This window comes from Cornus florida, unplaced genomic scaffold, assembly GCF_030987335.1.
Source record: "Cornus florida cultivar Cherokee Brave unplaced genomic scaffold, ASM3098733v1 CherokeeBrave_3.0.0_Hap2_Chr10, whole genome shotgun sequence".
NCBI lineage: Eukaryota > Viridiplantae > Streptophyta > Magnoliopsida > Cornales > Cornaceae > Cornus > Cornus florida.
Window position 1 is genome coordinate 49,668,347 of NW_026775580.1, and position 72,089 is coordinate 49,740,435.

The window sequence follows — 72,089 nt, forward strand, 5'->3', positions numbered from 1 at the left end:
TTGGTAATTAATCAGGAGTACACAATCACTAATGCAATTGCCTTAGTTGATAGTGGTGCAGACATGAACTGCATACAGGAAGGATTGGTTCCTACTCAATATTTTGAGAAAACCACTCAAGGTCTTACCAGTGCAAGTGGAGGTAAGATGCAGATTAAGTATAAACTTAATCATGTTTTCATTTGTAAAGAAGGTGTTTGTTTACCATCTACCTTCTTACTCATCAGAAATATGGCACAACAAGTTATTTTGGGCACCCCCTTTTTAGCTTTAATTATGCCAATTGAGAAAATTGATTCTCATGGAATATGCTCTAATTTACATGGCCAGTCAATTACTTTCCAGTTCTTGACCCCACCAGTAAACAAGCATATCAATGCTCTTAAAGATAACATTATCTTTAAGGAAAAGCAACTGAATTATTTGCAAAAGGAGGTATTCTCCTTAGCAATTAATCAAAGATTGGTACAACCCACTGAGCAATAGAAAATTGAGTCATTACGACAAACCTTTCTAAAGGAAATTTGTAGTGAAATTCCTAATGCTTTTTGGGCCAGAAAGAAGCATATTGTTTTTTTACCCTATGAAAAGGGATTTACCGATCGCATGATTCCTTCTAAAGCTAGTCCCAGCCACATGAAAGCTGACTACTTGGAATTATGTAAAACTGAAATCAGCTCTTTAATGAAAAAAAAGCTTGTCACTACTAGCTACTCCCCCTGGAGTTGCAGAGCTTTTTATGTCAATAAAAATGCTGAAAAAGAACGAGGAATTCCTCGATTGGTTATTGACTATCGGCCACTCAATCTTGCTTTGAGTTGGATCCGGTATCCAATTCCCAACATCAAAGATCTTTTAGATAGATTACAATCTGCTGTAATCTTTTCTAAATTTGATCTTAAATCTGGATATTACCAGGTACAGATTGCAGAAGAAGACAGGTACAAAACAGCTTTTTGTGTACCTTTTGGACAGTATGAATGGACAGTAATGCCATTTGGATTAAAAAATGCCCCTTCAGAATTTCAACATATTTTGAATGACATATTTAATCCTTTTACTGAATTTTCTATTGTTTATATTGATGATACTCTCATATTTTCAAAATCAATCGATCAGCATTATAAACACTTGAAACTTTTCAAAGATGTCATTTACCGAAGTGGTTTAGTAGTTTCTGCTCCTAAACTAAAACTGTTTTTAACTCAGGTCAGATTTCTTGGACATGAAATTTGTGATGGGAAAATTCGACCTATTAATCGCAGTATTGAGTTTGCTTCTAAATTTCCAGATGAAATTAAGGATAAAACTCAACTTCAAAGGTTTCTGGGTAGTTTGAATTATATTCGAAATCACTACAGAGATCTTGCACAGGATACAGCAATTTTGTACACCAGGTTAAGGAAATCTCCTTCCCCATGGACTTTGGAACACACCAAGGCAGTCCAGAAGATTAAACTCAGAGCAAAACAAATTCCTTGCTTAGCTCTAGCCAATTCTTCATGGTTCAAAATTGTGGAAACAGATGCCTCCAATATTGGATACGGTGGTATTCTTAAACAGAAAAATCCAAACACAGGAACGGAGGAACTTGTTCGCTTCACTTCAGGAACTTGGAAAAATGCACAATTAAATTATTCAACCATCAAAAAGGAAATTCTTTCTTTGGTTAAATGCATTTATAAATTCCAAGATGATTTAATCAATCAGAAATTCTTGTTACGCATTGATTGTAGTGCTGCTAAACAAGTACTGGAAAAAGATGTAAAGAATTTAGTGTCCAAACAGATATTTGCTGGTTGGCAAGCTGATTTATCTGCTTTTGAATTTTCTATTAAATATATTAAAGGCAGTTCTAATTCTTTACCTGATTTTCTAACTCGTGAATTTTTGCAGGGTTCATGAATCCGCCCCCCCATGGGCAGGGTCGGGGTAATACTCCAAAGGCTCGTGGCAAAAACAAAGCTAAGGCCAAAGTGGTTATACCACTCAATGATGATCAATTTCCATATTTGGAATATGTTGCTGATCTGCTCAACACCCCTTCTAAAGGAAGCAGCAGTACCCAGCAAAAACAACAGAAACCAACCATGAAAGAGGTTCTTGAACAAGAAACTCCATGGATACCTAATCAAAGGTATATTCAAACAGTATTGGTACTGGATTCTCAAGATGAGCAATGGATGCCAGATCCTTGGGAAGTAAAATCCAGATATTTCCAAACTCAACAATATGCTGCACCAGATGGTCGCCATCGATATATCTATGAAGCCATTCTTACTGAAACTTCCTCTGTGGAGATCAACCACACGAAGCAATTTCCGAATTCCAAAGATAGTCCTCTTACTTATAGTAAAGCTATCTTTAAGAGGCTTATACGGCCTAGTGACTGGGGATTAAATCCCAATTTGCCAAGGAAAATATCCTATGGGCACAGTTACAATTATTGGGATTATATCACAGCTTGGACATATTCGTTCTTTTATCAAAATCCGAAGCATAGGCATTCTTGGTTCTTCAAGATATGCCCTCAATCAGGGAGATTAGCAGGACGAGAATTTTGTCCTTGGTGTTCTAATCTGCTTAGGACTTCCTTCATGCTGTAATGATTTTCTGCTCGCAGAAAATCTGGATTATCCGTATCCTCATTAGATCGTGCCAAAGCAGAACCTATTTCAAAAACTTTCATCTTGATTTGAGGATCCTGGATATGATCTATAAGATCCAATAAGGATTCTTGAGTCGAAGTTAAAACATTTAAGCTTAACCCATTCATCTCAACAATTGCCTTATAATAATCATCATGCGAGGGATTACAGGAACATCTAGGGTTTTCAATCTCTGCTTCAGAGGAAGAAGAAGACTGTAATTCCATGACAACATCCCCATAATCACTTGATGATTCTGGTTCAGAAGAACTAGTATTAAGTAACAATTTACTTAATTGAAGTCTTAGTTCTTCTTCGATATGAAGACTGCTGAGTTTCTCTTTAGTTCTGCACTTGTTTGCATAGTGGCCGATACGTCCACATTTGAAACATTTAGCCTTAGCTTTGGGCTTTTCTTTACCCTTTGCTTTAGGAATATATTTCCTTTTAGGCTTAGTATACTGTCTAGAATTATCCTTTTCCTTTGAATAATTCTTTCTTTTGGAATACTTCCTTTTATAAGGTTTTTCAACCTTATTTCTTTTCCTAGGCTTAGGATAAGATAAGGGAGTCTGGTAGGCAAATTGATCACAAAATTCACCTACTTCCTTTCTACCAGTTAATCTTTGTGATTTTAACTGGGATTGTAACTTTAGATCATTACAGAGAGTTAGACCTTCCTGGATTACAGTGTTGACTAGTCCACCATAGGTATAGTTTCTGTAAGGGATAGAGATACCATTATTCATATCTCTAAGCTTTTTCCTGATTCTTTCGGCAAAAAAGGTTGGTAAACCATCCACAAATTTTGCCTTCCAGTGCTCATGATTTGCATCATTGAGTTGGAGAACCTTTGCCAAGAATACATCTTTATACCACCGGAAATGAGTTAAAGATAGGCATCTGAGATTCTGGAGAAGTTCACGACTCCGTTCACTATTAGCACCTTCAGGGCCAACAAAATGTTGGATAATAGTGGTGATGAGGGTGTAAACCGCATCAGGAGCAGGTCCGGCTTGTTGAGTAGCTTCATCTTTAACGAGCTTGGTAGCAGAAAAGATTTCAGCTTTCTGAATGTCAGTGAGAACATTATCCCACCATCCTTTAAGGATTCCTGTAAAACCAGCAACGACAAACTTAGCAATGGTTGGGTCAGTATTGTTGTTGATTTTACAAACTTGGCTATACATCAATATTTGATGAATAACCTTGTAAACCTGATAATCAGATTTGTCATCTATGTTCCATTCATAAATGGTCTTGCCATGAAAAGATTTCTGTGTATGGAAATAATCTTCTTCATACAAGATATCTTGAGGTGTGGGTCTGGGATAATAATATCTACTCGGAGCAAGGGCTGTATTAGAGTGGATATTCTTATCATAGGCAATTCTGTTTAACTCAGGCATCTGAGGAAAATCATTCTGGAAAACCTCAATGTGAGGTAACACATTCTCAGAATCAGAACCAATTTCAGATTCATCATGGGATAAAGTCTGAATTTTAAGTCCTTGAATTTTCTGAGTAAGAAGAGTAAGAAATTCTTCATTCTTCTTAGGATGTGTCAGATTGAAGCCTTGAACTTCAATTGCAGGTTTGACCAATGCTTTTGATAAGGAAGCTTCTGAAGGAGACGTTTTAGCAGTAATACACTTAGTATTAATTGTATTTAATACCGTGTCTATTCCTGTTTCAATTCTCCCAAGCTGGGATCCTAGATATATTTGGCCCTGATCTGGATATGTTGCCCGAATCCGTCAGACAATTATACTTGCCATGGCAACAATTTCATCCTCAATTACGGGGACAGGATAATATTCCTGTAGGGAAATCCACCCTATTGTTCTTTACTGAATTTGGAATCCCTTGGATTTGGAAATGGGATTTCCAATGTGGTTATACCACTGATAAGTTACTGGTCCTTTTTGAGGATTTTTTGTTACAGATGGTGGTCAGGGATGACTCAAGATCCTATCCAAGCCCTCCTCCATCAGATCAGAAAGAAAACAATGGAATACATGGACAAGATTCCAAAATTAACTATTCCAGAACCTGAAATCTTTAACCCGTTTGAACTTGTTAAAGATATGATCAAAAAACAACAACCATTAATTACCGAAGCTGATTTAATGGTTAAATGCATGGATTTTATGAGGACCAAATTTGTTAAATCCTTTGAGTCCTCCACTCCTACAGTACGAGATGATGCATCTATGGTGTCAGTCTCTAGCCAGACCAGTCAAGAAGGTAATCAGTTTTCCTGTTTAGCTGGTTATGCACAAGATCCCAATGAAGATCTTATTTCTGAAGATGAACCTACAGTAGCAGACTATTGGGACTCTTTCACCAGTCACTTGAGGGACAAGATGAATCCGCCCAAAAAGTAAAGATTCCTCTTATCCTGCCGACAAAAGAAGCCAAAGAACTTTTCCTACAAGTCTTTGGTTCTACAGTATTTCCTTAATCAGATATCCAATTTTTATCCGATAAGGAGACAGGACTTAGTGGTGGGCCGACCGACTGCATTCTTCCAGCACACGATCCCATGCACTATGCGGACTTCAAATAATAATTTCAAGTCCATTTTATGTATAAATAGAGGGCAAAGTTTCCCTTCAATGTATCTTTCAATTTCCTTTTCTCCCTTTTGTAATATTTCTCTAGCTTGGATTAATAAAGGAAGTTTTCTGTAAGTCTGTTTAAATTTGTTTAAATCTTGTCTTATATTGCCTTATATTATCTTGTTATTATTATCGATCCAAACATACATAATCTTGGAAGATGAACCTACAGTAGCAGACTATTGGGACTCTCTCACCAGTCACTTGAGGGACAAGATGAATCCGCCCAAAAAGTAAAAATTCCTCTTATCCTGCCGACAGAAGAAGCCAAAGAACTTTTCGTACAAGTCTTTGGTTCTACAGTATTTCCTTAATCAGATATCCAATTTTTATCTGATAAGGAGACAGGACTTAGTGGTGGGCCGACCGACTGCATTCTTCCTGCACACGATCCCATGCACTATGCGGACTTCAAATAATAATTTCAAGTCCATTTTATGTATAAATAGAGGGCAAAGTTTCCACCATATGTATAATATTTCTCTAGATTGGCTCTAACATTGTAAGTGTTAATTAAATAGAAAAGTAAATGCCAATTAATGAAATGTCATGAATTGAATTTTAAAGGTTTTAGATTACATTTTGAAATTTGAAAAAAAAAAAAAAAATGTCTCCAAATGTGAATGTGCTTAAAAAGGTTTTAGATTACATTTTGTTTTTTAGTTTTTACAATGGAAAATCTAATATATATATATATATATATGTATGTGTCTATATTGCCTGTAGTTTGTTGAAGGAACTTGTTCATATTTAAACTCACTAGTCCTTCATTACACATGTATTAGCATCTTATTAGTCAGTTGTAGTGTTAAATTTGTGTATTATTAGAGTATAGTGTGTTTGGAGAATTTTTTGGGGGTCATAACAAAAGGATGAAATAAAATGTAGTGAAGCGAGCATGGTTTGAGAACTGGAGGAAGAGAAATAAATAGCCAAGTGCCATAATAAGATTCAAGGTACTTCCATTTAAAGACAAGATTTACAGTTGAGGTGAATGGTATAAATAGAAGTGGTATAGGCTTTATTTTTATTTTTTATTTTTTGAGGGTTAGTTATGTTCTCACGCACACCCGAACTCAAACCCCTCCTATTAGCACTTTGGCATTTACAAAAAAAAAAAAAAATTGACTATATTATTATAGATATTTTCTTAATTTTTTTTTACATATATAAAGAAATTTGTATGTAATGCCCCCTAAAATTATTTTAGTTTCTAAAATTCTCTTTAATTTTTTTCTTACTCTTCCCTCTCTCTTTAAATTCTTTTAATTTCTTTTAAAAAGTAAAAATTTCCTTCTTCAGTCACACTCTAATTTTTTTCCCTTTCAAAGTCATGTCATTCTTTTTTCATTTTTCTTCTTCTTCTTCTATCTAAAATTCTTCTTCTTATTTTTATTCTTTTCTTTATTATTAGTATTATTATAATTATTTTGCACTGTGCCCCCTAAATTAAAATCCTGACTCCGCCCTGGTGACATCTCCCCCATTATGAACAAAGCTATATTTTTTTTTCCTAAATGAAGGATTTTATAAAATATTAACAATATAGTACATGGAGCTGAACAAAGCTATATTCTTAAATCAAAAGAAAATATGTTTGTTAGCATTTGTTGCTAACAGATATAACTAAGAAAATATTATATATATATATATATAAAGAGAAAGAGACATTTTGAGAAGAAAAAAAAAAAACGAAGAGAAAATAACATTTTTAGGCAGAAAATTATTGCTCTTCTTTCAACACTGTGAATTGGTGAATGTATGACTAAAAAATAACTCATTTAAATCTATCAATAGTTTTAAAGTAAATTAGTGAATGCAACGCATGTGCACGTATACTTAGTATATCTGTGTATATAATCCACTAATTAGAATGATGATAATTCACCAAGTTAATGTCTCACGTTTATTAATATGTCTTTCTGCCAAATCTGGTAAAGGACACCTCTTTTATGATAATATAATATTACAATCCATTCATAAAATTTTCGGTCATTTTCAAATTAATTATAGCTAGCCATCCCATAATTTATGCTAGGCTGAATTTAAAAAGTCTTTAATAGTCAAAAACATATTTTGAGAATATAGAGCAATAATTTAGGTTGCTTGGTTTGTATCTTTGAAAATAATTTAAAAATAGTTCTCAAGAATTTAGAGAACAAAAAACTATTTTCAGCGTTCTCTGAAATTTATAACTGAATTTTCATAAAACAGTTTTCTTGGTTTGTAATTATTGAAATAGTTTTCTATTATCGAAAAACTAAAAACAAAAAATTGTACAAAAAATTCTGTTTGGTTCAGTTTTTTGAAAATCTAATTATAAAAATGTTTGTTTTCAGCTAACAGTCTTTTATTCTGTTTTTTGAGTTTTCGATAACTGTTTTCAGTGTTACAAGCTAAGTATACCCGTTTATACAATTTTCTATTTTCAATTCTCTTAGAACAGAAAACTGTTTACAGAGTTGTAAACCAACTTTTTAAAATAGTTTTCAAAAAATTGAATCAAACAAATTTTTTTTGTATAATTTTGAATTTTCAATTTTTCTAAAATAAAAATTATTCTCATAATTGCAAACCAGACTTTACTTTTTCAACGCCGAAAGTTACATATAATTACCTTTCAAAGAAAAGAACAAAAATTCACAGATCATCATAATTCAAGTATTATGGCACGCTGTCTTGATGTACATATGCATCCCACTCTTGCAGTGTGCTGGGCCCATATGACCCACACACACCCCTGAATAGAACCAAGCCCAGCCTATGATATAAATTAATAAGGTCAATAAACACACCAAACACACACACATACACAATTTAATTTATTTCTCAAGTCACGGGCCAAAGCTTCTTTATGGGCCTTGGTCCTATTATAGCAGGCTACACCACTTGCTTGTCTCGCAGCTTTTGAAACAACAAGAAGTAAAAACCAGGTACGACAAGAGGGGCCCTCATGTAATACTTGGTTTGTCCCAAGCTAGGAAGGACATTTCTCCTGGAATGTCGTAACGGTAGAAGACATGTTAAGATATGGTTAGAAGAGTTCTATATTTTTTTAGTTGAGCACAATTGAGATACGACAATGTGGTGGTTTTGTAATTATTTTTCTTTATTAAAACCAGATTGAATGCAATTTAAAATTTATTATGAGTTAGTTAAAAAATAATATAAAGTTTAATAAACGTACGTAAATAACAAACATCTCACTCTAAATTTTAAATTTGTGATTTTGTCTCTGGTTATTTGGATATATATATATATATATATATATATATATATATATATATTGATGTATTCATGCTATATTCGTATTTTCTTTTTTGAGAATTTGCTATATGGCCGTGTTCGTATCACATTGTATGGTCCATATAAATATTTAGTTGACCTATATGTGAAAATTTACATTCAATATTCAGCATTAATTAGGGTTTATTCTTAATCATGCAAGTCTTAAAAATGCCACCGTTTAGATTATGTCTAAGGTCTATCCAAAAAAAAAAAAAAAAATCTGTCTTGGATTGAAAAAAGTGTAAAAACTAAAAGATGAAAAGAGGGTTCAATTCCCTCAATTTTAAAGTGTGCTCGGTTAAATGGAATTGATATCTTGAAATTGGTATTTTTGAAAGTTTAGTAAAATAATTAAGAAATTTGAACCAATTTTAATTTCAAGACTCTAATTTCATGCAACTGAGCACACCCTTTATTAATTTTCAATTCCGTCAATATTCAACTCATCGGTGAGACTAACTGGCAATTTTTTTAGACTAGAGTTGAATCTTGAAAAAGAGAATCACGTGAAGGGAAATCATGCATGTTGAATGGGTACTATTAGTGTCATCAGCCCCAATAATTAAGATCATCAATAGGATATGGAAAACAACATCCCTTTGGGGCTTTCCTTATCCAAAAAAAGAAAAAAGAAAGAAAAGAAAACAACCTCCTTTTCTTCATTTAGAGGGGTTGATTAATAAAAAATTACTTAGAACAATTTTTAAAGTTTTATATTAAAAAAAAAAAAAAAACTAAGCATGAAAAGAAATGAAAAGAGGGGGCATGGCCAAAGAGGGTGTATGGTAGATGGGAGCCAAACTCCCTAGTCCCTACCATATGGAACTCATTATTCAAACCCCATCTAATTTTTTCCCTACAGTTTTAAGAAAAATGTGTATATACATATATCTTGTTACAATAAACATGGCATGTCACAAACATAATCAAGAAATGATATAATAATGTAAAATTATGCGACACACAAATAAAAAGATTTATGTGGTTCAGAAGATTAGTGAAGAGATTTCACTACGTGAATAATTGTAGATTACAAGTTCAAAAGCCTCCAATGTCTCTTTCTCATTCTATATTTGACTTCCAGGGTTATTTTATACCCACGCTACAAACTCTAACACTCTTATATACTAGGTTACAACATAAACTTAAATCCAAATTCATGGCCCGCCAGACAAGACTGGTCAAACTTATTTTTTTTTTTTAAAATAGGATCCCAACGCAACTCTGGCGGAAACAAAATTCAGGCCACAAAATATATATATATATATATATAGATAGATAGATAGATAGATATAAAAGGTAAGAGTACCAATGCTATATCTCTTGAAGCATGACTATCATGAAAATATGAAGTGGAGCACATGATGTGTCTCTAATGCTTTTATATGCTTAGATCCCAGAATAAGGGGGGAGGAAGCCTAAAACACCTTTAGAGGAGTGCATATATTGCAAATTTGTCCAAAGACAACATATGATGGAAGACAAAACTAAAGAAGCGCGCACAATATAGGCTGAAAAAAAATGTTTTGAGTGGTCTGAGAGGACAAGAGGGCCACAGTGACATGATTACGGTCGCGCAACCGAATCATATTATCCTCCATGAAACCATAATCTCCATGATTAATGCATGTACTTAAAGAATGAGTGCACTGATTAACAGAGAACTGCCCCAATTGGATCACAAGACAGTCCAAAGATAGTCTGATAATGGTGATAATGATATCCGGTAAATAAAGGGGTGTTTGGGTTGTGGGATTGATCCGATGAAAGGGGACAGAAAGATGGGAAAGGAAAGGGATTGGAATAATGTGTTGTGGATGGAATTGAAAAGAAGGTGGGAGCTAGCAAGCAAAAGCTAGCAAAGTTGGCACATGGGGGTTGGGCAGAAAGCACAAGGATAAAAGAGGGGGTGGTGGTGGTGAGTGTGAGTGTGGGGTTTTTGAGAATAAAGTAAGCACAGTTGCACAAGTAACAACAACATCTCTGAAACACACAGAGGATCGACAAAAGCTACAAAAACTTGGTAGAAAAGATGAGGTTCTCTAATTACTTTCATCAACCATGCATGTGATTTGTTCTGATCATGGTGTAAAGGGCAGATTTGACAGTAATTAGATTATAACCATCTGTTTAGGTGGCCAAAAAGCTGCAACAATTTTACAGTAGTTTGCCAACTAAAAAGGCAATGTGAACAAGTTTTGCAGTCTTGAATTAAGCTTGAGAAGGGGACCTTCATATTTATGATTGATTGTAAACAAGCACATGGATGGAGCTCTAAATCATCATTTAATCAACAGCTTATATTTTGGATTCTAATGTATGATTAGTGAAGCAATGGACGGACTCAGAAAAGTATGTGAGAAATGACGACCTTTAACTAAAAAAAATATTACCAGGGCAATAGCAGAGTGTTTTTTTTCTTTTAATTTGAGTTGGGGCAAATTTAAATTTTATAGGTATATAAAAAACAAAATTAATCGGTATATAATACACCAAAGGAAAAAAAAAAAAATTAAGTGGGGGCATACTTGTGGTAAAATCATATTCTAGCCTAATGAGAATGTAAATAACATGAGGGCCCTCTATCAAGGAACATAATGTTTCGTTTGGTAGAAAAGAATGAAAGAAGAGGGGTGAAGAGAAGATACGAAGGAAGAAACGAACTATATTCGTTTGATAGAGAGGAAGTAATGAGAGAAGAGAAAAGAGGATGTATGAGCAATCATTCATTCTTTACAAATTTTTATCCCTCTAAATATGAACAGAATACACGAAGGAAGAAAACTTTTAATTACAGAATTTTTCTTATTATTAACACTCTCTCTTCCCTTCTCTCCTATTTCATTCTTTTCTCTTCTATCCAACCAAAAAAGAAGGAATGACTCAATCTTTTTTCTAGAGATGTCTCATTCGTATGTTCTTCTTTCCCTTCCATCTAATTTTCTTCCTTCTTACCAAACCAAACATAAATGTATATATAAAAAAGAAATTTGGTCGAGATGACCCATGAAATGTTAAAATTTTCTAATGTAAGGTAACAATATACAAGTTGTAGAAAATACAAATGATAGAGACCTAAGTACTACAACTACAACTGTAGTCAAAAGCTCATTATTCATTGTAATATCGCAATAATGTTATTTTGGGACTTTCTGTAGAGGTCAGTAAGATTGTATCAGATGTAGAAAGCCAATCTAATTGTTAAAAAAACATTAAACAGTACTATCGTACTACATTGTTAAGACTATCTAGTCCATGAAAATATTTAGTGGGGTCTGGTTGAAGGTTGTGGTTACTTGGAATGCATTCAAGCTAACGGTAGGATTTCAAAAATCCAATGAAAGGAGGAGTTAGGTTTGGGAAAAGGAAACTTGGAAGTGAAATAATCACTTACTTGTCAGAGCTCTCTTTTTCCTGCCACCAATTCTTCCTTATGAATCAAGGAGCAAAGAAGAAGAGAAAGTATTGGTGTGTGTGGGGGCGGTTTGCTTAGCTTGTAGTCTACCACAACAACAAGATATATATATATATATATATATAAGGCTCCAAAAATACACTTCCAACGGCTAGTGAAATCAAATCATCATGAAGTTCAATCTCAGATAGGGTTGAATAACTTTGGAACATTATGTGGACTACTTCAACCCATTTATTTTTGATTTTTTAGTATTTTGTCATTTTGCTACCCTATTTCGAAGGCATTCACATTATGTGGTTGTGAGCTAGTAAGTACTCTTAGCCATTAAATCATCCATCGTTTCTACTAAAAATTTCTTAATCCAATGGGTGAGGACATAAAGCTGAGGTGAGACTCCTTGAATGATAACTTTTCTCTTTACTGTTTGAACGATATCAAGAGATGTGCTGGTTTTGGGAGCTTACCATATGAACAGAATTGAAAATTTTTAAGAATTGAATTTTTAGTGCCGGTATTTTTAAGTGGAAATAAAAATTGAGATTTTTTATAATATATTTTTTTTAAAAAAGAAAAATTTAAGTGTTCATCATTTAGTGATAAGTGAAGTTAAGTGTTATTTTAAATCTCAATTTAACGCTTAATTCTGAAATGATTAAAGGTTTATTCAATTAAGTGTATATGATAGCGCAATTTAAATATTACAAAAAAACTGAAAATGGATTAAAATTAACATCACTGAAATTGAGTAAAATTTTAAGTAATAATAATGTCACTTATCACCTAATGCTAAATGTTGAAAATTTAAAAAGATATCAAAGTAATATTTATTTTTTAATTACCACTTGTAAACTTCAGTACTTAATATTTTCAGTTTCATCAAACAACAAATGTTACCCCAATTTAAGTGGTTTTACTCTTTAAAGTGACATTCAAATTGTGTTATCACTATTGCTATGTTTGGGAGTACTGAATCCGTGGTTTGAATTTGAGATTGGATTCATGGATTCAGTGCTCCCAAACACAACATATGTTACGTTTGGGAGCACCGAATTGGTTGCTGCTGATTTGGTACTTTCAAACATTACAGTAGTGTGCATGCCCTAACATTTTCCCCCCGAAATTGAGATCATTGGATATTCTATATCATGCTGCTTACAAAAAGGATAGATTGTGACAGTGTTTTAACCATGCCCTAACATAAAAGTCGTGCATGGTTCATTGTGTGGGGATATATATAGATTTATATATATGTATATATATATGACTAAATAAATTATGGCTACAACCTCCCATTAAAGCCTTGGCATGTTGAGATGTGGAAATGGATCTGAAGTACTCTAAAGTCTAAACACGAGAGAGTGAGTGGGAGTGAGCTTAGGATTGGTCAGATGGTATGGACCATTTAACTTAAGTACCTAACGAGGCAAAGTTTTATAAGTGTTATTGAGTTTTTGGAGTGGCCCAAGAGCTGTAAAGCTAAATTAAAGGTATATAATAATAGATAGGACCACATAGTACAGAGTGAGAGTGGCAATGGTCTAGCTAGTTTTGGTGACAGTAATGGTCCTTCACTCCTTATTCATTTTACTTTTAATACCTTTTCAGGTCCTCTTTACTAATCCAATGACCTATCAACCACCATTTTCTTCCCAAGATTTGAGTTGTCAAAGCTTTACTACCATGACAAACATAGACTTGAGGTAGGTTTTTAGAAGATGGAAGGAAGGTTATACTTGGTACTCCACTATTTAGTATTGTAGCACTTGAAAATATTCTGAAAAATACTATTATACTCTATTTTTATTTTATTCTATTTAAACTAACAAATTAATCAAACCCCAAATGAACACAAGTGGTCCAAGGCTTATATTTTACCTTGTAAATGAAGAGAAAAATAAAAAATTGTCCAGCTTTAGATGAGGTCAGTCAGGAAAAGAAGTATCTATACAGTACTCTCAAATCGTAACAGGTGGGCGCTTGCCTGCTGATTCAAAAGTTTAAATTATTGGCTCGTGCTACATACTTACTTATTTATACCATTTTATTTCTCATTTAGATCCGATGTGGGATACCTCTAACATTCTCTTCCAACCGAATTCGCAACACTCACGTTACGATCGGGCCACCCTGCCTACCCAGGGTGACAACCCGAACACCTCTGAATCATGCGCTTGGCGTGACACCGAATCAAAAAATGAGTCTGCCTCTGATACCAACTGTAACGGATGGACACTTACTCGTTGGTCCAAAAACTTAAGCTATTGGGACTTGATCGGATGTGGGACACCTTTAACACAAATCATGATCAATGAAAAACTCTCAATTTTCTTTGATAATATATTTTCGGGAGAATTATTACATAGTTTCGGGACCAATGCAAATGTGTCAGTTCTATGTCATTATTAATCAACTTTTTACTTATGTGTTGCTTTGGGACCATATGGTCATGAGACCATGTAATAATTTCTTATATGCTATGTACTCGGGTACTTAATAACTATCCTACACATAACTCGGGTGGTTCAATAAAAATAAAAAATAAAAAATCATTAATTTTATCAATTCTAATCACCTTGTATTGATTTTTGTGATGTCATATTGAATTATGTTATTAATTTACACTCAACGAGTATATATATATATATATATATATAATATTTTAAAATTAGAGTTCCACAAAATAAAAATAGAAAGAATTTCACACATTGCTTGTACTATGGGGAGGGTGCAACCGTGCAAGTTATAGTCAAATAAATGAGTACATTAAGTCCTACATCAATTCGAGGTTATTGCTCCGAAAAATGATAAAGTTCAGATCTTGAAATCGTGAAAACCCTAATTTAAAAACGAGATAGTGACTCTAAACAAATAATAATAATTGTACCTATTTGTCATTCAACGCAATGTTATGACCACCTTCCACATTTAACCTCAGCTTTAATTTATAAATTAATCTCTTCCCTAGAAGCCTTGGCAATGTGAATGTTTTAAAATTGCTCAAAGGAGAGACAACTGTATAATATAGTCTACACATACATATATGTATGTATGTATATATTAAGAAAACATAAATGTAGAGAGAGAGAGGGAGAGTAGTGTACGAAGGTACTTCCAAGAAAGGCAGAAGCTAAAATGGCTGATTTAGTCAGCCAAATGCAGGGACCATAATTAAATGTCGGGTCCAAGATGAGCTGAGCTGGTTTAGTGCTCACACAGTGGAGTGTGTGAAAAAAACTCTTAAGAAGTGGCGAAATTACGAAAGAGGAACCGAACCGACTATAGCTGCCACAAGTTCTGTGAAATGTAGGGCCCATATGATATATATATCTATATATATATATATATGTTTACATCCAAATATGATTCAGCTTAGAGAAGAGAAGAGTGGGCCCATGAGACTTTGAGAGGACACTTAAAAATGCCATGTGAGGTGGGATACCACCAGCCTGGCTAATGTCTAAATGTGTGGGTCTTTCTTTCCGACCTGTCCCTTTACCGCTTCCCTCCCACCTCCTCTCCCAACGACTCTTTTTTTTTTCAGAACCCAAAATAATTATTCTAAAAATCGAGTTGGTATTAGTTAAGACGCCAAACCCTTATTAAGTAAAGAGATGGTGACCTTGTTTAAGAGGATTTGGTACCCTTGCTTTTTTTTTTATTTTTTATTTATGAAATACTTCTTAAATTTGAATTTTCTTCTAAATGAAGAAAAAGTGTGAAACTTTTTCCATTTTGAACATGTGTATTTTTTTTTTTTTTTTTGGTTTATTTGAACAAAGGTGTAATTTAGAATTCATCTTTTTTTGGAAAAGAAAAATTAATTCTAAATTATTTGAAAAGGGTAATTTTGGTATTATAAAATAAAGAAAAAGGTAAGCAGGGTACAATGTTAGAAAAATTGAATGTAAATATTGTCTCCCTATTTTAAATAAAAAATAAAAACTCTTTTACTGAAAGAGAAAGAGTATTTTGATCATTTTATAAATTTTTTTTTATTATAATTGACTGTTAGGGGGGCAATTTGCATACATTTCTCAAATTTTGAAAGGGTTTATACGTTCATACTAGATAGGAGGAGTGTTTTGTGCATAATTTTTATATAATGGGAGTTTTTTTTTACACTTTACTCTATAGTCAATTGTTCTATGAAATACTTCTTAATTTTCTTTGAAATTAAGAAAGTATATGAAACAAAATATTAGACATGTTTTTTTTTTTTGGAATTTTATATACACTTTAGTTTACTTGAACTAAGGTGTAATTTAGAATATTTTTATTTTTGAAAAAAAAAAATCATATGCGTTCGGAAAATAAATTTCAAATCGCTTTAGTGACAACTCAAATGAACTCAACTCAATTAAACAAAAATGTTATCCAACTTATTATAATTGTTTTGAGATTAAAATTTTGTATATCACAGGTAAGACTTAAACACTTAGCCTCTCTTTAACCAAAAAAAAAAAATCACCACACTATCTGAACTAATGCTCTTTGAGCAAACAAAATACGATTGTTCTCGAACAAAAGTGTAATTTAGATGGATCAATGCAAACCCAATGTGTGTTTAATATAGTGTTTAAATGAGTTTATATGACAATTTTTTAGTTTAGGTTAGAATTTTTAATCTTAAATCCATTTAAGTTGGACTTGGACTAGAGATTTCTTAACAAATTAACAATCGAAATTTATATAACTTTAAAAATATTTCCAATTCGAGCTTAATCCAACTAAGCCAAATCAATTCAAATACCGCATCCATAAATTTCTTGTAACATTAGTTTAGCTTTGTTAAGTGGTATATGTGTGTGTATATATATACACACACACACACAATATACGATTACAATTTCTATACATCACGTGGCTTTGGCTGTGTTGTACCTTCTTCTACCATATTTACGTGGAGGTGTCCTGGAGCGGAGGGCAATATGGTCAAACCACCCGGAAACGGGGACGACTGTTTTGACGAAGACTGAGGAAGAGCCGTTGGGAGGTAAGGGCAATATGGGAAAGAGTGTTATGAAAGTATTTGACAAACACAACAGTTTTTGAGGGCTGGGTTGCAGTGAAGAGCAAGGAAAATGATAGTGGTTGTTGTAGTCCCTCCCTCCAGTTGTTACCTTATAACCATTCTTTTGATGCACTCACCTCCATGTTACCCACATTTGATAATTCCCCCAACTACCCTTTTCTCTCTCTACAAATATTTTTTTTTCCCTTTTTATTCTCTCTCTAAACAACTATCTGTCTGTCTCTTCCTCCAATTCACCCCCTCTCTCTCTCTGTTGTTGCAGCATCACTATCCTGTCATAATTCTTCTTCTTCTCTCCATTTCTAAGAAAACTTGTCTTCTTCTCTCACTCTTAACTGTTTCCACAAACACAGTCTATTTCTCTCTCTAACTGTTTTTTTTTTTTTTTTCTCTCTCTAGCTAAATTTTTTTTTTTTTTTTTCTCTCTCTATCTGGCTGCTTCCTATGGAAGCTGCTACTGAAGATTGCTGCGTGAAAGTTGCAGTTCACATCCGTCCGCTTATCGGCGATGAGCGGCTTCAAGGCTGTAAGGATTGTGTCACTGTGGTCTCTGGGAAGCCTCAGGTACTGTTTACAGTAGTCAGAATGTGATCATCAATTGCTCATTATGGCAACGAATTGTTCAAGTTCTATCAGTTCTAGGTTCAGTTCTTAGTGATGATTGACTTTTAGGATGGGAATTTCTGGTGATTGATTTTATGGAGATCTAGATCTCAAAGATGCTCTAGCTCTAGCTTTCCTAATCAGGAAATCTCAGAGGCATGCATTCACTTTTTAGTCAAAGTAGCAGTGCGCTCATGATCTGATTTTAACAGCAATTTCATTGTTTTGGGATATTTGGGTAATTGGGTTGAATAGATATGGGGAATAATGTCCATATATAGAATTTTATTGGGCTTTGGGGACAGTGACCACATTTCTTTCTGCAGTACCAATTTCACAAATTCATTTGATATGGTGTGTGTGTGTGTGTGTGTGTATATATATATGTATATATTTTCATTGAGAAAAGACTTGAAAAATCAAATTGTTCCATGCACTGCCATATTGCTTCGGATTTCGACCAGAAGTCTGAATGGGTTCTTAGTTTAAGAAAGGAACTGTTGTATCTCCCTGCTATCTACACTCATCCATGTTGTTTCATTGGCTGCTTCTTTTATTTTCGTTACTGATTTTGGATTAAATTTGCAATTTTAGCTAATGTATATGTAAAGTGGTCTGCTTAAGGATTCTGCTCAATTTGGGTATCAAGCATGGTGAATATTTATCTGTATGTATATTGTCTCAAGTTCTCCAATACCAGATATAAAATTTTTTTTATTTGTTTTTATTTTTTTTATTTTTTGCTACCTGGTGAATGTACTATATAAAACCCATTTCTGCCAATAAGATATTTCACAAGTCCTTTTTGTAATTGTAACTTTAATTGTACAACTAATTTCTTCATGTTTTTTTCTCTGGGGAAATCACTTTCTTCAGCTCCTTGGTTCTTGCTTTGTAATTGCTCTGTCCTATAACATTTTTGCTTTACTTATGATATCTAGGGTTAATAGGCCAACCTCCAATGCTTATGTAGCCCAACAAGAATCTGAATAATTAGGTCGTCTTCTATGAAACTGTAATTACAAAAGCCAAGCGAAGCAAAGTACATGAAATTCAAAGTTGAATAATTTTAGTCATTGTAAATTGCTTTGTTACTTCTTAAAACCTTATGATGATCTAATATGCAACAGATTTAACTTTGGAATAATGATAGGTTACTGGTATATTAACTTTCAATCAATCATGCAGTCAAAAAGAATTAAATTCATCCGTTAAAAGGACTAGAGGTCTAAATTTAAATGATCATGAGTAGTGTCTGCCAGCTCATGTCAAATTTAATCAGAAGGGAACTCAATCTTGAAGTTATCTTAGTTCCATATTATGTGACACACAGAGTGTATTAGTTTGTTTTACCCTGAAAAGTACCTGTTCCAATTCCTTAGTGTAATAATAATATTGTGAGACCCATTCCTTTATAGCTTAACAAGGTATCATCTATCTCATTCATCACATTCCCTTTGATAGTCTCAACTTTTGAGATTTTACATTCTCTCATATACATCAAATCACCTTCCTCTGTTTTACCCGCTTTCCCTCTCTGAGTCATTTCCAAGAACCAATATTTTCTTTGTCCGGTTCTTAGAAGACAGTCTAACAAGGTATCTGAGCTTTGGTTTCGGAGGCCTTTGGGGTTCAGGTCTCCTCATTTGCATGTCTTCCCTTGTAGTCTATGCGAGTTGTGTAGAGTAGCTGGTTATAAAGAAATATGTTTGTAAGTAACTACAATAAGAACTACACAACAAAAACGGCAACAACAACTGAAAGCAATAACAACAGAAATAACAACAAGAATAATAACTGAGAGGATTAACTGCTGTATTTTTTTATTTTTCTTATTATCAATTATTTATCTTAGATTCCGTCATTGTTAAACACTGTGCGACCGTAGTTATACGTGATGGTCAATTTAGCTTTCAGACATTTTAGTTGAGTTGCCTTTTCTTCTCTTTACTCTTTCTTCAGATATAATTTTGGCTCTTTTTGGGTTAATAGTGGTTGTGACTCTGGTGCAGGTACAAATTGGCACACATTCCTTTACTTTTGATCATGTCTATGGGAATGCTGGTTCTCCCCCATCTGCAATGTTTGACGAGTGCATTGCTCCACTTGTTGATGGTTTGTTCCACGGATATAATGCTACTGTTCTTGCTTATGGTCAGGTAAAAGCTTTATTGTTTACAGATAACTACTTATTTGTGTATTATAGCTCAATTTCCTTGCAGTTTGTAGTAATTGACATTTAAATTTCTGCAGACGGGTTCAGGAAAAACATATACAATGGGTACTAGCTTCAAAGATGGCTCCCCAACAGGACTAATTCCTCAAGTTATGAGTGCTTTGTTCAGCAAGATTGAAAGTTCGAAGCATCAAACTGAATTCCAATTGCATGTTTCCTTCATTGAGGTTCATTGAGTTGTTTCTTTTTCCTAATCCTTCATATATAAAGATATATACTCCTTAAGTCATCATGGTGGTTCTCTTCAGTATAGTTCTTTGAAGCTATTAGTATTTTTCTTGGAAAATCATGTTCAACCACTGAAAAGAAAATAAATGAAAAGCATATGGGTTGTGTACTGATCAAATGTATGATGTGTCTGGAAATGGTACATATGACTGAATTAGCATATCAACAGGGATTATAATGCAGCATCTGTATCATAGATGGCAATAAATATTGCACACACCCAAACAAACACATATCTGAATTTTGTCCACATAATATATTTCTCAACTGTTTTTATTTGTACCATAAGCTCATGACTGTGGCTTTCACTTTGTGAACTTAGGTTTGTGGAATTTTCCTAACGAATAATGCTTTTTAGTTTTCTTTCAATTTTTTAGGTCTTGTGCTTTTTAATCTCTGAAATTCCGTTCAACAATTTAATTATTATCAGGACAAGATTTTTTGAGCCCAAGTTGCAAAATGTCACATCCACTCAAGTAGATGATATAACTTCAATCTTCATTTTGTGGATTTCAATTTCCTTCAAAGAAGTGCTGTTTAATTGATTTTGTTCCAAAAAAAAAAAAAAAATCACTGTCTGAAAGCTTCTTCTTCTTTTTATTATTATTTTTAATGTATGACACTGATCATGAGTAATATGTAGATTACCACTCTGGTTCAGTGAGTTTCCGTTACTAGTTTCTGATATTTGGATGTTGTCTTCCATTCCTATAGCAAGTATGTAACAATAAAATTTTGATGTGAAGATCCTAAAAGAAGAAGTACGAGATTTGCTGGATCCTACTTGTGTGAACAAATCAGAAACTACAAATGGGCACACGGGGAAAGTAACTGTACCCGGGAAACCACCAATACAAATTCGCGAAACATCCAATGGTGTTATTACACTGGCAGGATCTACTGAAGTTAATGTCAGAACACTAAAAGAAATGGCTGGTTACCTGGAACAAGGATCCTTGAGCAGGGCAACAGGGAGTACAAACATGAATAATCAGTCAAGGTTTATCTTTCATTACAATATATATTCTTTTAATCCTGCCTTAAAGGAAGATAGATGCCATGTATATAATTTTCTATCATCAGGGTGGGTGAAAAAGAAGCCTGTGCATTTTAAACTTCCATTCATTTTTTTATCATCTAGGTGTGCGAAAATAAGCATTTGCATTTTCAAATTTCATTCACCTAATGTGGAAAAGTTGATTACAAATTTATTTTATTGTTTCAAATTTCTATAATCGTGTAATGTGCTCATTGGTTAACCGATTGGGCCTGGATTGAGGGTGAAGGGATTAGATGGATTTGTTACCTCTGTGTTTAGTAGAAGTCTTTTCTTATTGGAGTGTTTTAACTGATTTTATTTATTTATTTATTTTTTTCCTGTCAATTTTGCAGTAGTTACTGCAGGCTATTTAAACCACCATTTCTTGTTTTTTTGTTTGTGCAGTCGCTCACATGCCATCTTCACCATCACACTAGAGCAAATGCGTAAGCTCAATCCAGCTTTTCCTTGTGATGGCAATCTCAATGAGAGTATGACCGAGGAATATCTTTGTGCGAAATTGCATCTAGTAGATCTTGCTGGATCAGAGCGAGCTAAAAGAACGGGCTCGGATGGTCTGCGTTTTAAGGAAGGTAGGTTGACCAATTTTCCATTTGTTGCATCTAAGAGATGCTTTTGGTCATAGAAAGTAATACATGCAATTCTTTTGTACAGGAGTTCACATTAACAAAGGCCTTTTAGCACTTGGTAATGTGATCAGTGCACTTGGTGATGAGAAAAAGCGGAAAGAAGGTTTGCATGTTCCTTACCGAGACAGTAAACTTACTCGGCTTTTGCAGGTTCCATACACTTCAAAAGTTTGATATTTGATTTTATTACATAAAATACATTTGTTACAGCTTGTTGAGGAGATGATCTAGTTCAGCCTCAACATTCACTTGTAAATACCTTTTGATGCGCTATTAGAGTTGATTTGAACTTATAAAAACCAATATGCAACAAACTATCATCTAGTGTAATTAATGATCTATCATGTATTTTTTTCAATTTTTAATAACAAAGCATGTCCTTGTGGTTTGTACAGATGCATGAACCTTTGGACACCTCGTCAACTATATATGTATCGCAATTTGTGAAAAATTCACCTTTTAACTTGGGACATTCTTTACTATTATGTCCTGTATAATATGGTTAACATCTCATATGATGCAAATAGATGTCATAGCAAGTTGTTGATTAGATATACAAAATACTCATCAGAAGCTAATTGCAATTTTAAAATGTCCAGTTACTCAGAATCGAAAATGTCCTGTGGAATAATCCAAAATTGATTTTTCTGTGATTGCTTTATATGGGTGGAAATGAAGTAAAAATAATAGTCGTAGTTTATACAGTTAACCTAGAGATGGAAACTGACCAATAGGTGAATTTGAAGTGAAAAATGATTACTTTGGCAATATTCCATGAAATCTGGGTTTACTAGGTGGGAAGGTAAGTTGGAAAGCTCCAGTTTTTTTCCCTTTATGTGTGAGACAAGGACTTATAAAGCTCTTAGAAACTGTTCATTGTAGATGCTTCTAGTGGGCTTGCACTTGTTATTATCACCATTTTTGAGAAGTTTGGCTCTATATTTTTGAGGGACACTGATAAGAGTTTGAGGAAATCAAGAAAGGAGGGATGAATTTTACAGCTGGGTGTAACATGGGACTAGGAGCCTAGGCAACCAGTTGTGTCAAACCGTTAAACTGTTAAGGAAATGGGCCTAACATTTGTATATCAAACTTCCCCAGTATTTTGTAAACATAAAATTAACTAATTTACTCATTAAGAATATCTCCACATTATTAAGATGGTATTGTACACTTATTGAGTTATTGGCACCCATTTTTAATTAAAAGAAAACTAATTCTATATTTTAATGTAGAAGGCAATTATGTCAAAATTACTATGTATTCCACATTAAAATGTTGTTGGTGGCTTCTGGATGTTGAAATGTAACATGCACGTGTTGCAAACACAAATCTCATAGTTGTATTAAAAGTAGTACTTAGGTTCTAATTCAATATGCCTGCACGTCAAATCTGAGATACTACGAAGTAAGAAATCAATGCACTACACTAAGATAATCACCTCAAGTGATATATGGAATGTATCATGTTCATGGAAAATCCAGTATCCCTTGCGGTCAATTAGACTCTCTTAGTTGAAAGGAACTAATAGCTGATATAATCCCATACAAACTTTAGCTTTGGAAGCTTCAACTTCATATTCTCCTTATCCTTATCTTTATATTATTTTATTCTTTCATGTAATTTAAGTTTTTGCATTTTGGCAGGATTCACTTGGTGGTAACAGCAGAACGGTCATGATAGGTAATTTTGTGTTTTTGTTTTTGTAATTTTTATTTTACATATTGGCAGTATATTATGATACTTGTAGCAATGGTGTAAGACAGAGCACTCGGTTTTGCACTCGTGTCCTCTAAATGCGTGAGTAGTTGGTGTAACATGAAAAGAGTATGCATATACCTGTCATGCTATAAGGCCATTAATGAGTTAGTATGTCTGTCCTTACCTGCTGTCATGGTAAACATATGGAAATATGAAATGAAGGCCAAATTGAACAGGGAATTTTAACTTCTCAAATTGAGTAAATGTTCTATATAGGTACAAAGAGACTGTTTGTAAACATGTTTTCTTGTGTGTGATCACCAACATTTTCAATGCTCAATTAGTTTACTACTATTATCTTTTTCATGTTCTTTACAAATTTCCCATTTGGTTCCTACCTTCTTATTCCTTCTATTGTTTTCCATTTTCTCATCTCAACCTGATATTTCTTAGAAGGAATATTCATCGATCACTCAAAAAGCTGATCCATTGTGTAGATATGCGTCGCTTTAAAGAAAATCCATTTATCCCTGTGTTTTAGAGTGCCTTATTTTCTTTAAAGGTTATACATGGGAATCATGGGCTCTTCCACAAGGATTATGTTCCTTAATTTTCATGTTTCAGGATGAATAGGATCATTTAGAAATGACTTATTGCAACTCATCAAAATGGCTTTTCTTGTTTGTTAGGCCAAATGCATGAATCGTTGTCAACATTGTCTCATACTGAAGGCTGTAGAGCCTGTATTTGTCATTAAGCATTGGACTATCACATCTTTTTCTATAAGGGCAAACCCAGTGCCAAGAGGCTCCCACCATTGCGGGGTATGGGGAGGGTCAGATGTACGCAACCTTGTCTTATTGGTGCAAACTATTGGTCTACGATGGATGTGACTACATATCTTGACTGACTATCAGTTATTATTCTTCGTTAATGCTTCCTTTGACTTATTGTGTCTTGCTCCTCATCATCTCAAGACCCTTATTTCCTCTATGCTCATTTTATTTGTCATGTTTTTTGGTTATCCAACATTTAATACCATTATTGTCAAGCCTTATGCAAATTTTATAATTTGTTTTGCTCAACATGATTTGATTATCAAGCAACACATCAGAAATACTTCTTTGCTTTGTCTATCCACCTCAAATTCCATGAATAGCATTTCTTTTGACCCTAGGTTTGTTAGGAGGGAAGAAAGGGGAAGTGAGGGGATTCGGGAAGGATGGAGCATGCTTCCATTGTTTGTTAGAAGAGAAGGTTGGAGGAAGGGTGGGTCATCCTTTGGGTGGAAGGAAGGTTGGAGGAAGGGTTAAGGATATTTCCTATCTAACATGGAACCAACGGTGTTACTCTCATGCATCAAAATTTGTCAGGTTACATGCATATTGATTTATATATGGAGGGTATAGTGGTAAAATAATATTACCATCATCCTCTTCTTTCCAAAAAATGGAGGCTTTAACTCCTTTCCTTCTCTTTCATTAAATCAAACAAATTTGCCTCTTCCCTTCTTTCTCCTCGTATCCGTTCCATCCACATTGTCATCTTTCCAACATAGCATTAATCTTCCCCTTACGGATGATTAATGCTATGTAGTGAAATGATTGCTCTTTTATACACCTTGCTATGAGTATTCTTTCACATTTCTAAGATTATATTCAATGTCTACTAAAGTAGTTCTTATCTCATAATTCCATCTGTCTATTTTTCATAGTTTTCACGTGCCTCCTATCTAATCTTCTTATTTGTGCTAAATTAAAATAATCTACATCAAGATGCCTCTTATATGTTCACATTTTTTGGTTGTGGCAAATAACACACCCACACCAATATTTTTCCCTTGCATAGATGCCTCTTATATCTTTACTGCATGAGAAATTATGCCTCTTATATCTTTATTGCGTGGAGAAATTTTGGACTAGATTAGCCATGTTATATTCTCATTGTATTTCAATACTTATTTTTTAAAGAAATTTTAAGCTTCTCCTAACAATTATACATTTCTTAGCTTTTCCTATGATATTGTACTTGGAAAAGTTACTTTTTAAACTCTATGGGAACCATTATACTTCAATAATTGTGTCCAAACTATGATCATTCACATGTCAGCACAGAACCATCCACATGTGGAATTGTGGATATGAAATGAGGTTTTTCGTGATGATATATAGAGTTCAAATACAAAATATGATCCTTAACGTGAGAAATTTGTTGAAAGATACAAAAATACAAGCATGTTATTCAGCCATTATGGCGTACATTCACGGCACTCAAAGCCCGAAGGGCTACATCACTTTCATTATTTTCCATCTTAATCTCTGTATACAATGATCACCTCTATTTAAAGGTGAAAGAATACAAGCATGTGATAAATAGATATAAGAGAGATTCCTAAAATCACTCCCATGATTCACTCATATCAATATTATGTCAGGGCTTAAATCACTCCTATAATGATATCCTCCAAAAATAACATCTCCAACAAAGTTAAAGAAGTTCAAAATATTCATCTCAGAATGGAGTTACTGAGCCTTTGTGCAACTTTTGAAATTCAATTTTGTCCTTTTGCTTTGAAAAAAAAAAAAAAAAAAGTCAATTTTGTCCACTGTACGTCTGATTATTGTTTCCTGTGTATGTTCATGTCTGTTACCATGTTTATGCTCCTTTGCTTCACTTTATTGTTCTAGCAGCAGCCAGTGTTTTTCTAACAGACCGTTGAATTTATTACCTTCTAATAAGATGATGAAATAAAAATCTATAACCTTCCCATAATATGATTAAAAAAATGCATTATTAGCAGGATAGCGTTTTTCATGCAAAAGTATTTCCTACCACAGACTCTTAATGTGAATTTTTTTGCTTTTTCCTCAATAATGTTAATAATTTTACCTGCTGGCATTTTTTTGGTTTTATTCCACACACAAACATGACTTTTGGGTAGAAATTTGTGGTTTTCCTTTTAACAAGATTTCAGTGTGACACTAGAGATCATATCTTCCAATTAATTTTTTTCTTTTTACTTTTTCCTCTCTGCCTTAGAACTATTATTTGCATGTTATTTTTTGAGATCAGTAGCTAAAAACTTTTTTATGATCTTATTCATGGCTATCCAATCTCTTTCCTTCCAGCCTGCATTAGTCCTGCTGATATAAATGCCGAGGAAACTCTCAACACCCTAAAATACGCAAATCGTGCTCGCAACATCCAGAATAAGCCTGTTGTAAGTTTTTTAACAGTCCTTTTGTCTCCTTAATTCCCTTTTCATTTCTAACACGTTAAGATTCCTTACATTCTTGAACATTTTATTTAAACAAGGATTTTGTTTAACTCTTGAACAGGTCAATAGAGATCCATTATCTAGTGAGATGTTGAAGATGCGGCAGCAGTTAGAGTTCTTACAGGCAGAACTTTGTGCTCGTGGTGGAGGAGCTTCATCTGGTGAAGTACAGGTACTTGCATCCTTCGTACCTAAATTTATCTCTATCCTAGATTGAACTTCGCTTAATTAATCTTTCCTGTGGAGGGAATTCCTATTTGATTGGCTATCAAAAGAAGTCATAAAACCATGGGAACCTTGGTATGCTGCTACCTCCCCAAATGGGAGATTGAAGGTTCAAGCCCCCAAGTGGGGGTTAAATGGGTGTGTGCGTTGCTTGCTTACCCAAAAAATGTAATAAAAATGTTTCTAATTATTTAGGTTCTAAAGGAAAGGATTGCTTGGCTCGAAGCTACAAATGAGGATCTTTGTCGGGAACTTCACGAATATCGCAGCAAATGTGCTGCCACAGAGCAATGTGAAATGGATGATCAAGTATGTGGTAGATTTGGATTTATGGTTTACTTGGTTTCTTATTATTCTGTGCAGATAATTTTTAATTATGAAACAGTTTGTCAAAATTGAAGTGGGCTCAAATGCATCAGTTGGATGGGCTGCAAATTTTTGGCTCTCTCTCTCCCCGTGTTTGTGTGCGGTGGGGGGATGACCCTATTCAGAATTCACTATGAATGTGTCAACCCTTTCATACTCACACATCGATCTTCATTTTTTAGGTTGTTGACACCTGTTCTGTGAAAAGTGAAGGACTCAAAAGGGGCTTGCAAAGTATTGACTCATCTGATTATCAAATGGGTGAAAATATAACGGGTATGACTTCTCTGTTTTATAACTTGCACAATAGTCCTATTTATTGGTTGTGGCATAAATTCTGAATAGGCATTGCCATTCAGAATAAGAAGGCTGAAACCTATGTTTTCTTTATAACATTACCTGTTCTAGTCATCTGTGGGTGTGTTTGCGTGTCACCAGATTTCCTTTTTTAGGTAGCTCATCCAATTCATTTAGGTTACAAATGCCAATTTTTGCAGGTGATTCTGGGGAAATTGATGAAGTAGCAAAAGAGTGGGAGCATACGCTTCTACAAAATTCTATGGATAAAGAATTAAATGAGCTAAATAAACGTTTGGAGCAGAAAGAGGTATAGTATTAGCTTCATGTACTCGTGTTGATGAATGTGTTAGTAGCTATTTAGAGAGCATCTTTTATAAATTAATTTTAATAACCTTGTTTCACGCCCAAATCACATTCTTGTAAGATTTTATAAGGAATACAGAAGCCTGCTTTGAGTCAGAACTTTGAAATTATTTACCATGATCTTGTAAGAAATACTTAAGATTAATTGCAGTAAATAATGAAATGTTGCCATAAAAGAACCAAGACCATATTCTTGCAGAAGTACGGCAAGCATAATTTTATTGGTATGTTGAAAGGTCTCAAGAAAATAATTGTAACTGGAGATCATCTTTTACTTGGAGTTCAACACCTCTATAGGGAGAAATCACGAATAGTCTTGTTACCAAATTTAAATTTGAACTGATCTGAGGCTATAAATTCTTAATTGGTGCATTTAAGTGATCTTCCTGTATGATATAAGGTTGTCAATTCTTTTTCAGAATACAAGCAGCTGTATATTAATTACATTTTCTTATCGTTTGTTTGTTCATCCATTCAAGTCCGTGAGGCTTATGGCTGACAGAATGTTTCTGCTGTTTGTTCCATCTAAAGATGCATTTCACTGTATTATGATCCTTTGATTTGGCACTCTCCAATGCAAACTCCTGCAAAGGGTTGGAAGAGAATTCGAGTGAAGTATTTTTTTCTTCTTCTTACATGCATCTTTACATTTCAATGTCCTTGCAGTCAGAGATGAAACTTTTTGGAGGTTATGACACCATGGCTCTTAAGCATCATTTTGGAAAGAAAATCATGGAACTTGAGGATGAGAAAAGAACTGTTCAGGTTGATACAAGTTTCCTGTATGTCTTTAAGTTTTTATAACCTTCATAAACTTATATTTACTAATTTATTTCTTCTATTAATGCAGCAAGAGAGGGATCGTTTGTTGACTGAAGTTGAGAATCTTTCTGCTAGTTCTGATGGGCAAACACACAAGTTCCAAGACATACATGCCCAGAAATTAAAATCACTCGAGGCACAGGTGATGATTTTGTTTCTCAAGATGTCAAATTTTTATTTAATATACATCCCTTATCATAATTTTATTCTACAAATAAAAAAATGCACATTCTGCACACATCAGATTCAAGATCTTAAGAAGAAACAAGAGAATCAGGTTCAGCTTTTAAAGCAAAAACAGAAGAGTGACGAAGCCGCAAAACGTTTGCAAGATGAAATACAATTCATCAAGGCACAAAAGGTTAAATTACACTTTAACTTTCATTATCGTTATATTTTCTATTTTCTTTTTAGTGTATGTTCTTGCTTATTTATTTCTGAAGTTGTAGGTTCAATTGCAAAATAAGATAAAGCAAGAGGCAGAACAATTTCGACAATGGAAGGCCTCTCGAGAGAAGGAACTGCTACAGGTACATTTCTTTTTTCCCTGTGCTACAAACTTAATGCAAATATGTTATGCATGTCTCTTGTAAAATTACATAAAGGAAGTGAAAGTGGCATTGGAAAAATCAGTAGCAAGAAGGGCTATGCTTTTAAAAGTTATGTCCATGGATTCTGTTTTGACATCAAATATGCACTTCATTAACTATTTATTTACGCACTTTATAAAGAAATGGGGATCGGGTGTTCGAAGCAGTTACAATTATTGCATTTGCCAGATGTGTGTTCCCTTTTCATCATGGCATTCTACACGCTATTTTGAGAAAGAACAAAGATTATTGAAAGATCTGGTGTTACCCCTGCATTCGATATGATCATCCATGACTTAGTAATGATGACTCTCATTTAAACCCATTCATTGCCAGAGCTGAATTGAGGTAATCCACTGTCAGTAGGAACTTTACTATTTTTTTTTTCTTTTCGTGCCAGCGGTGTGCTACATAGCCCATAGTGCAGCCCTCTGGCTGGAATTATATTATATTCTTGTAAAATAAGCTAGCTTGTTCTTTTGCTATAATTGGAAAATGCTAAAAGTAGATGGGAATCTTTTTCTTTTTATTCTTTTAAAAATTTGATGAAGCAACACATTTCACTCTTCTCATGGAATTACTCGTAACTGATAAAATCTTTCAACAGATCTCTTTCTTGATATTTTACTTGGTTGTGCAGGGAAGCTTACATAGAACTAACATGATAGTTGTTTGAACCATAGAGATGATTGCCTTACTGCCACTTCTTATGAAAACTGAGATTTCTTCAAATTAATATAACAATAATTAATCTTTGTTTCGGAGTTGGGCAAAGAAGTGGCTATCACATAAGTTGGTAAAAAATTTATGGTAATAAATCTGCCTTGAGGCACTGCTCAAATGAAAATCTTATTGAGATAACAGCAGTTTATATGATTTTGCTATTAAAGCCGACCAGTATTATAGCTTTTAATAAATGTAGAGTTTTCATTAATTATGTTTGCAGTTCATTCACTCATAATTCTTTCTATTGGATAACATGTATTTCTGCTTCTATGTGTTGATATTGCATTTGCCGGTGCAGTTACGGAAGGAGGGAAGGAAAAACGAGTATGAAAGGCATAAGCTTCAAGCTCTAAATCAGCGCCAGAAAATGGTGAGGATTACTTTGCTGCTTGTGTGAATGTGTGTTTTATTTTGGGGGGAGGGGATGCTTTCATCTACTGAGCATGTTTTCTTTGGGCTGTATGCCTCAAAATTCCATCCTGACATGAAACATGGGGTTTTCTTTTTCTTTCTGCTTCTATTTTTCCTATACCAAAAACTACAAAAATATCTTAGCTACACTACTTTCATAAAGGTGGGCTTCATCACGGAACATATGTACCCAAATTATTGTTCTGTCATCACTAATAAAGCAGAATAAATCCTATTTATTCTATTTGCAAGAGTATTCCTATAGAGGGGCAAGATTATCTAGCATCCCTGCAGCCGCCCAGATTAAGGTTGTTTTCAGTTCCAGGAGCTGGAAGCTCATAAAAACCATTTCTTTTTAGTTGTATGAAAGATGATCTACAAAACATTGTTGGAGATTTGGGCTTTTTTAAGTTGACCTATACACCATTTTAAAGTAGATATGATGGTCTTGTCTATAATAAACCATATATTCTTTTCATGGAGTCAACTTCCAGAATTGATGTCGATGTTTACATTAACATCAAACAGAAATTATTGGCACTTTTCATTGGAACAAACTTTGTTTCAGGTTCTTCAAAGAAAGACAGAAGAGGCTGCAATGGCCACCAAGAGGCTAAAAGAGTTGCTAGAAGCACGCAAGTCTTCATCACGTGAGAATTCAGGTATGTATTTGCATTAAAATTTTATATAATGTCTTTTTAAAGCTGATGATTTGGCACCCCTTTGTTTGATGAAACGTACACCTATTAGGGTTTAAAAAGTAAACAATCCCCTAAATACCCTATTCAATTAAGCTTACATGGACTTTCAGTAATTTAGAAAATAGGGGTATCAGGGACCATTGAAAGGCTAGCTTTGTATCCAGTATTCCCCTCCCAGCACCCTCGATTAACAAGGACCGCACTGGATAATGACCCTTTAGAAAATAAGGGTATCCTCCTCATCAAAAATAGGCGGTGTCACAAATGATTTACTCTAGTAATTGTCCAATATAACTATTTTTCTGAATTCTGATAATATGATTTATTCCAGTAATTAGCAATGGGAATGGAACAAATGGCCAGGTAATCAGCTATGCTTCCTTATCTTAGTGTATGTAAATTATGCTACATGTTTGATTTCAAACCAGTTTAACCCAAGTTTATTCTCAGAGCAATGATAAATCCTTGCAACATTGGCTTGATCATGAGCTAGAAGTCATGGTGAATGTTCATGAAGTTCGTTATGAGTATGAGAAGCAAAGTCAAGTGTATGTACTCATTTCAAATATCTTTTTATAGTAAGTTCTGTATGAACTATTGTGCTTTGGTTTCTAAATAATTATTATTGCCATCTCCAGGCGAGCTGCACTGGCTGAAGAGTTAGCTGTGTTGAAGCAAGTTGATGAATTTTCTGCGAAGGGGCTAAGCCCACCTAGAGGAAAGAATGGTTTTTCCAGGTAAATTGTGTTAAATATATTTATTCTATTTGATCTAGACACCATCTCATTTTTTTTTTTTTTTTTTTTTGTGGGATTAAGGTAGCATGGAACATTACCCAACTTAAAAAGAAAAAGGAAAAGGAGAAAGGACACGATTTTCTTTTTCTTTTTATTGTGGGATTAGTTAATAAGGAAGCACCCAACATTACCCACCTTAAAAGGAAAAAGGAAAAGTAGAAAGGACATCATGAGATATATACAATATAAATAGTACCTTAAAAGGAAAAAGGAAAAGTAGAAAGGACATCATCATGAGATATATACAATATAAATAGTACCAGACTGTTTATATAATTTTTTCAATCATTTCCCTTGCTTGTTTTTGTTTGTCCAGGGCATCGTCAATGTCACCGAATGCTAGAATGGCAAGAATATCTTCTCTTGAGAACATGCTAAGCATTTCATCAAATTCACTTGTAGCTATGGCTTCACAACTTTCAGAGGCCGAAGAACGAGAGCGTGCCTTTAGTAGTCGTGGGCGGTGGAACCAGTTGCGTTCAATGGGAGATGCAAAAAGCTTGCTTCAATATATGTTCAATTCTGTTGCAGATACAAGGTGTTTCCTTCAACCTACTGATGTTTTGAATAATTTCATCTTCATTTTAACCTACAGTTTGTAATTCCATTTAGTATTATGTTAATCTTGATCTCACTTAACATTGATGAAGAGCTAAGAAAGTTTGTGCATTTGGTGAGAAACTTGAAAGGTTGCCAAATATACTTTAAGTGATCCGTTCAAGTTATCAATACTTTGATATGCTTGGGATAATTTAGGAAAAAAAAGAAAGAGATATGCTTGGGATAAATGTTGGATTGTTGTTTCTGATTGATCTCATCATTGTTTGAATTCAAATTATAGTATTGCGCAGATAATCTATTTCTCGAACTATGGTAGTTTGAAAGTTTCTTTTATGTGGTCAAAATGTAAAATATCATCTTCTGTGCTGGCAACAGGTGTCAGTTATGGGAGAAAGAAATTGAAGTCAAGGAAATAAAAGAGCAACTGAAAGAACTGGTAGGTTTATTACGACAGAGTGAAGCACGAAGAAAGGAAGTTGAGAAGGAGCTAAAAGTGAGAGAGCAAGCTGTCGCAATTGCATTGGCTACATCAGCTTCGGTGAGATTACTTGTCTAATTTTTCTTTTCATGCATCATTTAACTATGTAAGACTCGTCTAGGGCATATGGCAAAATTGTTGAGTCACTTCAAGCAAGCACTTGAATATGGAATTATGGATATCATCCAAATATTCTTTATGAAGGTTGGTGCAGTAAGTCTTGGGGACAGTGGCGGAGCCACATGATGTCCAACGGGGGCAGCTTCCTCAACTGGACTTCCATATTATTTTGATTTTATATGGGATTTTTTTTGTAATTATAAAAATGCCCCCCACTGTAAACTTATAAAATTCTCATAGAAAATCCAAAAATATTCTAAAAGAAACTCTTAATTACTCCAAATTCAAAAGAGACCCATAACTTTTCTCCTAATATTATCAATCCATACTTTAAATTTTGAATTTATTATTTTGGTTCATCATCATTCTTGCCTTTTTCCCACATGAAGGGCCATATTGTTTTGGTCCAATTTTCTTTTTATCATAGTATTATTAAGAAAAAAGTTCTCCCCAGCATGTATGCATTCGGCTTGAACCGAATCAGCTCAAATAATGAACTCGTAATTAAGGCTGCCACCACTGAAGTAAATTTCTGGCTCCGCCACTGCTTGGGTCAACCTTTGGAGCTTCAAATTTTATGAATGTGTAAAGTGTGTGTAATGGTTTTCTGAGGTTCTTCCTACATGTTTATACATCTGTTATGGCATTGTCATGGTTCCATGAATATAATTCTGCAAATTGCCTTTTGTTTTTAATTTAAAATTTTGTTTTGACTTTTAAGACTGGAAATGAGCAGGGGGGCTCTCATAATTCATTAAAACACTTCGCCGATGATATGAGCGGTCCCTTGTCTCCAATATCTGTGCCGGCCCAGAAACAGCTCAAATATACAGCAGGCATTGCTAATGGTTCAGTGAGAGACTCGGCAGCCTTTGTAGATCAGACACGGAAGGTCAATTTCCTCCTCCGGTTTGTTTTATGTTAGTTATGTGCTCTTCTGTTTAGCCGAATATGATTCTGGGAATCCCCTGTGGGTGCAGATGGTGCCAATGGGGCAGTTGTCAATGAAGAAATTAGCGGCTGTGGGGCAAGCTGGGAAGCTATGGAGGTGGAAGAGAAGTCATCATCAGTGGTTGTTACAGTTTAAATGGAAGTGGCAGAAACCATGGAAACTCTCGGAATGGATTAGGCACAGTGATGAAACAATCATGAAGGCAAGGCCTCGTCCACAAGCTCTGACGAATGTGTTGTATCAGAGTCATTAGCTTACTTGTTGCTCCTGTATATTCATCTTCAACCCACATAGGACCGACCCCAAATACATGGCCGGGGGAAGAACATATAAGCAATTACAGGTAAAATCCCACCATCTTTGACTAATTAATCTTTCTTGTGAAAATTATATTCTTAATCTTCAATAACTTGTAGATTTGTTTGAGTCAAAAATTCCTCAGATCTTAAAATTTTATAGGTTAGGATATTACTTGATTACCTATACCTGTGTCAACATATTGGGACAATTAATGTTGTTGCTAATTTCTCAATCTCTAGTCTTGTGAACTTCCAACAAAAATCAGAATTTTCAGCTTTTAAGCACTTTCTATATATAAAAAACATAAGATATTTTTCTTATTTCTTCTTCTGTTTTTTTTCCCTCTTTGTTTTATATGTATAAATACAGTCTGCAGTTTGAGAGGATGTTGGGATTTCTGCTGATAGCCGTCTTGGACGAATTGGATTTTGGGGTAAAATAGGTTTGTAATCCTGGAGTTCTGTAGCGGTGGGTACTGCACTGGGAGCATCTTGTAAAGTAGTGTGATGCAACCGGTGGGTCACCCGAGTAGTCACAAAGAAAATGTTAGAATCAGAAGGTGCAAGTAGTGACACATTGATCAAAGAAGATCATGCTTGTGAATGGGTGGTGGTGTTCGGTGTTCTGGTATATACACATCTGCCAATAACAACAAACTACTTCGATGGAGGAGACACTTTCATCAGGTCATAGTAGTGTGTATCTAAAGGTCTTTTCTGATTGTTTCTTTTTTCTTTTTTTCTTTTTCTTTTCCTTTCTTCATTAATTTTTTATGGTGTTTTATTGTGTGAGAGCACAATATTGATTTTGTTGAAAGAACTGAATTCTGCAGAAAATTTTATTATAGCAGAAGTGTAATTTTTTTAAGGGTGTCTTCTGTTTTTATCCTTTGTGTTGATGTATTGGATTGCACTCCTCAGCATTTTGTATGAAACCAAATGAAAATTCTTTTAAGAGGACTCTCTGTGTATGACACCAAATGAAAATTCTTTTAAGAAAACTCTCTCTCTCTCTCTCTCTCATTCTTGTTAGGGTGTCCTCTATTAGCCATGTTTCGCGCCAAGGTAATCAGGTGGCCCCATGCTATTGCTCAGCTTTCAAAACCTCAAATCCAATCTGATGTTCCTCTTGATTCCATTCCTTTGGATGTTATGGCTATTGCAGCCGGTGAATGTAAATCTCTTGTATGTTCTTATCTGACAGGTTAAAAAAATATATATATATATATATATATATATATATATATATATATATCTATTCTCTCAGTTTTCTCAACTTGGCTAACAAAGAATACACTTAATCAACATACCTACATCTTCTTGAGCTTTAAACACCACACATTTCAACAAAAATTTGAACTTAATTTTCTCCAACTCCAAATCAAAGGCACCGATTTGGTGTTCCCAAACATAGCATAAGCAGTTTTGGACATAGCATAAGCAGTTTTGGTCATGAAGATCATTCATCACACCATGACTTGACATTTGTGACATTGAATCGGTGTTTAGCTAGGTTGCTACCACTCAAAGAACGGCACATCATCAAATCTAAGTGATAAAATAAAGACATGCCAGAGCATAATGGACATGTTTCTCCCGTGAAAGGAACTCAGACAAGATTCCCTGCTTGATAGTTGCCCCCACAGGTGAAGGAGCCTCAATAAATATATAAGAAAAAACCGGCCGCAATCGTACATCTTAAAATACCAATTTTGTAGTAAAAATTAAAGTAATAATAATAATACCAGATTCGAAAACATAAAGAACACTTCACATTATTGCTCATATTCTTATACTGTAACAATTGTAATGACTAAAAAGGTACAATGTTTATAAGACTCTTACAGGGGAAGACATCTTCGCAAATTACTCCATTGACTTCATCAAATGCATGAGGTTCAAATCCTATATCAGCCACTCAAATGGCCTGTCAAAGACCAAGTATGCAATACATGACTGGTAAAAAGACCCAGAATCAAGAGCAAGTAGGCAGTTGAGAATACTGGTATGGTTTATAGACACATTATGTCAATCATGCACTTGAGGACTCGCATATATCTGCATCACACCACAGTCAGATTTTGCAACACCAATATGCATAGTGCTCGTCTTTGCGATGGTTACTAACGAGACCACCACACTGCAAACAGATGAAGCTGCTTCCGTCTGAAAATGCATCCATCATGATTTGCTTCCTGCCAGTCTCACTCAGTATAGAAGTTCCATGTGCATCAGGCTCCATAGGTAGGTTCTCTGTGTTCGGTTGAGATGGTTCGGTCTGCAAAGGAAGGGCTTCAGCAATTGCGCACTCAGCAAACAAAGACGCCAACTGATCAGCAGCAGCACTTGCTTGCAGTCTGTTTCTGTATAGTTCCTGTGCACGGTTCAGGACTTGAGACACAGCCCCGTCTCCACCTTGGGTTCTCATTGCCATCACCACCTATTGACAAGACTGGTTAAGTACTCAGAGGCAGCAATGCTCTAAGGAGACCATCTTATGTATTCTAACTTAATGAAACTGCAACTGTACTCTATTTACTAGAAGCACCTTGACAATCACCACCTCTCAACATACCTAAACATATTCATTATAATCTGCCACTATAAATACTACCTCCATCCCAAGATAAGTGTTCCTTACAAGGATCCCAACTTTTTAAACAACACGCATTTAATGCATAAGGAGGTAAGGCTGCATACAACTAACCTTCCCCAGAACCCACAATGGCGGAAGCCTCATGCACTGGATTTGCCCCTTTAGACTGTTAACTTGGAAAAGTTTTCAAACCCCAGGATAATTTAAGAAAATTGAATTTTAGTATATTGACTCTTAGAAAGGAGCTTATTTGGGGATATTCTGAAAAAGAAAGAGGAACACTTATTTGGGACAAATGGAGTAAAGTTGATAGAAGAGTAGACAATGTACATGCTGAAAAGAGATAAATGCATGCGAAGTTGCTAACTAGTACAAACGCAAATTGGAAGTCTGTTCGAAGTCTGCTCAAAGGATATCAGCTAATCAAGTTTTGATCTAGATAAAGGTTAAGATTCTGCTGATATAATTTTTTTTATTTATTATTATGGACCTTTATGACCCCAAGGATGTTTTGGTAATTTCACCAGTGGTGGCCCATGACTCAAATTGCTTAATGACGTTATTGGATCCTCGTGTGTGGTCTTTGATAATTTTAGAATGGTCAAAGTTTTAAAGTTCTGACCGACTTGGTCCTTGTCCAACTTATAGATTTTGGAGCTATGAGTGAGTGCATTATGAAACCTTAATCTAGTTTTGTTAGACATATTCTATCCTTTCGCAAGATCCAAATCCTAAGAGTTTAAATTGGACAGCCATCCTGAAGAAGGCTAATGGTTTAACAAGTTTTTTTTATCGACTTATAAAAATAATATATATATATATATATATATATATATATATATATATATATATATATTTTAACTAACAGGTTAAATTGGCTTTAGTACTTCACATGTCCAGGTTCTAGAACCTGAAAGCTTTAGCTTAGCAGTTATCCAAGATTACGAAAATGTCATAAAGGCTAATTCAAGTGAAGAACTGCATGCTTCAAGAGAGTTTAAAACATAAAAGATCACTAAATACAACCTAAATTGCATCGATTATGAGCTTAAAAGACTCATAGACACAAAGGATCGTCCCAAGCTATTGCAATAGCAAGATGTGCAAGACCAATTTCATGAAACTAAATTGGAAAGTGAGCAACTTCGTTCAGTCTCAATCCCATGGAGATCTTGAATACAAGTGACAAACTTTTTCTGAATTGAATTTATTACACCTATTTTACTTGTGCAAGTGTCAACCAAAAGGGTGCCACGTCTTTATCCATTTGGAGATCAAAGTGAATATCCCAACCAAGCTTCTCCACAAAGTTTAGGTCATGGGTATAATTGGCAGTATTCTTAAGGCAACAGGAGGTTGACATTTTCTCATCCGCCAATCCTAATGACCGTTCCATTTATCAATGGTGTCCACAATTAAAAGCCTTTTGCATTTGGAAGGAAGGATTAGTGTGATAACATCATAAGGCCCTCCTCATGATTCTATACAATTTCTTTCTTTAGTTCACCAAATAAAAAGGCTAAATGGAATGGGTATTAAGGTTCCTTCCGGCCAGGTGCCACTCTTCTGGCTCAACTAGCTCAGCATTTTCATATAAAGGGTTGGGGCTAAGCACATAGCTGTAGAATATGTTGCTAAACAGAGCTTAATTTCAAAGGCTTGCTAAAATTTAAGCAGGGATGTAACTATGAGACTGGTAAAAATGAAAATATTTCCAATGGAACCAGCCATCACTCTCATTTCTCAAGTTTGATCTTCCTGCAATCCATTGCCCCCTCCACTTTATAGAATTTCAAATGACTGAAGACTAAAAGATCAATATGATCCAAACTTAAGAGTGCAAATTAGGGCAGAATATTCTACTTCAACCCACCCACTAATTAATGAGTTTTGGGTGAGTAATTTAACTAAACGGGTCAGTTGACATAGAACGGTGTAATTAGCGTGTTGAGAGTGGGTACCGCCCAAATATCTCTCTTTTTTTAAAGGTCTTCCTAACATACACTTGCAACACATCCCTAGCTGTCACCCAAATAATTGTGACTCTCTCTCTTTCCTTGCTTTTTCTCTATTCTTTGATCTTTTGAACTTATGAATACAAACCCTAGCTTTTTTTATTTATTGGGAAAATCCTAGATCAAAAGGTGTACTTCATCGTCACCCAACACAGCCTTCAAATCTTAGATGATAAATGGTGCAAGGGTGGTTTAAAACTGGGGCATAATTTTGTGGTTGGTTCCAAGTCGATATGAATCCTGATGATTGAGTCGGGTACAAATTGACCCGATTGCTCAAAAAGCAAGCCATTTGTGTGGGGAGAAAAAAAAAACTCAGGTTGGATGTGGGTTGACCTCCCATTTACGACCCGCAACTAACACGCCCATTTGCCACCCCTAGTGCAAATAGTATTAGAACCTCCAAGCAATCTAAGAGTGCATGAAGCCTTTAAAGAATGGCATTTGAAATAAGAATTCTCATGGAGAGCAGCTGAGGTCTAAAAATGATGGTAATCATGTGCGTGTTCAACAAAACAGTGGGCATAAGTTGGTGACTTATAGAATTCTAGGTTACAATTCCAAAGCTTTCTCATCATGCTTCCCTCGTTATTTATTTATTTATTTTCCTAAATGCTTCCCCCGTTATTAGAATAGTCTGAACTCATCTCAACAGATTCTATGGTACTATGTATGATTTAATGTTTGCTGGAATAACTTCAACTTGAAAAATATAAAATCACCTTCTTCTTACTAAAACTATTAAGCCAAGGTAGAGAATTCAACAGTCACGTATTTTGGAGGGTCCAAAATTTTTGGATTAAGGTAGTAAAATGGCAAATCTGTTTTTTTTTTCTTCTTCTTCTTCTTCTTCTTCTTCTTTTATAAAAAAATCATTATTTTGCAATATCCAGCAAGAGGTTTCAAACCATGTGTTACAGAATTCAAAATAAAGCCTGAAGGAAGAGACAGAAAATGCGGACTAAGTATTTGAATATCAGATACATAGACTCTCAAACACTTGGTTTACAGCATTCGAAATAAAGCTTAAAGTTACTTCACCCCAAGTAATGTTGTTACAAGTAACCTGAACCATGATTAAAACTCGTAAACAATCATTCCCATAAACGATCATGGCTTAATAAAAATCCATAAGCCAATTCCAGTCTTCCAAAGTTGACCACAACTCCATCATAAAAAAACCCTTAAACCCAAATGCCATTTTACAAAAAAATTAATCCTTTTCTTTCAAAGCACAATTGAACTAGATAACCTTGGATCTTGATGACATTATGAGTTATGTTACATGTACTCTCCTCTTTATAATGAAGCATCTGTGCCAACACAACAAAACATAGACAGAGTTATGGAACATGGATGTGAACACAACTGTTATAATCAAACTGACAGTTGTCTCTCATAAAGAAAAAGGAGGAGGAAAAGGAATAAAAGGAAGGGAGGAAGGCAGAAGAGAGAAAGAAAAGGAAGAAGATGGATGGAAAGGTAAATTCACTCACCCTTTCTCGAGGTTCATAGTCACCAGAACTAGAAAACAATGCTAGAATTATGTGCTTTTGAGGAAAATGTCATCACCAATTGTTATGTACAGTTTTTCTTCACCAAGGCGTAGCTGTGCAAAGAACTTGAAGTCTACAAACCCTAAAAAAACATATTATTCCAATCTTGCACATGGACCCCTTTTTTTTTTCCTCTTTTTTCTTCGTTTTCAGTTTATTCAGAAATTACTTTACTATTCAATTTTCTATAATTTCATAACTTCATTAAGATACTTGTAAAGTTTCTTACTTAAATATATATATATATTGTACTCAGTTTTGCCCTTCTTCATACTTTTATTAGGTAGCAGAACCATATTTTATATTTCAACAATTTTGCAGTATTCTTGTATCCAAAATTTTAGGCATTAAAAGGATCTGACACTTTAAAACACCACCATGCCCAGCAACCGCACCCAAAGGCCAGATCCATGTAACTTAGATTTGGAAGGTATGGTTAAAGAAGCCTGACCTTACCTACATTACTGCACCATGTAAACTCAATTATCTTGTTTCAAGCGGACTCGTAGCAAGGTGGTCCTTCGGTCCATTCCTCCCCCTCCACCTTTTACTAACTCATTAGAAATGATGATTGTATTGCATATCTCAAAATCCCCTAGCATAGTAGTTAAAGTCGCGCCTACACTCAAGGCTCAGTTAGTGCGCTGAGCGTCTCAACCTAGTACAAGCATGCCCATTCAATTAGACTCGCATAAAGCTCTCAAGCTCACACTTTTTCAGAGGTTCCAAGCTAAAAAAAAAAAAAAAGAAAAAAAAAGAACGCCTTTTACTTTTTAATGATATATTCATATTATTATTATTATTATTATTATTATTATTTATCTAATGAATACTAAATTAGAATGCTCTATATCATATCATATTTAACAGATCATATAGTTCAACTATATGAAATATTTGAAAAACCCATAAATTTATGGGTCACTACTTACATTAATTGCATTTAGTGCTTGATTCTGAATATTTATGATAATATATGTTTAAAGGTTTTTAATTGTTTTATATTTATAATCACATTTAATTTGTTAACTGATATGCATATGAAATGATTTACGAGCATTAATTTACTTGATCCTCTTAGTTGATATATCAAAAATCCCATTTTTAAAGTTTTTTTTATGATAGTCCAAGTTGCAAAGTTGCATATGAAATGATTTACGCGCATTAATTTACTTCATCCTCTTAGTTGATATATCAAAAATCCCATTTTAAAAGTTTTTTTTTTATGATTTGTGTCGCATATCTTGAACTGTTCTGATTGTACATTGATTTTGTTGAATTCATAAGCAAGTAGAAAGATATATGTATGTTGATTTAGCTAATTTATTGAATTGATATGTTGAAAAAATTTCTTATTTTGATAATGACAAGTTGCAAAGTTAATTTATTCTTTATATACTTATAATTTATATGGATTATGCCTTTCTTCATCAGGCTTGCGCCTTATGTTCCGGCCTCGCGCTTAGGCTCCAAAAGACCTTTGGTGCCTTAGTTCCCCTTGAGCCTTTAACAACTATGTCCCCCAGTCATTCAGCTTGTTAAGGATTTCATTTTCCTTTTGATGGGTATATCACTTATGCAAAAAATGAAGTACTTTCTAAATCCCTGCCCTTATTCCTAACTGTGACTGGCGACTACATTATTCTTCCATCTAAGATGTTTTGCAGACTCTTTAGGAAAAATTCCTTCATTGTATCTATTGCGTACATCTTTCACACGCAGGAGTCTACCCAATTACATGGTTTAGTCCTTTAAGGAAATCCCCCAAGTTAAAAGTGTTTATTCAAAGCAATGCCCATATATACAACTGCATTGGTCAATTATCGCACAGAACGCAAATCTACCTTTCAATAGCGAAAGATTAAGGCTTTGTTTAAATGGAATGATTTGAAGGGATTTGGAAAGAAAATAAAAGAAAGGATAGGGAGGTTCGTGCTTGGATTGTTTTTATGGAGAGAAGAGAAAGGATTGGGAGAGATTTGTAGGAATACCCATCCCTTCAAATCCCTCATGTGCTATCCTCCCAAAAATGAGAATATGATTGATTTGCATTCATTGATTATTTGAGGATTCTGTTTACTTATCAAAAAAAAATAAAAATTATTTGAGGATTCTGTTTAAATCATCAATTCACCATTTGGGTTATCTAGAAATTCATGTGAGGAATCAAGGGTTTTTGAAGGGGAAAGTTAATTGTAAATGCTAGGAGCATCATATTCTTCTTTTATATTTGTCCTTTACATCATAAATTGTACTCACCATGTGAATTACTCTCTACCCACTTTGTCGTGAAATTACAACAATGAAGTTGTCAGATCCTCCCCAACGGGCTTTGCTGTTGACTTCTAAGAAAGGTAGACTTTGAAAAAACAAGTCATTTGATAGGTTATTGCTAGATAAATACAAAAGGGTATAATAGTAATTTAATTGTTATCCTTTCTTTTTTTTTTCTTTTCTCTCCTCTACCTTTTCCAAGCAAAAATACTATAATTTCCTTTCTTTTCTTTCATAATTTGTCCAAACATGAATAGAGATTATTGCCATCCTTTGTTTTCTTTTCTTTTCTTTTCTTTTCACTCCTAATTAATGTTATCATTTCTTTTCTTTTCTCTCCTAGTTATCCAAACGAAGCCTAAGAGAAGACAAAAATTAGGATTTATCCAACAGCAATGAGATTCTGAGGCCCAATAATATAGAATTAAAATGACTAAATCTATTTCAACATCCATTATTAATGAGTTCAATACAGCTAACAAATGCATCCAACTTCCCAGTAACAGTGCAATGAAGCTCAATAGTGATGATTTATCTCTTTAATGCCTCTGTCAGTTATGCCTATGTAGTTTTTAGGGAGATAACATTGGCACTTTATGTGTCGTTTCCTCCAATTTGACCGCATAAGAAGCCTCTCCTAGAGCAGAATTTTCCTAGCCACGTCTTCAGACTTAATGAGGTCTATTTTCAAATGCTTTTTTCGTATTTAATTCATACATAATCCACAAACATGGTTCTATGCAATGCGTTTAGTGGCCTTTCTTCTTTAAAATACACTTGTTCATATCAATACGTTGCACACTATATTGTATTCCATGTAAACCTTGTGAGCAAACTTTTTAACCATGATAAGGAGACTTAATGCTGCCTAATTTGGGCCTTTCTAGTACATTTTATTTTGGATGGACCACCTCTTATACCATATCCTGGTATTGCTATGCCCACAAGATTGAATATTTAAAGCGGAACTGACCAGCGGAGTGTAATCTGGTCTTACCCGTCCCACCATTCCTAGGTACTTCTACTGCAATCCTGCTCTTCACAACAGAATGGCAGGAAGAAATTCAAGTAACCAATCCTAAACAATTGGGAAGAGACTATATCTGGTTGAGTTCGGTAATTGATGGATTGATTTACTGGAAAACCACCAAACATATTAATGTGATTCAGCCTAAGAAGAAAAATCTAAACAACAGCATAATTTCTAAGCTGAACCAAAAGAGAATTTCTATCAAAATTATAAATTTGAATCCAAAAGCCTTCTCGTGTCAAATATACACCATCCAGCGTGAAAACAAGTGATGTAACTATTCATCCACGTTTAGAAATAATCATATTGATATACAAAATCAGAACAACTTGTGCAAGTAAATTGTAGAAGAGAAAATGAAAAACAACAAAAGCGAACAAGAATTAAGTGCATCTAAACCAAGAACTCGCCAAGAAACATCCAAAATGTTTCAAGAAATGAGGGAAAAAAACACAAGAATTAAGAGAGAGCCAGACAGATTATAGAGAGGAAATTACCGCTTGGAGAGCCTGAGAAGGCTTTCCCTGGTCGATGAGTTGGCGAGCCATTGAGAGTAACCCTCTGACGTCGCCGCCACCGCCGTCGCCTTGGCCGGAGTTCGAAGTCATCGTCGGCGGCGTCTCCGACTCCATCATATCGGTGTCCGTACTGTCCATGGCATCGTCTGGCATTTCACCGCCTAGGTTTTGTTCTTCTTTTCCCTTCTTGTCAAGTACATGAAATTATTGAATTGAAATAATGAAAAGTATAGAGAGAGAGACAGAGAGAGAGAGAGAGCGTGTGTGTGTTTAGACCTGGATGTTTCTAGCAATTTCTGCAAGAACCCCCCTCCTTTCTTGAATCCAAGTATTAATCATTTCATTCCCTCTGGTCTGGATTGTGCAGGGAAAGGTAGTACGACGTCGTTTTAATGTAATGTCCATAATATTTAATATTGATATATAACTATATTACAATAAATTCCTAAAAGAATTAACATATAGATACAGCAACAACATAAAATTACTGTACTTTTTTGTATCTATATATATTTTTTCCTATGTTATACATTTATTATGATTAATTTTTTCTTATAAAAAAATATGATGGACAATTGTTTTTTGAATTTATCGAAAATATGTACTATGGTTTATATTTTTAAATTTATAAAAAAAAATGATGGTTATGTTCCATGAAAGTGGACTTATATTTGAGAAGCTGTTTGATATAAAATAAAAATTAAATTTAAATTATGAATACATTTTTTTTCCTTTAGCAAAAAACGCAGGCACTAATTTATCCTAATGGACTCCAACACTCCCATGGACACAATACGAATTTTGAATATATTTAGTAATTATGAAACATGTATGTATATGTATTTGAATAGTTATTTTAATATTCACATGGTAATGATGTCATTAAAAACAGGGCTGCAACTCGGACGGATTCAACTCGAATTTACTCGACTCTAGCCCAAATTTTTACGAGTTTGGACAAATGATTTTTTGTGTTCAGCCTGGCTTGGGCTAATGGTGGTGTACGGGAGCAAGTTTGCAAAGATATGAACTAAGAGTGTGAGTGTGCAATGTGGCCAAGTTTTAAATTTATAAAAGCCACTACTACCTCTAACTAAAAATATAGTTAGGGTGAGTAGGGATCGTCCCAAGGGATTGGTGGGTCGTGTTACTATGGAAACAAGATTAGGGTTAGTAGGTTGAGTAATCAAAATGTGGTAGGTTTGATTGATTAAACTACAATTAAAACTAAACAAGCTCAATATAAAACAAGTAATTAAAAGATAGAGAAAACGAGAGAGAGAGGTCTTGAGATTTAGAGGTCACCACTAAGCATCACCTTTCTATATACTCAATTCATAATTAATGAGGGAGAAAACATATGTTGCAACAATAGTGAGTATGTGTGGTTGTTTCAACAAGCATGGATGATTAATTAAGTATATATTGTCTAAACAACACAATGAATAGCACAATATATCAAACTAAGTCATTAATCCTTTCTTTAAGCTCACAATCCAAACACATCACATGATTAGATGAATATACTACTTGCATTCATAAGTATGGAATATCAAACAACAAGCATGGATTGTCCTCCCATTTAACAACTAAAGTAACTACATTACATCTAAGCTAATGACATGAAAATTAAACTAATTAAACTAAGGGAGAGGCACAATCCATCAAGAAATGAGTATGAACCATCAAATAAACCACAAGAGCATTCTATTAAGTACTATGTCTTGACAATCTCTAGATCTATAGCATCAACACATATAGACATGCATCAACAACACAAGAGCTAGAGATAAACACATGAATATCTATTATAGTATACATAGACATATGAATAAAATGAAATGATCAATTGGAAGAATTAAACCACACAAATTATTGAATAAACAAGATCTATATATATAAAAATGTCAAAACATGTATTATAACATAAATCCCTTAAAAAATACATAAATCAAAGTAAAGAAGGCATGCTTAGGGCTAACTCTATCTCCAAGAGGATGTCTAGCCACTCATGGATGGTGTCCTCCAACCCTCAAGGGTTATCTCTGTGGTAGAAATTGCCCTTCTTCTTGAGGTAGATGGAAAACTTCCCAAGAATGTGTCTTTAGCCTCCTCTTCTCTTTTCTTCCTCTCTAAGAATATCAAAATGTTGTATCTAAAACATAAAAGCATCTCTTTTGCAAAAGTGGTTCATAATCCTTATATAGGTAGCTCAAATGTCACACCCAATGGTTTAGGCTCGTACATAAGGACTCCTCTAATGATTGCACTATGAGACAACTTTTAATGAGCTGGAAATTGATTTAATTCGCACTCGAGAGGGTTCGATCGATCGAACCTATGTTAAGATCGATCGAACTTGGCTGACATCTATCAAACTTTGGCTGGATCGATCCTCTCATGGCGGAGCCTTTTTGGATAAAGACAAATTTGAGATATTTTGGGAAAGAGACAAAAGTGGTAAGTGGGATGATACAACAGGATAAGATGGAATTTTTTCGGTCGATCTGATAAATGTTGGATCGATCCAACATTGTGGGATCTTTAGGATAAGGACAAAAGAGTTTAGATCTATCTTGGAGTGCAGAGATCGATCTATATCAGATCGATCGAAGAAATTCTGTGATCGATCGAACATTGTAAACTTCCACAACTTGCTTCATTTTACTTCCACTCTGCTCATTTCTTCCATTCATCTCAAGATTGCTTCAATTATGCTCTTATTTGGTTGAATTAGTTTATTTTGGGGATAAGTGCCTGAAAACGGAAATAACATGAAATCAATCTAAAGCGGGAAAATAAAATAGATAAAGGTCCTAGAATACCTAAGCTCAACGGGTTGAAATACGCATTTTTCAGCGCTTATCATGCCCCCAAACTTAAATATTGCTAGTTCCTAGCAATGAACTAGAAAGTAAAGGAATGAAATGAACAATTATACAACTATGAACTAGAAAGTAATAAATGGATAACGCCGCTTTCGTAGGGAACACGATTGCATATAGCATATGCAACAAGCCTTTTAAACCCATAGTGGACGAGTGAAGTTTCGTAAGGGTTTCCAGAAATGATACTCACAAACGTTAAGCTCATTCTTTCAAAAGAGGCACCAATATTGTAAACAAGCATTGGGAGAAAACCACCTCAAGTATGCAGTTTTTCAACCATTTCCAAGCAATCTCCCAAAATTTCAACACCAAGTAAGCAAGTATGGTTTTCCACACATCAAGAAAATGATCATGCAAATCAAAACAACTCTAGGATCCTTTTTGAGTGGACCGTCATAAAATATGTTGCTATCTTAGCCAACTAAAAAAATGATCACATCCTTACCCTCAAACTAGCACACAAATCTAGTACCGATCATTAAGACAAAGAATGGACCTTTTATTAAAACTTTATTCATCTAGGTGCGCTTATTCTTCTTCTTCTTCTTCTTTTTATTTTTTAATTTTTTTTTATACCTAAAGATCAAAGATGGAAGCATAGTGCAATGTGTTGATCTATTAAGCTTTCTAGCGATCCATGAGGTCGAGCGTTAGGTTAATGACTCCCAAACCAGACGGCTTTAGGGCACTAGGTGTTCAAACACCCCTAAGGACTTACAAGCTCAAATCAACTAGGCTACAAATCAAAACAACCTTCATCTAATCATTTCCCACTTCTCACCTTTTGGGAGAAGTCCTCACTTTTTATTACTTTTATAACAAATTTTTTTTTTTTTGAATAATTAACCTAGAGTTTGGGCCCTCCACCTTTCGGCGCGAGAAATTCAGTGCTTGATGAGGCTAGAATCCTGGCTATTCAATGAAAATGGTTTGTTATCCACCTTTATCAAAATGAAAGCTTTCAATGCATTAATAGCCCAATTGTGATATAACCAATTCAATAATCAACCAAGCATGTATCCCATAAATGAATGCTAGTGTGCGTCTGTGCTAGTGTAGAATCCTAGAGTGAATCTCAAAATAATCACAAAATCAGGATAATGTGGACCACAAGTGTAAACAAGATATCAATCTTTCGAAAAATTTATTCCAATATGGCATCCACAAGGCATACAAGGAGTATTGGACTCTCAAGTCGAGTAATTTTTAAATTCTAAGCAATATAGTCCTCAAAAGATCAAAATCATAGCTAGTCATGGACCAATCATAGCAAATCCCTCAAATACACAAGTTATGCTCAAAATTTGAATTTAAAAACAAAACACTACAAAGCACATATTACCCCCAAACTTAAATGGCACAATGTCCTCAATGTGCAAAGAGAACAAAAGGAAAGAGTATACCAGTGCAACTAAGGCAAGAAAGGTCGGGACCGAAGTATCCAAAGTTAGTGGTGTAACTCCCCCAAACTTGGGATTAACTGTGGTCCTGAAAAGATGGCACTGGGCTAAAACTCATCAGATAACAAAAAAGGATAATAACAGTGCACAGTGGATATGCAAGTGTAAATGGGATAGTCAAATGAAATAATGAGAGAGGAATAAGGGTGGTCCTGAAAATTTGGGCAGCACTTTTTCTCACTGAAGTCACTGGGATGCACCTGATAATGGAGTCAATCACAGACAGATATATCAATAGAAAGATATGACATCCAAAATATCATGCATAAAATAAGAAAATAAAGCAGTGCATAGTACATCACAGTAATAGGGTCGACAGACTGGCCGCAAAAATATCACAACAGTATCAAAAGAGCAGTAATGTCTCACAGATATAATGGAATAATGAAAGAGAGGAATAGAGATTAGGTAGATGAGGTAAGACGGGCAGGGCGTGATCCGCGTATGTCTCTGGAAATGTCTCGCAGTGCAGCCATGACATCCGTACGCAGGGAAGAATGTCAGCTCGGATAGAGACAGTGTTTGCGCGGATGGAGACTACATCAGACTGAAGTGAGACAACAACGTCCTCCAAAGCCTGGATACGCTCTCCAAAGCCTGGTGTCTATGCTTGTGATACCCGGGGGTATTACAATGCTGGAGCGTTAAGTACCACTGGGTCAGGAGAATGATGCTTATCCTGACGAGGCTCCTGGACATGTAGTGGCGACCCCGCTGGAGAGTGATGCAGTAACTTCTCTGCTGGAGGCTCTTGCTCCAAGTCTATATCCATATGTATGGCAGCCGGATCGACTGCTGGATCGTCTGCTACTGCTAGTGCGTCTGCCTCTGCTGCCGCCGCTGCTGCTGCCTCATTCTTAGCTGCCTCCTCTGCAGCTATGAGGGCATCCTCCTGTAGGCTCTTAATAAGAGCATTGTAGTTCTTATTCCAATCTTTCCGGCCGAAACGGCAGGTTCCAGACTCAGTATGCTCCTGGGGATGGAATGGGTAGTGCTGATCCTGGAGTATTTGAGTGATAAAATGGCCAAAAGGAAGGAACTTAGCCCGTTTGGGCCTTGCCATGCTGATGTAGTCGGTGTAGAGCTTCATCATGACACTTCAGTAGAGTGCTGGGATAGATAGCCAGTGCCCTGTATAGAAAGCATAAAGGGCAGCCAAATAGTCACTGCGCCTCTGAATCTTGTGGCCAGCCATAAACACATTTCAGTATAAGACTGAATCAAAGAACCACAGATCATCGGGCAAATAGGTCCTGGTAGCAAATGTCTCTCCCTCACTGTAGTGGCTTATAAGTGCCACAACCATGTCTGTGTCAGACGGCCTCCACATCTGGGGATAGTCAAACTGAAGATCGGGAGGGCAGACATGCGGGCATCTGGAAGATCGGGCTAGCGTTTCCACTGTAATACTGATAAAATGGCCGTCTACGGTAGTGCGTAGCTCTGCCAGATTACTCTGGGCAGGGCAAAGGTTCTGGAAGAATAACCGCACAAGCCTCGGGTAAACCGGGTATGTAACTGGGGCTAGAATAGCAGAAATACCCCTACGGTCGATATCATCATATGCTGCCCGGGTCAGGACAGACCGAGAAAAGAAGTCAATGTTAAACACCGACTCATGAGCTACTGAAAGGTCTGAATATCTCTGAGCAGGTTTGTCCCTGACTTGGCCTGGCTCTGCAGGTGGTGATGAAGAAGATAGGGCATGCTCAGTCTCATCATGAGATGATGACGATGCTACAGAAGTAGAAGAGTGTAGTCTGCTGTCTGATGAAGACTGGGTTGGAGCTGGTGATGCAGGCTGCTCCTGAATATAAAAGGGCTCTCCTGGCTCCTCTATTTTCTGCCTCACTCGGCGTGTATAGTACTTACGGGCAACAGTCTTTACCCTAGCCATGGCCAGCAAAATAGAAAGAAAAACACTTATAGAAGAAGTCAGTACAGGTATGAAGAATTAAAGCATAGTATATAGAAACATGTTTGTCAAATAAGATAGACAACACAGTATAAATGACATGAATCTATACAAGTCATAAGGAATAAGTGACATTAAGTGAAACATGCTAAACAATATAAGTATGGAATGCATCTAATGTGAAAAACACAGGTATTGGGCATGTATAAGATAGCATGGAATCATAAAAGAGGGTGTGTGAAGTGTGGGTGGGATACAAATCTATGAAGTTCGATTGATCTGAAAAAAGTTCGATTGATCGAACTGTGATATGAAATTTGAAAAGTCACAGATCTGTGACGTGGATGGCACGAAGGCCTCCCGAGCAAGCTCGTAGGCCCTTCTACACAACAACACAGCAAGATTGGTCATTTTCTTTGGCCTGTGACCCCCAAAATCGAAATCAACATCAAAATATATACAAAATTATATACACATATATATACATATAAACAAAGGCTTTGACAACTTTAAAAATGGCAAGAACATCATCATGGCATCCTAGATCTAACATGGTAAGCTTGGATTCATCAAGTTTAAGCTCGAAATCAAAAGAAAATGTGAAACTTACCAAATCGGGGAGAGAAGTGGATCAAAGGAGAGAGGGATGAGATCTGAGGTGAGGGAGAGAGATTCGATGCTCGGGGAGGTTGCTGGAGGGTTCACCGGAGCTGAGAGGGATCGCTTGCAGCTACGGGAGAAGAAAGGGTTGTTAGATCGATCTGTGAATCGATCTAATGACCCTTGGCTTCTATTTTTAAAAACAAACCCTAAACAGTTCGATCGATCTGAAGGATACTCAGATCGATCGAACTTAAATCGATCTGAAAATCCTGAGGATCGATCTCCCTCTACTAAATGACAACTATTTTTGAATTTTTAAATTTTTGAAAATTAAAAATTAAGAATTAAAGAAATATTTTTGGAATTTTTAGAGATAAGAGAAAAGAAAATAAAAATAAAAATAGAAGAAAGAAATATTTTTGGAATTTTTGAAAAATTAAATAAAGTAAAATAAAAATATTTTTGTAATTTTGAATAATTTTAAATTTTTTTTATTTTTTTTTATTGAATTTAAAATTCATTAATCAAAACAAAGTAAAAGTAAAAGTCAACAGTGAACAAAGAGTATAGATTGATCAATCCAAGATCGATCTTAAAGAGGCTCAGATCGATCGAACATGCAAAAACCTACATACATGTTTGAACGATGCAACAGAGAGTTTGTTTTCATAGGGTTCAAAATTTTCTAAGTGTTGGAGCTGAAGATCGATCCAAGAGGAAGTTGGATCGATCTTGGAACTTAAGATCGATCAGAACTGACATTTGCACGATGGAACAGAGAGCTGAAATATGCAGATTTCCTTCGCACGATTAAACAGAGAGGTGATTGAATGCATGTATGGAAGTTCGATTGATTGAACCTCTTTCAAGATCGATCGAACATGCACAAAATGCTCATTTTCAACCTTAGCTTTGCAATCCTCAATTAAAGTTCCTAGTCATGTATATGAACCCAAAACAAATATCTAGACGTCGCAAGAAATGAAAGGTAAAATAGAAATGAGGGAGGAATAAGGTTATAAACCCTACGAAGCATTTACTAGTCTTTAATGTCTCTAGCAAGACGTTGGGCTCTTTTAACTAGGATCAAACATCTTGTAGTGCATCCCTTCCTTGACGGGGTGATAAGTACTTTGAACTCTACCCAACAAATGGTTCCCTAAAGAACTTGTTGGATTAGGTTCAAAGGAGATTATTGGTCCTTTGTCAATGTAATCTTTGGGCTTCTATGCCTTCTCAAAGCAAGTTTTTGAAACATCATTCTTTAGTTTTAAGGTCGAAGATGAACTTTTTGAAGTTTTGGTTTCAAGCAAAGACTCCATTCTTTCATATTCATTGTCATGACATTTTTTTACAACACTTACTTCTTCATGTTTGTCAAATGAATTTGGGGTCGGATTGAAGATATTCAACTTCACCTTCATATGGCCAAATGAGATCTTCATTATCCCCGTCCTACAATTGATGTTGGCATTGGCGGTTGCCAAGAAAGGACGGCCAAGGATAACGGGAATTTGGCTTTTGGGATTTGGAACCTGTTCCGTTTTAATGACAATGAAATCGATCGGGAAGAAGAATTTATCAATTTTAATTAAGACATCCTCATTAATACCCCTAGGCTTTTTAATGGATCGGTCGGCAAGTTGCAAAACCACCGACGTCGGTTTCAAGTCTCCTAAGCCTAATTTGACATATTCTGAGTATGGAAGAAGATTAACACTTGCTCCCAAATCAAGAAGAGCCCGATTAATGACATGGTCACCAATGATGCAAGAAGTAGTAGGTGAACCGGGGTCCTTAAATTTTGGAAGAGTTTTATGCTTCAAAATTGAGCTCACTTGCTCGGTCAAGACCACTTTCCTAGGTGCTTGGCTCTTATTTTTCCTCTTTTGGGTGCAAAGATCTTTTAAAAACTTGGCATAAGCCGAAATTTGCTTAATTGCATCCAAAAGTGGAAGATTAACCTTCACTTGCCTAAAGACATCTATGATTTCATTTGTTTTGGCCTTTTGTTTGTCAATGGAAATGGATCCTTTTAAGGCATCCGGAAATGGAGCTTTTGGCTCAAAATCTTTTTCAAAAGTTTTCTTTGAAGTTTCTTCAACACAAGAATTTTTGAATTCATTTTTCAAATCAATTTTGAACTTACTTTTCAAATTACTTTCTAACACCTTCTCATTTGAATGATCATGCATATGCAATGAAGGAGGAATAGGATGTGAAACGGAACGGGTGTCAACTCTTGGTTGCACCGGTTCACTCTCTTCATTGGACATACCCACTTGGTTGTCCACAATCTTTCGACTTCTTAAGGTTGTCACTGAATTGACATGCTCTATTGTGTGACCTTCCGATGAGGAATGAGTCTCCACAATGCATTGTTGCTTTAGTGGGGCATTCAAAGGCATTTTCCCTTTCTCTGTAGCATTTAAAGTATTAGCTATTTGCCCTACTTGGTTTTCTAGTATAGCAATGGATTGAGAATGAGAGTGAAGCAATTGAGTGTTCACCTCTAGAGTGCCCAAAGCAGTTAAAACTTTTTCCTCAAAAGCGGGACTCCTAGACTTTCCTTGAGAATATGATTGATTTGGAAAATGAGAATTAGAGAATTGGTTTCCATGTGATTGATATGACGATCTAAATCCTTGGGATCCTTGGCTTTGCATTGGAGGTAGAATATACTTCCCTTGAAAACTGTGATACCCCCAGATTTCCAGATGCGGGTTGGCCAGGCTCACGCTCGATTACCCGAGGATATCAAACCAATTAGCAATAAACGAACACAGAATACAATTAAGATAAACAGGAATAAATAAAATTGCTGAAAAGAAACTAAAATGATAATCCAGAAACTGAAACCTCAGAATAAATTTTTATAAATAAGAAACTATTCTGATACATTAAATTTCTCCACTTCTAATACAACTCGCGAATCCATCTGGTGGACCCCTAATAAAACTCCAACACCGAAAACCACAACTGAAGAACTCCAATGCTAAATCATGAAGAAAACTCCTACGTCTTCTGAAGAATGAGTAGCCATCTCTGCTCAGCACAAACAAGATCTAAGACCTGGAACCGTCCGTTACCTGAAAAATAATAGTGGGTCAGGCCCACGAACAAGTTCTATCCTAACTACAATCCAAACAGAGACCCGATACGCAGATACACCCTAGATGCCTCAACTATATCTATATAGTCCGTAAATATATATATATATATCCACACTATAGGACTCTCACTGGAGTATGATAAGGGTCTCAACCTAATTAGAAGGCAATATGCAAAATGCACCTGAGTGGGCATGACTACCTAAGCTTAACAGAGTATACCTCAACCAACACAGCCAGCTACGCATCCTACTACATATATGCTCCCTAACCAACGACCCTGAAACTCAAGCTCATATCGCGGTACCATAAATTATATATTTATAAGTCCGTCGTCCAAAACCAGAGTATGTCATTCAATTCTTTGTCGATCTGACATAAGACTCCTAATCCGATTAGCCACTCAACTTACTCAGTCGATCTGACTTAACTGCGAATAACAATAAATCCAGGTAGTCATTCAACTTACTCAGTCGATCTGACTTAACCATAAACAACAATTAATCCAGATAGTTACTCAACTTACTCAGTTGATCTGACTTAAATAAAATTAGGATTTAAATGTTTTAATTATTTAAATCCCTATCCTTCCTAATACAAAAATATAAACAACCATCTAATATGTCGTTCAACTGTTTTAGTTGACAGGACATGAAACCATGTAGGATTTAACTGTTTTAGTTAATCCATTCCGTATGTGTGAATGGGTAGGAATTAGCGTTTTGGTCTAATCCATCCCTCCATATGCCACCGTCCCATACCGGTGCATATCATGCAAATGATCCGTAAATGATGCAACACCTCATACAGTACACCAAATACAATCCACGTAATCCATATAGCTGATAAAACAGAATTTAAACAGTTCATCAACCAAAATCCAAACTAACATCCTTGTAAATTACTAGAACATTATTTAATAGTTTAGCAAAGAGAATCCAAAGCATTTTATCCACGTAATTGCAGAACAGAGTTATAATATCTCAACAATTAAAATTCCAAAACTGTAATCCATGTAATTGCAGATTAAAGTATAATACCTCAGCAATAATAATCCAAAGTAAGCATAAAACAAGTATGATAATTAAATGACTCTATCATGCATCCAGAACATGATTTAAAAATCATTCTACAACCCTTTAAATTGTTAAAATAAAACAAAACAATTTAATCATGTCTACCCATTAACAGTATGCAAGATCGGTTAAACTTTCCTACTATTAAATCCATGAGCACAAAGACATTAATTATGCAAATTGGGCTCTAAAACAGCATAATATAATGTTTGGAGTCTATGCTACAGTCATTAAATTATTAAAACAAAATTTAACAATCTAATCCTTCATATTCGTTAATTGCATGCAAAATTGTTTAATTTTTGATACAGTTCAAATTATTAGCATACTACTAAAGACTATGTATCCAAGGCTTTTAATATACTCTGAATTAATATTTAGAACCCTCATTAACATTGCAACACAGTTCAAGAAACCCACGAGTCCAAACAGTGCCCAAAATCACTCCATAACTCATCAAAATTACCCAGTACGTATTAAAACCATAGAGCCTGCTCTTAAGAAGATGGAGCAGGCTCCAAGCATCTTAGAGCCGGCTCCCTAGCCCTTGGAGCCGGCTCTATAAAGAGGGGAGCCGGCTCTCTCTCCCTCTCTCAGAGTTCTGCAATTCCTCGCTTCGTTTGCTGCGTTTTCGGCCATTTTCAGCCATTCTGTTCTTCATGAATACTGTTCTTACGAGTCTAAAGAATATCCAGAAGCATCCCAGTCCTTTATTTAAATCAGTTTGCAGTAAAAAGAACCCTAAAATCAATTACCGTTTCAACATGTTTTAAGTTCAAAACTGAAACCCAAATTTGCACACAATTCCAGAGTAAATTTAAACATACAGAGACGAGCAATTCAATATGTATAAAACATGGATTCAATTAATAACCGATTAAAATCCTAGAGATCATCTAGGTATGCACAAAACACGGGGCAAAGGGAAAAAGAGAGAATAGAACTTGCCTATGTGGATTTTGAATAAAAACCTCATCGCCGTCTTCCTAAGTTTTTTTTCCGGCGATCGTGACTTCCGTTAAGGACTCCTCTGCTTTGGTTCTAACCATCAAACAGCCCTTAACCTTCCTCCTTGGTCGGGCCTACAATCCTTGGCCAAAACCTTAGCTTCTTTTCTATTAGTTTCTTTCTAAAACCTCTCTGTATTCTCCCGTCCCTTACTACTGCTATAAGGGTTTTCAAACCCTATTGCAGACCATCATATATATTTATATAGGTTAAATAAAACCCTAACTCCAATCCAATACTAAGTCGGCTGATAATAAAAGAAAAGAAAAATAAAATAAAAATATAATTACATCGATATATACTGCACTATACGTTTTAACCAATTATATACACATAATTTCTCATTAATATATATATATATATATATATATATATATAATATAATAGCATATTATTATTATTATTATCATTAGAATAAATAACAACAATAATAAAATCTATATTCGCTAATATATATACGTGAGTATATATATATACCACCAACCATATATGGGAATTACTCGTACCCATCTACAACCTCTATTCAAGTAGTCCATGAGACCCACTGTTGGTCCATTACTACGATCCCAAATCCATCAATTTAAACTAAAAATAAAACAAAATGAAATAAAATAAAAGTCACATCAAAATCAAATAACAAATAATTTCATTCAACACTTAATGTAAACACAACACTTAAGCACACACAAAATTAAACAATTAATTCAATTACACATATATCATAAAAGCATCTAACCATGTAGCCACGTAAGCAACAAAAAAAATCAATAAAATAAATAATAAAAATTCCAATTATATCATTTTCAAACTAGGGGTATTACATTCTCCCCCCCCTAACAAACGGAATTTCGTTCTCAGAATTCACGAAACTCTAAATTATTGCTTTTAAAATTCATTTTCGTTTGCGTGTGGACTCAGCTCTATCAGTATTAATAGATTGATTCATAACTTGGAAACTAAACCATGCCTCCTTAAGTATAGTTATTTTTACTTTGGCAAATCAACCATGTCCCCTTTATGTATATTTAATTATACCTTGGCAAATCAACCATGCCGACAATTCAACCATGTCCTTGGAAAATCAACCATGCCACCTTAAGTATATTTAGTTATACTTTGGCAAATCAACCATGCTGACAATTCAACCGTGTCCTTAGCAAATCAACCATGCCACCTTAAGTATATTTAGTTATACTTTGGCAAATCAATCATGCCTGAATTTAACCATATATCGTGTCATTATTAGATAAGCTAAAACTCCAACAGCGAACTCAAAAATTAATCAAAAGGTATGAATCTCCTATCGGTTGTTGAGAGTGTCCACTTCCACATTCCCTTCCACCAGACAGAACTTAATGCAAAGTGTGAATCACCACTTCGATGCATCTAAGTCGTTTCGTGATCCACTCTATTCATACGAACGGATATCCCACCCGTTCGAAATAAACCAGAAGTGAGATGATTTAATATAGAAACTAACCAACATCCCAACCAAAATCCTGACCCTTTTGAATATTCAGCAATCCCTCAACTAATTCCGTGAAAATGCTCTATCATTTCCACTGCAGTATAGAAAATGGCTGTAAGGATCCAGTAATCTCAAATGGTCTAGCTCAAGTATATCAGAAATGGTGTCAAAATAACTACGTCCCTCTGCTTGCCGATCCTCCAAACATCTGTTTCACACCGTGAAGCATTTTGTTTTCACCAGGATGAATAAAGAACTAAGAGGTGTGAACCTCAGTCCTTACATCCTCTTTCCCATTTGTCTACAGAAAGTACGAACTGGTCTGGTGCCACTAGCTTTCGTCTGCACCCATTGTTTAAATTGGAGCATCGTCAAAGGCTGACCCTGCAACTGAATCTATGCATCACCAGTTAGTGATAACCTTACCGTTAATAAAATCAACCGGTAATTCCATCCATCGAAAGTCAACTAACTATGACTTTTGCGCACACACCGTGCACCGCTTTCTTATATAAGTTCGATCCCACCTTCTTGTCCTTAACACACCCTACTTCTCCAATATAAGTAAGTGTCAATTTGACTCTTTATCTCGTTTCAAATGAATCTGAAACTTTTCCATCCTCCATATAGTCATTAATGTCATAGTAACAGCTAATTGTTGCGAATGATGACCCTAAAAAAAAAATTTCCACATTTTATACAGTGTAGAAACTTTGATTCCTCCTCCAAGTGCAACACCAGCAACTCCTCCAAATGACACCCTCGTGAATAGTGTCTTGGTTATGAATAGACTGATGAAGATTTAATCAGTCCATTATCCGCTCTCAGCATCATTCTGTGATACCCCTCGGATCCGAGACACGGGTTGATCAGGCCCAGGCCCAAACCCGAGGGAATATCAAACAATTAATATTTAAACGAACACAGATGACAAAAGGAATTAAGAATAAATATTTAAAACTGAAAGAAACTAAAATAAAATCCTTTAGAATAAATACTAAAATCCTAATGATCCAAGACCTTCAACAGTTTAAACAACTTGGGAATCCATTTCTAGTGGACCCCTAATAATAATCCAAACTGAAATGAAAATAACTGAAAGAACATCCAGACATAAGCTATGGAGCAAAGTCGTATGTCATCGGAAGAGTGAGTAGTAATCTCTGCTCAGCATGATCAGGTCTAAATCCGGAACTGACGAGTACCTGAAATATAGAAGTGGGTCAGACCCACGAACAAGTTCTAACTTACTACAATCCAAGCAGAGACTCGATACGCATATACATTCTATACAATTCAACAATAGCTAATAGTCCGTAAATATATATATATATTCACACTAAAAGACTCTCACTGGACTACAAGCCGGTCTCAACCTGAGTAGAGGTAATATGCTAAAACGCACACGAAGTGGACATGTGTACCTAAGCCTAAACAGGGTACACCTCCAACCATCGTAGCCAGTTATGCATCCTACCGCATATACGCTCCCTAACCGTCGACTCTGAGACTTAAGCTCATATCGCGGTACCATAAATATATATATAAAGTCTTATCCTATCCATCCATAAGAAATCCAGTTAGTCATTCAGCTTGTGCAGCTTCTTTGACTTAACATAGATATCCAGTAATCCAGTTAGTCATTCAGCTTGTGTAACTTCTTTGACTTAAGTATAAGTAGGATTTATTGCATAATCCATTCCCTTATTCCGTGCAGATAGGATGTAGTATTTTGAAACTAATCCAAACCTAGACATGTCACCGTCCCATACCGGTGCATGTAATCCAACATCCAGTAGTTGATAAAACAAGTAAATAATGGAATTATCAACTATTTCATACATCCAACAATTGATGATAAAATATAATATATATACATCAATGGTTCCTTATTAAGCATGATACAATTATATAAGTTAACAGGCTTAATAAATTTCCGGATCGCAAAGTCCAATAATGGATTTAACAGGACATATACGTAAAATAATTTATTCCAAGTAAGCACACTCAGAATATATACCTCACAGGCTTAGTTTAATACTGCTGGAACATGATTGATTTTTTTTTTTTTTTTAAACAAAAGAACCATCCATGAGAAGTGCTATTCTATATTGTAGCAACTTCAAATCCTTTCCTCTCAAAAAATAGTAAACCAACTTAATTCCAAATAAGCGTATTAAAATCTATAAATTCACAAGCTTATTTTTTATCATACTTTGACATGATTTAAACCATAAACTTCATAAGTCAACTACCAATTTACAAGCAGACAACTTGAACCATTCACAACCCCAATTCTATAAACTTTCTGTAGAGTTTTCCATTGTTTCCTACGTTTACTTCCTATGGTATATTATGTATTACCATAATTTTTGAACCTTCAATAAGAGTCTAGACACGACTGTACACCCCCAGATCAACTCCTGTTTCAACCTGGACCTTTAAAAATTCAACCACAGCAGCCCAGAAATCGTAGAAAACCAAAAAAAAATTACAAAAACCATGAAGGAGCCAGCTCCAAACAAGTTGGAGCCGCCTCCAAACATGATGGAGCCGGCTCCAACCTATTTAGAGCCGCCTCCAAACCTTTTTAGAGCCGGCTCCATGATTCCATGGAGCCACCTCTTCCCCCTCTCCTCCTCTCTGCTTGTTTTCTTCCCCTGTGTCCACTCCGGCGACGTCCAGTTTGTTTGTCCTCAATTGTTAAGCTTTTACCAGTTAAAATTTTGTCCTAGTGTAATCCCGAATTAATTAAACTCTTAATTCATCAACCAACATTAATTACAATAACTCTTATGCAAGAAGAAACTAAACCGAAACAACTGCTTATTCATTATCATACTGTTTCAAGTGATCACCCCTGCAAACCAGACTAAGTTTAATACTTTCCCAAGGTTTTCCTGGCACTAATTATATCTTTTAATATTTAATTGACATCCATTAAAACATAACGTAAAGCAGGAGTTACACAAAGAAAAAGTTTAAAACAAATAATAACCAACTCCATGATTCACGTTCAGGTTTAATTATCCCAGACATGTAAACCTTGTTTAATTTTAAACCTTTATATATTCCTGGAATTGTATTAGAGATGCAAAGAACACGAGCCTAAGGAATAGAGTTAGGATTAGAACTTGCCTCACACCGACGTCGTACTAAATTCCCCGGTGAACTCTCTGTTTCTTCCCTCTCTGTTGCTTCCCAGACTTCTCCAAAATTACTTCTGCCTTTACTATATCGTGAATATAATCTTAAACCCTAGGCAGAGCATTACTGGTATATTTATAGGTCACCAATCCTAGGTTCCATTAAACCCTAACTGATTTACCCGGCCCATAGAATATAAACCTAGGTTTTAATCATCGTTAGCTACTTATGTAAATTGTAAACCTATTGTAACTATATAAGTGCAACAATAAAACAGAACCACGTTAAAATAATTAAAACATTTAAGTTCAATTAAGACAATGAGTCACGTAATGAAAATTTAATACACAATTAAACAGTTAACTAAACCCTAAATAAAACCAATTAAGCATTTAAAAGAAATAAAATACAAAAATACAATTAACTAAATAATTAAAAAAATTAAAACAGCATAATTAAGACAAGTCACAATTTAAATTATTAAAAATACAATTAAATAATTAACCAAAATAGCAGGACTATCATTTTTAAAATTAGGGGTATTACACATTTTAATAAGTACCTTCCAGTACGAAATCCTCCTTCCATTTTGGTGACTACTTTTGAAATTTTCAAGAAGAAGTTCTGCACCTCCGACACCCTTGATGCACCATAGTGGCATTACAGTGATCTTTATCTACCGCAACCTCACGAATACCGCCCCATTACCATCCACCATTTTTAGGGCGTTGTAAAAATAAACCCATATCTAGCATAGAGCATATCAAACTAATCGTTTTAGATTATTTGACTCGTATTGATAGTTTAACTATCCCACCCTAAATAACATACAATATTGATGCATGTTTAGGTCCAATAGAGTGGCTAGAATTATGTATTTCTACCAACTCCCATGACCATATGCCCACAATCCTAGCGTAAATATCGCTATTACTCTATGTTATTAAAACAATAATTGGCTGATCACATACTCGTGTCCCCAACCAATCCATATTCCCAATTTGGACTAATTAACAAAAATGAAATACGTAATAACAAAATGAAACACATGTAACAAAAATAAAACACGTAGATACACACATTATAATTCAAAATATAATTCTACTTAAGACATCCTCCATTCCGGAGAAGAAAACCTCCTTTGAACTCAAGTTGCCAAATTATTTCATAAAAGTTCATTTCATAGTTTCGTTGGTAATCATCCAACTTTGAAACCTAACCATTAAACATAGCTTAATTGTACAATCGTTTGCCTAAGCAAATACCCAAAGGGCTTAACCCTCATCCTCCTTATATGCGGAATGCACACTGTCTATCGTAGCTTTATAAAGCAACTTAGAACGTCACAACCTAATCCCCATACACTCCGGAGTATGATATAAAATCACGTCTTCGTTCTGATAAGAACTCCATCAAATTCCGACCCTCCAGAAGAGTACTTCTCAAATAACTCTCTGAGAGATGATACGAAAATTCAACCATATGTAGATTGATCCACACCAACTCTACTAGTATCATTCACTATACTACTAGCAAATAAGATCACCCTCGTGTGATCCTTCATCTTTAAGCTTCAATATCCACTTGATTGGATACGCCAAAATCTCCTCCCTTAAGATCCTCTTCTGACTCTTATTCTTCGCTTGTCTCCCTTTTTGAGAACAACTGAAATTGTGTTGGCCCCGATATGCTGTGACCTAACACCTTCACCTTAATCCTTCCTTGGCTTATACTTTCTAAGTAGTGCCAACCCCGGAACAAAACCTTCGATCCTAAGTTCTGCTTCTGGCAAAGAATTCAACAACGCACTTCTTTACTCCTTTGGGTCTATATCGCTTTCGCCTTGAACCCCATCCTACTCCTAGTGTCAACCATTCCATAACTATGGAACATAATCGACATCAACTCCTCCTAATGAACCGTATAGAAAGTACAATGAATCCTAATACGGCTCTAAGTTTCTAAGAGACGCAACGCGGAAGTCCTATAACGAAAGACACTCCTAAGGACACTAGAACCTGGAGTGCTCTGATACCAACTGTGATACCCCTGGATTTCTGGATGTGGGTTAGCCAGGCCCACACCCGATTACCTGAGGATATCAAACCAATTAGCAATAAACGAACACATAATACAATTTAGATAAACAGGAATAAATAAAATTGCTGAAAAGAAACTAAAATGATAACCCAGAAACTGAAACCTCAGAATAAATTTTTGCAAATAAGAAACTATTCTGAAATATTAAATTTCTCCATTTCCAATTCAACTCGAGAATCCATCTGGTGGACCCCTAATAAAACTCTAACACTGAAAACCACAACTGAAGAACTCCAACGCTAAATTATGAAGAAAACTCCTACGTCGTCGGAAGAATGAGTAACCCTCTCTGCTCAGCATAAACAAGCTCTAAGACCTGGAACCATCCGTTACCTAAAAAATAATAGTAGGTCAGGCCCATAAACAAGTTCTATCCTAACTACAATCTAAATAGAGACCCGATACGAAGATACACCCTAGATGCCTCAACCATATCTATACAGTCCATAAATATATATATATATCCACACTATAGGACTCTCACTGGACTATGATAAGGGTCTCAACCTGATTAGAAGGCAACATGCAAAACGCACGTGAGTGGGCATGACTACCTAAGCCTAACAGGGTATACCTCAACCAACACAGCCAGCTACGCATCCTACTGCATAAACGCTCCCTAACCAACGACCTAGAGACTCAAGCTCATATCGCGGTACCATAAATTATATATATATAAATCCATCCAAAACCAGAGTATGTCATTCAATTCTTTGTCGATCTGACATAAGACTCCTAATTCGGTTTGCCACTCAACTTACTCAGTCAATTCGATTTAATCGCGAATAACAATAAATCCAGGTAGTCATTCAACTTACTCAGTCGATCTGGCTTAACCATAAATAATAATTAATCCAAATAGTCACTCAACTTACTCAGTCGATCTGACTTAAATAAAATTAGGATTTAAATGTGTTAATTAAATCCCTATCCTTCCTAATACAGAAATATAAACAACCATCCAATATGTCGTTCAACCATTTTAGTTGATAGGACATGAAACCATGTAGGATTTAATTGTTTTAGTTAATCCATTCCGTACGTGTGAATGAGTAGGAATTAGCGTTTTGATCTAATCCGTCCTTCCATATGCCACCATCCTATACTGGTGCATATCATGCAAATGATCCGTAAATGATGCAACACCTCATACAGTACACCAAATACAATCTACATAATCCATATAGCTGATAAAACAGAATTTAAACAGTTCATCAGTCAAAATCAAAACTAACATCCTTATAAATTGCTATAACATTATTTAATAGTTTAGCAAAGAGAATCCAAAGCATTTTATCCATGTAATTACAGAACATAGTTTTAATAGCTCAGCAATTAAAATTCCAAAACCGTAATCTATGTAATTGCAGATTAAAGTACAATACCTCAGCAATTATAATCCAAAGTAAGCATAAAACAAGTCTGATAATTAAATAAATCTATTATGCATCCAGAACATGATTTAAAAATCATTCTACAACACTTTAAATTGTTAAAACAAAACTAAAAAAATTTAATCCTGTCTATCCATTAACAGTATGCAAGATCGGTTAAACTTTCCTACTGTTAAATCCATGAGCACAAAGACATTAATTATGCAAATTGGGCTCTAAAATAGTATAATATAATGTTTGGATTCTATGCTACAGTCCATTAAATTATTAAAACAAAATTTAACAATCTAATCCTTCCTATTTGTTAACTGCATGCAAAATTGTTTAATTTTTGATACAGTTCAAATTATTAGCATACTTCTAAAGACTATGTATCCAAGGCTTTTAATATACTCTGAATTAATATTTAGAACCCTTATTAACATTCCAACACAGTTCGAGAAACCCACGAGTCCAAACAGTGCCCAAAACCACTCCAGAACTCATCAAAATTACCCAGTACGTATTAAAACCATAGAGCCTACTCTCAAGAAGATGGAACAGGCTCCAAGCATCTCAGAGCCAGCTCCCTAGCCCTTGGAGCCGGCTCTGTAAAGAGGGGAGCCGGCTCCCACTCCCATGGAGCCGGCTCTATCTCTCTCTCTCAGAGTTCTACAATTCCTCGCTTCGTCTGCTGTTTTTTCGGCTATTTTCAGCCATTCTGTTCTTCATGAATACTATTCTTAAGAGTCTAAAGAATATCCAGAAGCATCCCAGTCCTTTATTTAAATTAGTTTGCAGTAAAAAGAACCCTAAAATCAATTACCGTTGTAACATGTTTTAAGTTCAAAACTGAAACCCAAATTTGCACACAATTCCAGAGTAAATTTAAACATACAGAGATGAGCAATTCAATATGTATAAAACATGGATTCAATTAATAACCGATTAAAATCTTAGAGATCATCTAGGTATGCACAGAACACAGGGCAAAGGGAAAGAGACAAAATAGAACTTGCCTTTGTGGATTTTGAATAAAAACCTCGTCGCGGTCTTCCTAAGTTTTTTTCCGGCGATCGTGACTGCCGTCAAGGACTCCTCTGCTTTGGTCTAAACCCTTGAACAGCCCTCAACCTTCCTCCTTGGTTGAGCTTACAATCCTTGGCCAAACCCCTAGCTTCTTCTTTCTCAGTTTCTCTTTAAAACCTCTCTGTATTCTCCCGTCCCTTACTGCTGCTATAAGGGTTTTCAAACCCTATTGCAGACCATCGTATATATTTATATAGGTTAAATAAAACCTTAACTCCAATCCAATACTAAGTTGGCTGATAATAAAAGAAAAGAAAAATAAAATAAAAATACAATTACATCGATATAGACTGCCCTATACGTTTTCACCAATTATATACATATAATTTCTCATTAATATATATATATATATATATATATATATATATATATATATATATATATATATATATATATATATAATCTAATAACATATTATTATTATTATTACCATTAAAATAAATAACAAGAATAATAACAATCTATATTTGCCAATATATATACGCGAGTATATATATATACCACCAACCATATATGGGAATTACTCGTACCCATCTGCAACCTTTATTCAAGTAGTCCATGAGACCCACTGTTGGTCCATTACTATGATCCCAAATCCATCAATTTAAACTAAAAATAAAACAAAATGAAATAAAATAAAAGTCACATCAAAATCAAATAACAAATAATTTTATTCAACACTTAATGTAAACACAATACTTAAAGCACACACAAAATTAAACAATTAATTCAATTACACATATATCTTAAAAGCATCTAACCATGTAGCCACGTAAACAACAAAAAAATCAATAAAATAAATAATAAAAATTTCAATTATATCCTTTTAAAACTAGGGGTATTACAAAAACTACCTTGGGGATGGTTTGAGTCTTCCCTTTGGCTTTTCCAAGAGAAATTCGGGTGATTCCTCCAATTAGGATTGTAATGGTTGCCATAATGATTGTTCCCTTGATTAACAAATGCTGCATTGACTTGTTCATGATGCTCATTTTGGACATGTCCATGGGGACAATTGGAAGTAGAATGTAAGACACTAGAACACGTCATGCACGATTCATTAGATGGACGATGAACATGATTAGGGGAGGAAGACACTTGATTTGCCGAGTTTTGGTTGATAAAAAATTGATCAAACCTTTGAGATAAGGATTTCATCTCGGCGGCTATTTCATTAGAGTTGTCGACTTGATATAAGTCAACATTCTTCCTTCCACTTGAATTTCTACCATTCTTGGAAGATAATGATCTATGCATTGAATTCTCGCTCATACTTTCATAAAGACACCACACATCATCCTCATGCCTATCAATAGAAGAGCCACCAATGGAAGCATCAACCATTCCTTTGAAATTATCCAACAAACCTTCAAAGAAACATTGAACTAATTGCCATTTGGGTATGTCGTGGTGTGGACACTTCTTAAGTAAGTCATTTAGGTGTTCCCATGCTTCATGAAATGTTTCCCCATCCCCTTGTGAAAAGTCTCGAATTGAGGTTCTCATGGCATTAGTATTAGAAACCGGATAGTACTTTTTCAAGAACTTTTGTTGCATTTCTGCCTAAGAAGTTATTGAAAAAAGCCTAAGATTATTGAACCAATATTTTGCCTTGTCTTTAAGGGTGAATGGAAAAAGTTTAAGCCTTAAAACCTCTTCCGGCATGTCCGTGTATTTCACGGTGGAACACGCTTTAAGAAACTCATCCAAATGCTTATAAGGTTCTTCACTTGGATGTCCATAATAGTTAGGGAGCATTTGAATAGTTTGTGGTTTAATCTCATAGTGAATGGTTCTAAATGGTGGCAATTGAATACATGTGGGTGCATTATATTCATTCGGCACATAATGATCACGCAAAGCAAGAGGGGGATTTACAATTGGTGGTGCTACATGAGCACCTTGATTACCTTGGATTATGGGAGGTTATGGAGCATACATTGGTCTAGGCATTCCCAATGGGACTTGGCCTTGTTATTGTGGTGGGTGAATGAATTGCCTCGGCATGCCTAATGGAACTTGGATGTTGTCATGATGCACATTAGGGTAGAGGATACTTTGTTGGTTTATGTGACCAAGGTCCTCCACATGGTCCTCATTATGGTCTTCCATTGATAAAATGGAATGACTAGAACTACCTCTTCCCCTAGGATTTCGAATAACGGATTCAAGATGAAAATAAGTGGGACAAGAGTAGGATTTAATGATCTCCGACCGTGCATGCACAAACAAAACACAAATAAGCAACGAGTAGTAATCAATCATTTCACCTTCGCAACAAATCAATCAACAAACTTCCTCCACATACAATGATCCCATACTCCCATACTTTCAACAATTACGCAAGAAAAGTAAATTATCACCGCGCAGGCTCACGATTTATCTAGAAATGAAAAACTAGCCTCCACGCGGGCCGACGATTTAACTAGAGATTGAGTTTAGGAAGAGCTCACAAAGGGTCCTTAAGCACTTCAAATTATTTTTCAACTTTAGCTTTGCAAATTTTAGATTTTTAGTTTTTTCCTTTCTTTTGCTTAGCTCCTTGCTTAGAATGCTCCCTTGCTCACTTCCTTAGCCCAATGTACCTAGTCAAACAAGAACCAACACAATAAGTAATCAAAAATAAAAATAAAGTAAAGACACGATCAAAAGAGTACTAATTCCTAATTGTTTCCATAATACGACGTTGCCTAAAATCAATCCCCGGCAACGGTGCCAAAAACTTAGTGGTGTACGGGAGCAAGTTTGCAAAGATATGAACTAAGAGTGTGAGTGTGCAATGTGGCCAAGTTTTAAATTTATAAAAGCCACTACTACCTCCAACTAAAAATATAGCTAGGGCGAGTAGGGATCGTCCCAAGGGATTGGTGGGTCGTGTTACTATGGAAATAAGATTTGGGTTAGTAGGTCGAGTGATCAAAATGTGGTAGGTTTGATTGATTAAACTACAATTAAAACTAAACAAGCTCAATATAAAACAAGTAATTAAAGGATAGAGAAAACAAGAGAAAGAGGTCTTGGGACTTAGAGGTCACCACTAAGCATCACCTTTCTATACACTCAATTCATAATTAATGAGAGCGAAAATATATGTTGCAACAATAGTGAGTGTGTGTGGTTGTTTCAACAAGCATGGATGACCAATTAAGTATATATTGTCTAAACAACACAATGAATAGCACAATATATCAAACTAAGCCATTAATTCTTCCTTTAAGCTCACAATCCAAACACATCACATGATTAGAGGAATATACTACTTGCATTCATAAGTATGGAACATCAAACAACAAGCATGGATTGTCCTCCCATTTAACAACTAAAGTAACTACACTACATTTAAGCTAATGACATGAAAATTAAACTAATTAAACTAAGGGAGAGGCATAATCCATCAAGAAATGAGTATGAACCATCAAATAAACTACAAGAACATTTTATTAAGCACTATGTCTTAACAATTTCTAGATCTATAGCATCAACACACATAGACATGCATCAACAACACAAGAGTTAGAGATAAACACATGAACATCTATTCTAGTATACATAGACATATGGATAGAATGAAATGATCAATTGGAAGAATTAAACCATACAAATCATTGAATAAACAAGATCTATGTATATAAAAATGTCAAAACATGTATTACAACACAAATCCCCTCAAAAATATATAAATCAAGGTAAAGAAGGCATGCTTAGGGCTAACTCTAGCCCCAAGAGGATGTCTAGCCACTCATGGATGGTGTCCTCCAACCCTCAAGGGCTATCTCCACGGTAAAAATTACTCTTCTTCTTGAGGTAGATGGAAAACTTCCCAAGAATGTGTCTTTAGCCTCTTCTTCTCTTTTCTTCCTCTCTAAGAATATCAAAATGTTGTATCTAAAACATAAAAGCATCTCCTTTGCAAAAGTGGCTCATAATCCTTATATAGGTAGCTCAAATGTCACACCCAATGGTTTAGGCTCGTACACAAGGGCTCCTCCAATGATTGCACTATAAGACAACTTTTAATGAGCTGAAAATTGATTTAATTCGCACTTGAGAAGGTTCGATCGATCGAACCTATGCTGAGATCGATCGAACTTGGCTGAGATCTATCAAACTTTGGCTGGATCGATCCTCCCATGGCGGCGCTTTTTTGGATAAAGACAAATCTGAGATATTTTTGAGATATTTTGGAAAAAAGATAAAAGTGGTAGGTGGGATGGTACAATAGGATAAGACAGAATCTTTTCGATTGATCTGATAAATGTTGGATCGATCGAACATTTTAGGATCTTTAGGATAAGGACAAAAGAGCTTGGATCCATCTTAGAGTGCAGAGATCGATCTATGTTAGATCGATTGAAGAAATTCTGTGATCGATCGAACATTGTGAACTTCCACCACTTGCTTCATTTTACTTCCCCTCTGCTCCTTTCTTCCATTCATCTCAAGATTGCTTCAATTATGCTCTTATTTAGTTGAATTAGCTTATTTTGGGTATAAGTGCCTGAAAACGGAAATAACATGAAATCAATCTAAAGCGGGAAAATAAGATAGATAAATGTCCTAGAATATCTAAACTTAACGGGTTTAAATGCATACTTTTCAGCGCTCATCAACTAGGTTTATTGAGCCCGAATTCAATTCACTTCGTGCTCAGGTTGATATGAAGCCCGAAGCCCAACCGGAACCCACCTGAAATACTAAAGCTCGTTAAACCCGCTTAAAGAACCCAATAATAAAGCCCAATATCATAAGCCTGCCCAAATAACTCAAAAATCAAGCCCAACCAACATGTCACATCTAGACTTCCCATACATTGTAATGATTTCAAATCCGAATTCCCTAATGCTCCGTTTGGTTATATGGAAATAAGCTAGAAAATAAAAGAAATAGAAAGTGAAAGAAAAATGAAATGAATGAAAAGAATAGAGATTTTCTAACATGCATTCGGTTAGCATGAAAATTTATCCAAGAAAAGTGTAAAAAATATTAGTTTGTTAGTTTGGATAACATGAAAATGAAAAGAAAATGATTATGCATACCAAAACTACCCTTATGAAGTAAAATGATGGATTATTAAATTCAAATATATACTTGTTTATATTCATTTTTATTATTTGTATTTAGAATAAGGCTTCATAATATTTTCTTACGTAAAACTAATTATTAGTTTAAGATAAACAAATTAAAAAATATAAAAAATTAGATATGAAGAGGCAATACTACTTTTGGGGAGAAAAATCAAATATTTCACTATAAATATATATATATATATATATATATATATATATATATATATATTTATTAAAAAATATAAAAAATTAGAGATGAAGAGGCAATACTACTTTTGGGGAGAAAAATCAAATATTTCATTATATATATATATATATATCCATACCGAATTATGAGTGGCTAGAATTGCAACATAGAACAGACGATTAAAAAAAAAAAAAAAAAATTCTATTTAGAAGCAAGATCTATTTTGAGTAATTTTACCCAAATTATCATTGATATTCAGTAAATATAATTGTATAATTTGCCTTGCGAACTTATCTTAGAATAGAATTTTTTTTTTTTTTGGAAGTTAAAGCAATTACTCACACACCCTACCTCCACCGAGGTTTGAACCCCAACCTCCCCTTTGGGAATGAAGGGGTGATACCGCTGGGCCAATTAGTTCTTTGGTAAGTTAGAATAAAAGTTGTTTTGGAGAGAACTTTGCACGATTAAATTACTGGGTAAAATAGGAACTGCAAATAAATAAGCGCTTGCGCGGGGAAATTTTGAGGGAAAATACTCAGTAAGGCTCCGTTTGGTTAGATAGAAATAAGTAAGAAAAGAAAAGAAATAGAAAATGTATGAAAAGTGAAGTGAATGAAAAGAAAAGTAATTTTCTATCAAGCATTTGATTAGCATGAAAATTTATTCAGAAAAATTATATGAAAATATTAGTTTATTAGTTTGGATAGCATGAAAATGAAAAGAAAGTGATTGTGCATACTAAAATTACCCTTATGATTTCAAATACTAAAAAAATAAATAAATTTGTGTTTGATGAAGTCTATTTTTATTAAAGTTTTAATAAAATGATGAATTATTAAATTTAATAATATAATTATTTATATTCATTTATATTGTTTAAATTAAAATAATACTTCAAGATAGGTAGAAGTAGAACTAACTATTCATTTAACAGAAATAAGGAAGCGTAAAATAATAATAATAATAAAAAATTAAATAAATAAATTGGGCTCATGGATTCATGGGCTTTCAACCAGAGAACACAAAAGAGCAAAATATATATTATTCTCTCTATATATAATAAAGGTATATATATATATATATATATATCATGTACAATGTATATATTTGGGAAAAAAAAAAAAAAATCGCCCAAATAGTATTGCAAGAGAACAT

The 72,089-nt window shown here is 34.9% G+C and overlaps 2 protein-coding genes across 3 annotated transcripts; one reads left to right on the plus strand and one right to left on the minus strand.

Annotated features, from left to right (window-relative positions):
* The first annotated feature begins 17,126 nt into the window (after positions 1 to 17,126).
* LOC132276675 (kinesin-like protein KIN-4A) lies at positions 17,127 to 35,320 on the plus strand. 2 transcript variants are annotated; one of them, XM_059778226.1, is made up of 26 exons: positions 17,127 to 17,571; positions 19,623 to 19,769; positions 19,864 to 20,013; positions 20,821 to 21,074; positions 21,519 to 21,706; positions 21,789 to 21,913; positions 23,410 to 23,446; positions 26,593 to 26,684; positions 26,803 to 26,913; positions 27,162 to 27,275; positions 27,515 to 27,608; positions 27,830 to 27,939; positions 28,662 to 28,760; positions 28,846 to 28,959; positions 29,062 to 29,178; positions 29,267 to 29,347; positions 30,432 to 30,503; positions 31,113 to 31,206; positions 31,577 to 31,608; positions 31,696 to 31,793; positions 31,884 to 31,982; positions 32,359 to 32,580; positions 32,979 to 33,141; positions 33,923 to 34,093; positions 34,182 to 34,496; positions 34,823 to 35,320. In XM_059778226.1, the coding sequence occupies exons 1-25, from the start codon at positions 17,452 to 17,454 to the stop codon at positions 34,404 to 34,406; spliced, it is 3,129 nt and encodes a 1,042-aa protein (XP_059634209.1). In that variant the 5' UTR covers positions 17,127 to 17,451; the 3' UTR covers positions 34,407 to 34,496; positions 34,823 to 35,320. The 2 variants fall into 2 exon arrangements, with proteins under 2 accessions (XP_059634209.1, XP_059634210.1); XM_059778227.1 differs by having other exon boundaries at positions 17,128 to 17,571; positions 33,938 to 34,093.
* An 881-nt stretch (positions 35,321 to 36,201) lies between these two features.
* LOC132276676 (uncharacterized) lies at positions 36,202 to 44,774 on the minus strand. Its single transcript, XM_059778228.1, has 2 exons — positions 44,421 to 44,774; positions 36,202 to 36,892 (listed from the first exon to the last, which is right to left on the minus strand). The coding sequence occupies exons 1-2, from the start codon at positions 44,592 to 44,594 to the stop codon at positions 36,527 to 36,529; spliced, it is 540 nt and encodes a 179-aa protein (XP_059634211.1). The 5' UTR covers positions 44,595 to 44,774; the 3' UTR covers positions 36,202 to 36,526.
* Between the last annotated feature and the right edge of the window lie 27,315 nt (positions 44,775 to 72,089).

Excerpts from the sequence above, each read along its gene's own strand:
- LOC132276675 (XM_059778226.1), top strand. The coding sequence starts at position 17,452 with ATGGAAGCTGCTACTGAAGATTGCTGCGTGAAAGTTGCAGTTCACATC. Across the intron at positions 19,770-19,863 it reads CTGTTCTTGCTTATGGTCAG|ACGGGTTCAGGAAAAACATA; the intron begins GTAAAAGCTTTA and ends AAATTTCTGCAG. Across the intron at positions 20,014-20,820 it reads TGCATGTTTCCTTCATTGAG|ATCCTAAAAGAAGAAGTACG; the intron begins GTTCATTGAGTT and ends TTTGATGTGAAG.
- LOC132276676 (XM_059778228.1), bottom strand. The coding sequence starts at position 44,594 with ATGCCAGACGATGCCATGGACAGTACGGACACCGATATGATGGAGTCG. Across the intron at positions 36,893-44,420 it reads CTTCTCAGGCTCTCCAAGCG|GTGGTGATGGCAATGAGAAC; the intron begins GTAATTTCCTCT and ends TCTTGTCAATAG.